Genomic DNA, 72,089 nt, shown 5'->3' with positions numbered 1-72,089 from the left:
TATCACATACGGCCTAGACACACACCCGTGTGTCTACTCGTGTGGACAAAAATATGGCTATTTACTAAGCAATTTTGTCATCCTTCCATGCATATACCTACACAACAACATACAATACCAATCCAAGCACACACATATAACCAAATCAGCCATAACCAAGACCTCAACACCTCATTCACATAAAAAAATTTATCATACATAAACTTTACACACATATCAATTCAAATAATGCAAATTCCCATAACTATGAAAAGCATCATATATATATATATTTATACCAATATTAGCCAATTTCAAATGTCCATTTACAAGATAAATTACGAACCAATATAGGCCAACACATTAGGCCAATTCAATTATGACATATAATAAAATGACCAAATCCCTATACATGCCATAACTCAAAATGTTGAATTCATTGGTACCCAAAATAATAAGTTGATAGTAAGAGTGGAACTCCGATTCATTACAGAATACTTCTTTCAATTCATAACTCTCACCCGATGCAAATGCAAAACATATAACATATATCAATGTATAATTCATGTAACGCCCCAAAATTCTTATTTTTGTTTTTGTTAAAATGTGACACAAAGTGTGTATCTACTTCGGTGGTTAAGTGTTCTGAGTGTGTGTGAGAGGTTCATTTAGAAAATTTTGGTATTTTTCTGACTTAAGCCTTATACTTGTTCAGCGGGCTTATATTAAATTATTTGTAAAACCATATCAGAGTGGGTCTGTTGGTCTGGTGGTTAAGTTGAGTGTTAGTTTGCTGAAGGTCTTGTGTTCGAATCCCTGTGCGAGCATGGGAGTTTATTTTTGTTCGTTTGACCGAGAGAGTTTCGATCAAACAGGAATTCTGAGTAGTGGGTTAATGGAGATAATTAAGGGGTTTGAGAAGTTATCATGTTTTATTTTTGTTTTTGTTTTATTCTTTTTTTTGAAATTTCGGCTTTCATTTCCCAAAATTCTGATGTTATTCAAAATTCCCTTTTCTTCTCTACTATTTCCTTCCACTACTCTTTCGATTTTCGTTTTGCCTCCTTCTTGTTCAACAATTGAATTCACTCGTTCGGTAAGTGCCATTTTGTCTCTATCTTATCGTTCCATAGTTGGTTTTCTGAAAGAGGGCTGTTTATTTTTGGTTCTTTTGTTTAGGTGAAGATCAAACAGCAATTAGTGCTTCTACAGAGATTTAAACGTTTGGGATTTCAGTTCGTTGTCGGTAAATGGCCGAGTTCACTATTTGATATTCTAACGTTTTGTTATGAAATATTCTTGGGTTAGTTTTCATTTGTGTTACTAAATTTGGACTTTGATAATGTTAATTATAGGTTCTGGAGATCTTGGGATTGTAATATCGTGAAAACAAGCTAGGTGTGTACCCGAAATACAAAAATCGAGTTTTTGACAAAAGCTAAAAAAGGCCATTGTAGACACCACACGAACGTATGGTCATTCGTGTGATAGGACGTGTACGACAACACGACCGTATGATCGACAAAGGCCAAGTCGTGTGCAAGACATGACCGTGTAATGACCAGGATGTGGTCGTGTAGGCCACACGGGCTACACCAAACTGGGCGCATGGGCTCACACGGGTAGTCTGCATGGGCGTGTGAAATTTGGGCCAGGCCATGTGATCCACACGGGCTAAGGTCAATCTGGGCATGTGAGCTACACGGACGTGTGGTCCCACACGGGCAAACCATATGGGCGTGTGGGCCAATTTAGCTAAAATGTTTTCTAGGATTGCACGAGTCACCCAATTCGACTGTGGACCTACTGTAGGGTCGGTAAGCTCTACTTAAACCCTAAATCATGTGATTGGAGCATAAAATGTATGTATTGAGCATGTTAAATTTATACATGTTTACTGATCTGTATGTATGACTGATAACTGAATATTAGCATGTAATCATGTATTTCTGTATATCTGCATTGAGCATGTTTAGTTGCATCTGCATTGGGTAGGATGATTGATTATTGGAGGAAGTGTACTGAAAGGCTTTCATGTCTATTATCTGGCAGCTCAGCTACAATATTACTGATATGTGTCGCATTCGGTACGACTTGGTGTATAGGGCTAGGTGGGTGTTTTAAACCCTATATGATGTGTAAGGATGGTCGAAGATGGTGTGTAGAGGTTGGTAGGTAGGATACTGATTTCTGTTACTGTATACATACTGTATCTGAAATGGGCTAAGGCCCTAATTTATATATGAAACTATATTTGAATAGGCTAAGGCCTAAACTGTATCCAAAACTGTAATGGGCTTAGGCTCAGATTGCATTTGACTGATAACTATTGTTTGACTGTATGCATGTCTTCTTTGGGGATTATATATTGAGTTTACGTAAACTCACTCCTTTTTGTTTATCTGTACAGGTAACCCCCAGAACTGGACAAATCGGTGCGGCGGAGGACTCAACGGTGACCACATGGCTATTGAACAGATTTAATTCCATTTAAGGTTTTTAATTCCTATTATTTTTTTGGGGTATTTTTGATGTAATTTGGATTTTTAGACTGTTTGTTGTTACTTTGGATTTTAACTGTTTACATGGACATTTAAACTGCAAAACACAACGAAAACTCGGTTTAATTAAAAACAACATTGAGGGATTTTCTTTGATTGCAGCTCCTCTTACTGAGCTTTTGCGTAAGGGTGTTCCATTTTTCTGGACTGATGTGCAACAATCGAGTTTCGAGAAGCTCAAGTCTGCTCTGACTCAGGCTCCTGTTCTGATATAGCTAGAATCTGGAAAGGAGTTTGCCTTGTACAGTGATGCATTGCACGTTGGTTTGGGATGTGTTTTGATACAGGATGATAAGGTTGTGGCATATGCATCTCGTCAGCTCAAGACGCATGAGGCCAACTATCCGATGCATGAGTTGGAATTGGCCACCGTAGTTTTTGCTTTGAAAATCTGGAGGCACTATCTGTACGGTGAGAAGTGCACTATCTACACTGATCACAAAAGCCTCAGGTACCTCCTGACTCAGAAGGAGTTGAATCTTAAGCAGCGTAAATGGATTGAGCTGCTTAAGGATTATGACTGTACTATTGAATACCATCCTGACAAGGCTAATATGGTGGTCGATGCATTGAGCCATAGGGCAATAACTGACTAAGAGCAATGTTCGCTCGACTTAGTTTGTTCGACAAAAGGAATTTTATTGGCTGAGTTACAGGTTAAATTGACTTGGATAGGACAGATTCAAAATAGGTAGTTAGAGGATGAATCGTTGGGTCTTCGGTTCCGTCAGATTGATAGTGGCAGTACTATGGACTTTGGGCTGAATAATGATGGGGTACTCTGTTTCCGTGGTTAGATTTGCGTACCGAATGATACTGATCTGAGGCAGCTTATTTTGATAGAGGTGCATAGTAGCCTTTATACTATGCATCCTGGTGGAAATAAGATGTACTGAGATCTTTAAGAACTGTACTTGTGGCCGGGATTAAAACGGGAGGTTACTAACTTTGTGGCACAATGTTTGACATACCAGCAGGTTAAGGTTGAGCATCAGTTACCTTCAGGCTTGCTGCAACCGGTTAAGATTCCGCTATGAAAGTAGGAGCGAGTAACGATGTACTTTGTTAGTGGGTTGCCCTTGATACCCATAGAGAAGGATTCTGTTTGGGTCATCGTGGATCGATTGACCAAGTCTGCGCACTTCATTCCGGTTAGGACTGACTATTCTTTTCAGAAGTTGGCGAAACTCTATATTTCTGAGATAGTGAGACTGCATGGGGTACCGATCTTAATCATTTCTAATAGGGATCCTAGCTTCATGTCTCAATTCTGAAAAAAGTTACATGAAGTTCTAGGTTCGAGATTGGACTTCAGTATTGTGTTCCATCCTCAGACTGATGGTTAATCTGAGAGGGTGATTCAGATATTGGAGGATATGTTGAGGAGTTGAGTTATCGATTTTCGAGGCAGTTGGGAGGATTATCTGCCGATAACCGAGTTCGCTTACAATAACAGTTTCTAGTCGAGTATTTAGATGGCATCTTACGAGGCTCTGTATAGTTGTAAGTGACGTATTCATTTGTGTTGGACTGAGTTGGGCGAACATCAAGTTTTGGGTCTTGAGTTGGTTTCTGAGACTGACGATAAGATTCGACTGATTTGGGATAATCTGAAGGCTACTTTTGACAGACATAAGTCTTATGTTGATCTGAAGAGACGTGAAATTGAGTATTTTGTGTGGGATTTTGTGTTTCTTAAGGTTTCGCCATGGAAGAAGGATCTGAGGTTCGGTCGTAAGGACAAGTTGAGCCCTAGGTTTATTGGGCCTTATCGAATTCTAAAACGAGTGAAACCGGTCGCTTATCAGTTGGAGTTACCTCTAGAGCTAGATCGTATTCATGACGTATTCCATGTCTCGATGTTGAGGCGTTACCACTTTGATCCTACTCATATTGTCCCTGTTGAAGAGATTGAGGTTAGGCCATATTTGACCTTTGAGGAGGAGTCGGTTCAGATTCTGGATCATGATTTAAAGGTTCTTCAGAAGAAGTCTATCCCTTTAGTGAAGGTGCTGTGGCAGAATCATAGCACTAAGAAGATCACGTGGGAGCCTAAGGATGCGACGCGTCAGCGGCATCCTCATCTGTTCTGATCAGGTAAATTTTAAGGCAGAAATTTTCTTTTAAGGGGTAGAGTTGTAACACCCCAAAATTCTTATTTTTGTTTCTGTTAAAATATGACACAAAGTATGTATCAACTTTGGTGGTTAAGTGTTCTGGGTGTGTGTGAGAGATTCCAAGTTGAAGCCTTACATTTGGCAAATTTTGGTATTTTCTGACTTAAGCCTTATACTTGTTCAGCGAGCTTATATTAAATTATTTGTAAAACCATATCAGAATGGGCCTGCTGGTCTGGTGGTTATGTTTAGTGTTAGTTTGTTGAAGGTCTTATGTGTAAATCCCTGCGCGAGCATGTGAGTATATTTTTGTTCGTTTGACTAAGAGAGTTTCGGTCAAACTGGAATTATGAGTAGTGGGTTAGTGAAGATAATTAAGGGGTTTGGGAAGTTATCATGTTTTATTTTTGTTTTTGTTTAATTCTTTTTTTTAAATTTCGGCTTCCCTTTTCCAAAATTCTAACGTTATTCAAAATTCCCTTTTCTTCTCTACTGTTTCCTTCCTCTACTCTTTCAATTTCTGTTTTGCCTCATTCTTGTTCAACTATTGAATTCGCTCATTCAGTAAGTGTCGTTTTGTCTCTATACTATCGTTCCATAGTTGGTTTTTTGAAAGAGGGCTGTTTATTTTTGGTTCTTTTGATTAGGTGAAGATCAAGCAGTAATTAGTGCTTCTCTAGAGATTTAAACGTTTGGGATTTTGGTTCGTTTCGGTAAATGATCGAGTTCACTATTTGATGTTCTAAGGTTTCATTATGAAATATTCTCGGGTTAGTTTTCGTTTGTGTTACTAAATTTGGACTTTAATAATGTCGATTATAGGTTCTGGAGATCTCGGAATTACAATATCGATAAAAATGAACTAAGTCTGTACCCAAAATATAGAAATCGAGCTTCGGCAAAAGCTGAAAAAGGCTACTATCAATGCCATATGGGCGTATGGTCACCCGTGTGGTAGGCCGTGTGTGACAACAAGGCTGTGTGATTGACGAAGGCCATGTGATGGTCTGGATGTGGCCGTGTGGGCCATACGGGCTAGACCGAACTGGGCGTATGGGCCCATACGGGTAGTCTACATGGGCGTGTGAAATTTGGGCCAGGCCGTGTGATCTACACGGGCTAAGGTTAATCTAGACGTGTAAGCCACATGGGCAAATCACATGGGCGTGTGGGCCTATTTAGCTAAAATGTTTCCTAGGGTTGTACGGGTTGCTCAAGTCGACTGTGGACCTACTGTAGGGTCGGTAAGCGCTACTTAGACCCTAAATTGTGTGATTTGAGCATACAATGTATGTATTGAGCATGTTAAATTTATGTATGCTTACTGATCTGTATGTATGACTGATAACTGAATATTAACATGTAAGCATGTATTTCTGTATTTTTGCATTGAGCATGTTTAGTTGCATCTGCATTGGTGTGGGATGATTGATTATTAGAGGAAGTGTACTGAAAGGCTTTCATGCCTATTATCTAGCAGCTCAGCTCCAATATTATTGATATGTGCCGCATTCGGTACAACTTGGTGTGTAGGGCTGGGTGAGTGTTTTAAACCCCACATGGTGTGTAGGGATGGTCTAAGATGGTGTGTAAAGGCTGGTGGGTAGGATATTGATTTATGTTACTGTATGCATACTGTATCTGAGATTGGCTAAGGCCCTAATTTATATCTGAAACTGTATTTGAATGGGCTAGGGCCTAAACTGCATCCGAAATTGTAATGGGCTTAGGCTCAGACTGCATTTGACTAATAACAGTTGTTTGACTGTAGGCATGTCTTCTGTGGGGATTACATACTGAGTTTACGTAAACTCACCCATTTTTGTTTATCTGTACAGGTAACCCTCAAACCTAGAAGGATTTGTGCGATGAAGGACTCAACGGTGACCACATGGCTATTGAATTGATTAAATTCCATTTAAGGTTTTTAATTCCTATTATTTTTTTGGGGTATTGTTGATGTAATTTGGACTTTTGGATTGTTTGCCGTTACTTTGAATTTTAACTATTTACATGGACATTTAAACTACAAAACACAACCAAAACTCTGTTTAATTAAAAATAATATTTTCCTAAACGTGAATGATTTTTTTTAAATATCACGGTTTTAAAAGCTTCCACTACAGAATGTGTTTTTAAACGAATCCAATTAATGAGAGAATGGTTTTGAAATTGACGAGAGATAAATAGAAGATAATAAACGGAAACAGTTTTAACTTGATAAATTCGATTTCAAAAATCTCATTCTTTGTAGCGTCGCCTGATTCGGCCATAATGTCTAGGCCGGGTTTGGGGTGTTACAATTCAGATGTAGACACAACCACACGTTTCAGTATAACAGAGTATAAGTGAAACCAATATGTAGTCACAATAAAGCTATCATACAACTCAAGACAAAGATACCTATCTTACAAGTAGTCTATACTCGCCCCATACAATAATTACGAAATTACTGAAGATGGCGATTTGGGCTCACACACCCGAACGGTGGCCCGTCTCACTCCACACAGCCCGACACACGACCGTATTTTCATCTGTGTACCCTATTTAACAAATCAACGAGTCACACAGCCTGGGTACATGCTTGTGTGCTAGCCCGTGTACCTCACCCGGCTAGGCACACGCCCGTGTCCCTTGCCCGTGTAACTCCAAATCTGAACTCAGGGAGTTACACAGCCTGAACACATGCCCGAATGTCTTGCCTGTGTGACTCCAATCTTAACTCAGTGAGTTCCACGCCCGTGTGACTTTAAATCTTAACTCAGTGAGGTATATTGCCTGGACACACGTCCGTGTGTTTTGCCCGTGTGACTCTTACACGTCACTTCTCACACACGGTCGAACATATGCCCTATGACGTTCCCGTGTGACCCCAAATTTGAGCTCAGAGAGTTACACGGTCCACCATACGGGCTCTTACATGGCTGTGTGACCCATACAGCCTGCACACACTCGTGTACCGTTGACAACCCCGTTTCTGACGGAGAAAAACACAGAAAAAGAAAAGGGTTTTAGTACCCACATGTTACCCAACATTGTAAAAGCACTCAATTACAAATCTAAACCTAAAACAAGTTTTAAAGACACATTTCAACATTACATTCGCAAAACACATAACTACTAACAATCAAATTCTGTCAAAACCTTCGATTCCCTACACGAAATGAGCAAAAATCTACTTACCGCAGAATCCTAGCACACACTTAATTCCTAAGTAAAACGGGATGCGTTAAACGTCTCTTGAGTCTCCTCTAGCGTACCAGAATGCAACGTACAACAAGATTAACAATCTTCGAGATTTTGGAAAAATCCCAAATCACACAATAACGTAGTACAACGAAGACCAACAATGCAGCTTACCTTAAGGCCCACCAAAACAAGCAAAAACATAATCCGACGCAGCAATTATACAAGATTGACAGAACCAAAAAGAAAATTTACTAAGAACGTAATAACAAAAAGAAAAACAAGCCTTTGGAAAGAAATAAGTAATAAAAAAAATGAAAAGAAAAACTTCTAAGTTAACAGTAGAGGGAAAAAGCATTTAAACTCCAGTTTTTGTAGAAAAGTGCAAAATATAATCCTTGTCGCATACACAGTTACTCAAACATGGAATCAAATAATAGGCAAATGTTTAACCAGTGAACCATCAAGCTCATTCTTGTCACAAAAAGTCACCGAATTAAGCTTAAACAAAGAATTCTAAACTAAGGGTTCAAGTAAGGAACTTAACAAAAACTCCAAAATTTAAGCAACTTGAACCTCAGATCTCAAGTGAGCATAAAGAACACACAACCACAGAAGCAGACACAAATTCATTAACACGACTTAGAAATAAAACTCAAATTTTGGGACGTTCCAGTATGTGTATTTATATGAAAATTAATGTCGTTTATTATTGTATGCCTATATTTAACATTAATTTCAATTTTACTAATTACATAGTTTTAGCAAAGCTATCCAATTGAGTAGCAGTCATTAAATTATTTTTATCTTGATCTACAGTATTCCAAATTAAGATCTGTTTGATAAATTTTCAAAGTTATACAACTGTTGCTGTCTAAAATTGTTTTAATGCTAATTTTTAATTTTTCATGGTTTTTTGTATTGACTTTCATTTAGACATACATAATCATTATACTTTTTCAATTTAATCCTTAAAACTCACTTGTCATCAATGTATAGTTTTATCATAACTTCTCTTATTTCAATTACAAATTTCACTAAGTTTACAATTTAATCCTTAATATCATGAAAATAGGCTCCCACATCATTTTTTTTTAAAAATTCCCCTTGGTTGCCTATATAAAGGGGATTTTACTCCCCCTACTCTATCAACTTTCTCGCCCACCATCCCTTAGAAAACTAAAAATTCTCTTTTTAATTTTTTTTGTTGAGTGTTGAAATTTTTGGAGGGAAATATTTATTTGTGTTTGTGTTTGAGGGGGACATTTTGATAGTTTATGTGTGTTTGAGTTTACAGTGATGCGATAGTGCTCGGAGAGCCACACATTTCATCTACCGTGGGGATCAAACCATCACCCCAAAAGCCTATCGCATTGGAACTTGAGATCTAAGTTCATAGTGGTTATACGGTCATAGGTTGTGTAACGACCCAAAAGTCAATGGAGTTGAAAACGGTGGTTTTGGAATGTTGTTTCCTGAAGATAGAATTAATGAATACTCTTTATTTATAGTTATGAAGGTATTACAGTATTATATTGAGGTCGATCTAATAATTATTTTTTTATTTTATTAGATAGTTAGCCAAGGTACAAGTGTATTGGTTCTAAAGTCGATGATTTTGGAAATTGAAGTATCAGGACCTCGTTTTCCTAAATTGGACTCGTTAATATTTTATTAAATATTTACATAATTATATTAAAAGTGAATTAAATTTTTGGTTATGTATTTTTGAAAAAGATTGTTTAATTGAAATAAAGAGACTAAATCAAATAAGTGATAAAAGTAAGAATTAATTCTAAATTATAAGGTGATCTATATTAAAAGGACTAAAGAAGCAATTATGCCCTTGGTTCATTTTAAGTGGACCGTTGTAATGGACATTTATGACAATATAATATGTATAATTATTAAATTGTAGAAAATGTATGTATATTATATAATAAGATATAAAAATAGTATTAATAAGAAAGACAAAAGAAAGAGAAAGTTTCATTCTCTGTCACACGCAAACAAAAGAAAAAAAAGAGAGAAAGAAAAAGGAAAGAAAAAGAGAGAAGAGGAGTTTGAAAGTTCTGCTAACGTCGTAACAGAATTTTCGAATAAAAAAGAGAAGGATAAAAATCATTGAATAGTTTGAAAAATTACGGTTTGTGCTTTTCTAATCTGATAGATTATTGCATATATAATTATTTGCATATGGTAAGCAATTGAGGTGAGAATTGAATTAAATTCATAATTGAAATGAAATATGAAATGATGAGATTGAAGTTGAATAATGTTGGTATTTCTTGATTCTTTTAGCATAAATTTAGTATTTTTGGAACCTTAAGATCTTAAATTAATTTACCCATGTTGAATTTTTTGAATTTAGTGAAGTTTGTGGAAGTTGCCATAGTAGGATATTTGGGCTTTGGTGTTATCACGTTAGATATTAAGTTTGGTAGATAAATAGGAATAATTGCTAAATGATTTTTGATGATACTAAGGTTAGGGATTAAATTATAAGAATGATAAATTCAAGGATTAAATTGTGAATTAATTGAAAGTATGAGTTGTTTTGAGCCTTGTGGAAAATTTTGGTTGAAATGGGATTTTCTTGATTTTGATTTAATAACATGATTTAGAATTGAAGATTTAATTGTATTGAGAGTAAATGTTAAGTGCAAATAAGTAAAATGTAATTAATGGTATAATGGTTTGAATTTGAACTTGATAGGGTGTTTGAATTAGTTAATAAATTAATTTATTATGTTATGATCATGAAATGAGTAGCTTGATTGTAAATCGAGGAAAAGTGAAGGTTATGGGATAATCATCTTTGGTTTTATGTAAGTCTTTGAGACTTTCTTTTATGTTTTATGAACTAATATAAATTCCTAATGCATTCATGTTGTCCAAATTTGAATGAATTGAATGTGGTTTGACTTGAATAATGACTGCACTATGTTGTCCGATTTTTAGGCAGATTAAATATGTTTTACATGAATGATTTTCTAGATTTAATGCTGTCCAAGTTTAGATATATTGAATGTGATACCAACTTAACAAATTTAGTGTTGTGCCTTATTCATGGCTATCCGAAATAGCCTATTTATATATTTTGATTATACTGTTTGAGCAGCCCAATATATTAGAATTTTAGCATTTATTTAAGTGACTCCTAATTTATATTTATACATATTAAAATATAACACTTATACAAGCGACCTCAATGACTCAATTAAGTGTTCGAATAGTCCAGTACATGTAAATTATCAACATTTATGTGAAGTAATTAAATATTTTCTTTAATGCTAAAAATTTGCATCCAAAGTTGGAAGGGCAACTGGAAGTGACGGGGGGCTATTGAAGTATGTTAGTAATGGGAGATAATGATTTCTTTAAGTTTCCTTAGAAACTAAAATCTCGTGTTTACACGCTAAGTAAGTTCGTAGTTTTTGAACTCGGACTCTATTTATTTAATTTAATTAGTTAATTGTTAATTATTATTTAAGTATGTTTTCATTTGTGTTTGGTTAAGCTCTATTGAATGGATATTGATAAAATCATAAATAGATAGAATGTGGCATTATGGAATAAATTAATGAATCATTAATAGATAATTGAAGTGAATATGATATTGAGTTGATTAATAGATAATTGAAGTGAATGTGATATTGAGATTATGAAATATGATTTTATGGACTTGCAAATGGGTAATTGATATTGTCGGTTTATCCTGCTAGTATTGGGCGCAACTTTCATCAGTTTATCTGACTAGTGCTGGGCACACATTTGTCGGTTTATCTGACTAGCGCTAGGCCCAAATATCGTTGGTTTATCCAACTAGAGTTGGGCTCACTACTTATATCGTCAGTTTATTCGACTAGCGTTGAGCGCAAATATCGTTGATTTATTCAACTAGAGCTGGGCTCCCTGATTATTCGTCGGTATATCCGACTAGCGCTGGGCGTAACTTCCGTCAATTTATTTGACTAGTGCTAGGCACACATTTGTCAGTTTATCTGACTAGCGCTGGGCGCAAACTCTTTTGTGGATTATCCGCTAGGCACTGGGTGTCATGTACCAAATGGACTATGCAGTAAGGTGTTATGAATCATCTAAGAAGGATGGTTATAGATATTACTAAATATGATTATATTTACTTATGTATATACATTTATTCATTTGAAGCATGATATATTCTTGAGTTACTTGTGTTTATTCAAATAAGTGAAGTTACTTAATGTGGATTGGTTTGTGCCATAATATAAGTAAATTGTTGAATGATCTATGCAAAGCTATTCATATAGCAAGTGATGTGAATTGAGATATATATTCAAACCAACTAAATGTGAATACTTGTGAAAATTGAGTATAGTATGAAATAAAGTGATGAAAGGCATGAAATTGAAATGGTGATATCTTATAATTGTATGTTTAGATGGTAGTATGATGATATAATTCAATTTGAGTATTCATGTATCAAATCATGTCTTAAAATGTTTGGATTATAGAAATATCGCTGAGTTTTACTCAGCGTGTGATTTTGTTTTCCGGGCGCAGGTTAGGTACTCTCTTTTGATCGCCGACTCAACATCCAACAACAACAATCCCGATCTCAAGTGTGGTGATGTTTAATTTTGTAATAGCATGTACCTAGGATGTCTTTGGTTGTTAGTTGTTTTGGTGAATGTGATGTAAATTGAGTTATAAGTATATGTTAATGTTTGAAGCTAAATGTTAGTATGCGTTTTGACTAAAGGTTAAATATGTGTATGAAACTTAAAGTTTGGTGTCTTAAGTAGCTTTATGTTAGGCTAAATTGAGCGATTTTGGCACATTTTAGATCCACATGACTAGACTCACAGGCGTGTGACTTTGCCGTATGAGACACACGGCTAGCACATGGGCGTGCGAGACCATTTTGAAGGGTACACGGCTTGGCCACACAGCCGTGTGACCCCTGTAATTAAAATTTTTCTAACTTTTTCCTAAAATTTTCAAATGTTCCAGATTTGGTCTCGAAACACTTTTAAAATGATTTTTAGACCTTGAAGGCTTAAATGAGGGACGTTATGCATGTTAATGATGAATTAAATTAAGATTTTTTTAAAAATATTTGAAAATGAATGATTTAAATAACGCTTACTCGATAATACTCCGCAATCCTACACTGGCGACGAATACGGGTTTGGGATGTTACAGGTTGAAGCATAACTATGACTCCCACTTGGTGATGGTTTTGTAGTCACAGATTCAAGCATAACTTGGGTCCTAGTTGACAGTGGTTATGAGGTCACAAGTTCAAATTTAACGCCACTAGATGAGGATACTTTATAAACCCCATACATAAGTTTGAGATCATAATCACAGGGAAAAACAAAGGGGCTTTCCAATATAATCAACTTTTTATTTTTCTCTATCTTTACCAAAGGTAGTATCCTTTACCTCCCCGTTACTATAACCTATGATAGAGTTAAGGACAAGTAGAATTTCACGAGGAGGAGTGACTGTGAAGTTGGAAAAAAGCTGAAATGCGACGTGATTCCTATGATTAAAGAACTTATTAATAACTACAACCGTTACTGCCCGACTCGAGTTTCAGTTTTTTCTCTACCGTCGGAGTCACTCCTCCCCTTGAAAGTCTTCTTGCCCCCAACTCTATCATAGGTTATGGACAATGAGATTAAGGATACTACCTTTGGTGGAAATCGAGAAAAAAATAAGTTAATTATACTAGAAAGCCCCTTTGTTTGTCTCTATGATTATGGTCTCAAATTTATGTATAAGGTTTATAAAGTATCCTCTTTCAATATAATGAAACTAGAACCCATAACCACATAACTACTGTCAATTGGGGGCTCGAGTTATACTTTAACTCATGACCGTATAACCATCATGAACTGAAAGCCTGAGTTGCAATGCGATGGGCTTCTAAAGTGATGGTTCTATCCCCATACGAAAAATGAAGTGTGTCGGTCTTCATGCGTCATCGCATCAATGTGAAGTCAAATATGCTTTAAAATTATCACAATGTTTACCTCAAACACAAACAAATCTTTCTTTCCAAATTTTCAACATCTAATACACACACAAAAATATTTTTTTTAGAAACATAAAATGCTTTCTGCAGGATGCGTTTTTGTGTTTCTCTTTCTAATATCAGTTTATTTCCTTAAATTTAGAAAAAAAAAGACCTAAATCCCTAATTATTTTTTTAAAAACAACATTTTTAATTAATTTACCGAATGTTTCTCCCTCTTTTGTTTTGTTTTGATTTTTTTATTTATAATTTATTTGATTTTCCCCCATAATTTGAAAGCATTAAATATGTTACATATTTTATGATTTGTTATATAAAGTTTTTGACACTTTTTATGTTTCTATTGTGTTGCCGTTATTTTTGTATTGTATTTTGTTGTATATATTTTTTATAGTTTATCTTGTATTCATGTTGTATTTTAGTCCATATCATATTGTACATTAATTACCATTATAATCCAATTTAGACAAAATATCATTCATTTACCTTGTGTTTTATTTTTTAGTGTGAAAAGTTTTATAAATTTATATAATTAATATTTACACATTAATAATTCATATTACATAATGTTTACATATATTTTATAATTTATTTTGTGATTTGACATAATTTAATATTTTCAACACTGTTATTATATTTTTTCGTAATTCAAATTGATCTCTAAATTAATTTATTTAAGAATCAAATTATTAAACTAATTATATATTAATATAATATTATGTTGAATTGTTATTGGTTTATTGTCTATTTATTATTTTATGATGGGCGTCGAAACCACCAAATATAAATTCCTAAAACAAATATAACAATAAATTGAAATATAGAGTAGTAGGGTCAAATCCACTGGGGCTGGTTATCTAATTTCACCTTTTCTTGTAACTAGATTCGTTGTCGCAGCCACAGTCTTTCCCACGGCTTGTGTGTAGTAGTATTGAAAAATAAAAATAAGGGTTTTAAATTGATTAAGATAATAAAATAAGGAAATACAAAAATAAAATAAAATAAAATAAAAATAGATTCAAAATTACAAAAATATATTTAAGAAAATAAAATAAATGGATAAATAAAATATTTTTTAAAGCTTAGCCTTAGCCTCGGTGTACTCCAATCTTGAATCGACCATTGAAATAGATTTTCCATTCCAATCGATAAGTTGGTTATAGCAATCAAGGATCCCTTAAACCGCCAACTCTTCCTCTCGTAATCGATCTCGGTATCACTTGCAAATTGACCATTGTCAAATTTCCAATCACGTGGCACGTACCCGTAATTTAAGACTTCAACAGCCTTGTGATCTGAAAAGTCCAACTTGAATTAACGACCTCAACCATGTGGGTCATTTAAATCCAATCACTATCTCCCTTGACGGAATCCAACTAGCTTTTTCTAATTGAACACGCCAATTTGTTCGCAGGATTTTGATTACAGCACCGCCAACTCAACTTCCCAACTGTACGCCAAACTATTCCAACCCAACGCGCGCTTTTTGAATTGAAATCGAATCAACTTTGAGGGACAAATTTGTACTATCTCATATACCGGAGAGATAGTGAATACCAAATTGCAAAGTCTTTAGTGTAGGTTTATATCTCACGATTATTTGGTCGAAGTGATAACCGGGCTAAGGCTAAAAAAGATTTAGTTAATCATGAAAAAAATTATGCTTTGAAAGTAGTTTTGTGGAATTGTGAAAGGTGGAAAGGGAAAAGGCCTTGGAAGGCAATTAAACCAAAAAGCTAAAAGTTAAAGAAAAAAAAATTGAAAGAATAGAATATGGGTGACGTGGGAAGGGAGAAAAGAGAAAAAGAAAAGAATTTATTAAATGCCAAAGATAAAGTGTGTTCAATTGGTTGTAGCTAGACCTGCTCATGGGATGGGCCACTCGGCCTGGCCTGAAGGTGTATCACCCCTAACTCGTATCTGTCGTTGGAATAGAGTTTCGGAGTATTACCAGAACATTCAGAATATTTTTCAATTATTTTATGTAAATTACTATTTATTTACCGAGATCATACATATCGTCCCTTATATGTACCCTCGAGGCCCAAAACGAGTGTGGGAATCAAATCGGGACTAAATCGGGAACTCAGGGAATTTTTCGCGAAATTCCAAAAATTTTCCTAGGTGCAGGGCTCACACGCCCATGTGGTCTAGGGACACGCCCGTGTGGTCAGGCCGTATACTACACACGCCCGTGTCCCTAACTCGTGTAGCTCTCTGACTTTTAAAGCATGAAGAAATTGAAGTCACACGGCCAAGTCGCACGCCCGTGTGCTAGGCCGTGTGGCAAATTTTTATTTTCAAAATTTAGGTTCAGTTTTCACACGGCCGTGTAATAGGCCTGTGTTGTAACACCCCTAACCCGTATCCGTTACCAAAATAGGGTTTCGGGGCATTATTAGGATTTACATATCATTTAAAAAAAAATTCAATTAAATATTTACCGATTCAATGCATCATATAAATAAACATATTACCGTTCAATCAATAGCTTGGCACTTGTCTAAGTATCAAACAACAACATTGTTAGTATACTTGTACATATTTCATATAATTTCAACATTGATATACCTATTTTCTTGACATATCACACTTTAGTTTAATAATAGTCTCAACTTACATAATTTCCTTGTATCAACATATCAAAGATAATCATATATGTACATGTCACGAAACATATTATTCTCTTACCGTTTCTTCATAAGCATATATCATTCATTTAGTTATACAATATTTCATGCACCATCATTTCCATATATCTTATGTATATTTATTTCGATAATAGTTCATATTAAACTTAACATAAATTAAATTCCATGTACCTATACTTATTTCATTTATCTATCTTCTTAATTATTTCATACAACTATTTTGTACATATATTTCCATATGACCAATTCTTGTAAACATTTCACACAACCATTTTATATAACCAATTCATATAAATATTCGTCATCTGGTAGATATTACCTGAATATTAGTTGTTCAACAGATGTCTTGGCGTCTCTCATCCACGATCTTATTTATCTTCGACATGATGCCATAGTGTCTTTCAACTATGGTCTTATTCATTTTCTGTCATGTTGCCATTATATCTTTCAACCATGGTTTTATTCATTTCCCATCATGTTGCCATGGTATCTTTTAACCATGGTCTTATTCATTTTCTATCACATTGCCTTGGTATCTTTCAACCATGGTCTTATTCATTTCATGTCACGCTGCCATAGTATCTTTCAACCATGGTCTTATTCATTTCCTATCATGTTGCCATGGTATCTTTCAACCATGGTCTTATTCATTTCATGTCATGTTGCCATGGTATCTTTCAACCATAGTCTTACACATTTCATATCATGTTGCCATGGTATCTTTCAACCATGGTCTTACACATTTCATTTCAGAAAGCACACTCCTGCGAACCTCATCCTTACAGCGGGATTACCAATCCAGGTTAAATCCCCTGCAACGACAATTATTCTAATGAGCTTGGATTTGAATTACCAGTCCAGGCTAAATTCAGACCCTAATTCGGGTTACCCATTCGGGTTAAATCTATTTTCCATGTATTCTTCAGGAGGGCTATATCAGGTTAGGATCACCCGTCCGGGCTAGATCCTTTTTACTGTCAATTCCTTTTCTGAGATCCATCGAATTTTCCTTTCAATATAATTCAAGTTACACGAACTTACCTGTAGAAATTGCAGAAATATCAAGATTCAAAGGTATTTTGGTAAATTTTTCATTTTCCCCGATTTTCACCCAATCTTGATCCAAATTAATAATTTCATCAATTTATTAATTTAATCAATAAAAAATTCATTTCCTTCATTTTGGTAATTTTTGAAATTTTTACAAAATTACCCCTACAGTTCTTCTTTTATTCAATTTAGTCCCTGAGTCTAAAAGATACAAATTATCCATTTTAAATGTAAACCCTTACTAGCTGAAAATTCATATATTTATTCTCCTCCTCCTCCTCTCCATTCCACATCCTTAATGTATATATCATTCTTATAAGTAACATTATCTATGATTTCACTATTTACTTATAAATTTATTCAAAGTTGTTCATTCGTGTCATAGTCACTAAATTATTTTTAGCTTGAGCTACAGAACTCAAAATTTGGATCCGCTAATTTATCCTAAAATTAGACTCACATTTCTTCTTACTATAATATTTTCAGAAGTTTTTATTTAGCCAATAAGTACAATTTATTTTTTAAAGTCACTCATGTTCTGCTATCTGACAATTCTGACCCTTCTTCAATAAAAATTAATTATCTCCTTGTACAGGATTCAAATGATGTTCCCATAAATTTCTCTTGAAAAAAACTCATTAAGAATTCTAAGCATATAAATTTAAGCCCATAATTATTTTTATCCAATTTTTTATGATTTTCTAAATTTAGAATAGGGGAATCCGAAATCATTCTGACCTTGTCTAACTAAATTTGTTATATCTCATAATTTACAATTTCATTGCTTACACCGTTTCTTCTATGAAAAACTAGACTCAATAAAATTTAATTTCATATTTTATTCAAATTATAATTAAATTTTTAAAATTTTTGGTGATTTTTCAAATTTAGACGACTGCTGCTGCCCAAAACTGTTTTAGTGCAAGATATTAATTACCATGTTTATAACACCCTTATTTTCTTTCTTTACACTATTTCTCATCACTTTCTCTTATTTTCTCTTCACTAACATATCAAGAACATAGAACCATATGTAAGGAAACTCTACATTAACATCAATCCCATTCTTTTTCAATAATATCAAACTTAAAAATATATTAAAATCATGATGTTCTTACCTTGTTCTATTGATTTCAATCTTCATCTTGATTTTCTCTCTCCTTCAGCTTTCATTTTTTGAATCCAACTTGTTATTCTAACTTCCCATAATCTCCTTAAACTTTTTTTCTTTTGGTAGCTATGGAAATTATTTTGATTTTTGGGTGAAAATGGTGAATTTTTGGTAGAAGGACCAAATTGTAAAGAAATGTGATGCGTGATATTCGTAATAGGTTTTAAATATTTATAAATGAGACTAACTTATTATCACGATTAAGGAAAGTGTACCTATCGAACAGTAGTATAGTTCAGCAAGACCGGATTGTCGAACCCAAAGGAACTACGAGTACTAGTATTTACTTCCTTTTTATTATCTAGCCTAAAAATTAAGAGGTTTGGTTATCTAAACTAATTATTAACTAAGAATGCACAGAAGTAAACTTGGGAAAATACTTTTGGGAAAATTCGATTGATTGGGACAATACCTAAGGAAAAATCCACCTAGACTTCACTTGTTATTTGACTCTGAATCAGATGATTTATTCATTTGACTTGATCCGTAGAAATCCCTAAATTATATTATTATCCCTCTCGAGACTAATAATGTCTAACCCTGGTTGAATAATTGAAATCTCTTTCTAATTAACACCCTAGAATTGTATTAACTCAATCTATGGATTCCCTTATTAGGTTTCACCCTAATCCGGAAAAATCTTGTCACCATATATCTAGGCGCGCAATTAACTCCGCTTAATTATGACAATTTTACTCTTAGACAGGGTCTATTCCTCCTCTGAATAAGAGCGTTAACTTGAATCAATATCCTGGAATATTAAAACAAGAATTAAGAACGCATAACTAAGAACAAGTCAAATATTTATCATACAATTCAGATAATAATAACAAGATTTGTCTTAGTTTTCATTCCCTTTAGGTATTTAGGGGGTTTAGTGCATATTTATGAAAGAAAACATCTCAAAAGCATAAAGATAACAAAACATAAGAAAACCCAAAACTCCTGAAGGAACTTGAAGGGAGATCTTCAGTTTTGATGATGAATCCGGCTCTTGAGATGGATCAATCGGCTTTCCTTCAGTAATTCCTTGCTTCCTACTCTGCGTCCCCCTTCTAAGTGCCTCCTTAGGTGTTTAAATAAGCTTTAGAATGCCTAAGAGCCCTCAAAATTGGCCTTTTCCGAATTGGACTAAACTTGGGCTCGGCAGGGACACGCCCGTGTGCGATTACTTAAGGCCATGGTCAAGGCTGTTAAATGGGCACAGGCGTGTGATCTACCCGTGTAAGTCGTGCTTCGATCTTACCAAAGGGACACGGCCGTGTGACACGCCCGTGTGAGGAAGTTCAGGCTGTGTTTATTTCCCACGTAAGTCTATTTTCTTTGTTTTCGGCCCGTTTCTCTCCTTTTTTACTCTCCTATGCTCACCTAAGTATAAAACATGAAATTAAAGGATTAGGAGCATCGAATCCACCAATTCTAAGGAGAAACCATCCATAAAATGTGTTAAGCATGGGATAAAAATATGTATAAATTATGGTTTATCAAAATGAAAACTTATTTTCTTCTTCTTCTTCTTCTTCTTCTCACGTTGGTTTTGCATGGGAAAGATGATGAAAATTCTTCATCTTTCCTTCCTTTTATACTAAATAATTAATAATAAATTAATAATAGAATAATAATAAAATAATAAAATATCTCATTAATAAAATAATATTTATCTAATTAAATAGTTATAAAATATCATCAACATCATTATTACATTCTAGATTTCTCTCTCTTCCAATTGACCATTTTGTCCATTATTATTTTTGAAAATTTCATCCTTGAGTCATCATTTAATTTGGTAAAATTGCAATTTAGTTCTTCATAATTCTTCACCTATTCAATTTGGTCCTAATTCATTCATTTTCCTTAGTTTCTAGATCATTCTACCCTTAAAATATTTGTACTATTGGTCCTTCAACTTTTTCATGTTTACACTTTAGCCCTCAAGTTTTGAGTATTTACTTTTAGGCAACAAAACTTTTCTCACTTTTACAATTTAGTCCTTTCCTGAATCAAAATATCATAATTTACTTCTCAATGTTGTCATAACTCAAAATTTCCCTTTTTGTCACTTTATTTCCTTATTTTACTATATCAAAGATAATATTTTACTGTAGAAATTTTTGGGGTATTACACGTGTTCCAGGCTGTGTCAACCACACGGCTGAGACACTCGCCCGTGTATCCAATTCTGAGTATTCTGTTTCTCATTTTTAAGATGCAGGGGACACACGACTAGACCACATGCCCATGGGACAAGCAGTGTGTCACACATGGCCAAGACAAATGCCCGTATGTCTGCCCGTGTGGACAAAATAAGGCCATTTCCTAGCCTCATTTGTCACTTAAAACTTACCATTTTCCTGCACTAAAACTCACAAACATGTATCCACCAATCCAACATCATATTCACAAGAAATTTGACATCAATCATGTAGTATTATCTCATGCATCAATAGATATAAACTTACTCATGTCATAAACTCATATGCTAACACAATTTCATTAACCAACACATAATAAGCACTTATGTGATTATCAAAACACCACTTTAAAATAGCCAAACTTAGACCATCATTAGCCACTTAAATAGCTAGGTTACAAAACAACCAGTACAAGCCATCATTGGTCAACTAAGCTAATACATGCCATTATACCAAAATAAGATTTCTATTTATACCAAAATGAGATAGTGGATAGTGTGATGATTGCTCTGACCGACTTCAACCCTCGCGAGCTTTGAGCACTATAAAACAGGAAAAAATAAGCCCGTATAACGGGAAATAAATTTACCGGTCTTATTTATTAACACAATCACACATAAATACATATTCCATCAATTTTGGGTAAGTTACCTAAACACATACACTTATTCAAACAAGTTAGTCACATAATCTCATATGAATATCAAGTAAACATAGATGAGCTCATCATATTATAAGCTTCCATTAATTTCACCTTTCCACTCTTCAAGAGTCTTATCCGTCGAACTATTGAAATCTTGATAGGTGTTCAGGTAAAATATACATGTGCAAAAGTACCCATTGGGTACATAATGAAAAAGCACACCATTGAGTCGTACATTTTACTGTAGGATTACCAGTCTAGGCTGAATCCTCCATAGCATATGCTCTAAAGAGCTTAATATGGATTACCCATCCGGGCTAAATCCAATTTATAACCTAACTCAAGAGGGCTTACATTAGAAGTACCCGTCTAGGCTAAATTCTATTTGCAACATATGCACTATTATTTTCAACCCATTAAAATTCAACATTCGACCGAAACACGATAATTTGTCCATATTACACAACTTAAAACTATATCATTATGTATATATAATCTAACACATAACAACACAATTATACAATTCAATTCAAGCATATCAACATACATTTTTAAGTTACACGAACTTACCTTGAAAATGGTTCTTTTTTGAATTTCAACTAATCTGAAACGTTTTGCTTTCCTTGATCTAGTTCCATAGTTGGTCTTTCCAGATCTATATGGATAAATTTAACTATTAATCTATCACATTTCATATACATTTGCATTCTATTCTTTTCAAAAATTTTGTTTTCGTCCCTAGGCTCGGAAAATGAAATTCATAAAATTTAACCCTCTTTCCAAGCCTAGCCAAAATTTATAAATAACATTTACAGCACAAATTTTTCACAAATTTTATAATTTTCCATGGGTTTTTACCATTTTTCATTTTAGTCCCTAAATCAAGTTTTCATAAAAAATTGCTTTGTAAAAATTGTTTATCTATGAATAACTTTTCATTTTCTACTATAAATTTATAATTTTCAGCATATTCATCCATGACCCAAATTTAATACCTTGATAGCTTTTCAAATTAATCTCCTAAATAGAGAGATTAGACTATCCCAGTTTCAAAAATATAAAAATTATTAAAAACGGGACTTGATTTCATACCTTTTCAAGCTTGGTAAGTTCTCTTCCTCTCTCCTAGGGTTTCCACATAAATTTTGGGGAAGATGATATGAAATTAGATGAATATTTCTTTTTATTTAATTTTCATCTTTTAATTTTAGTGATTTTCAATTAGTCCCTTGCCTTTTCTAATTTTTCCATTGATAAGTCATTAAATATCTACTAACTACTCTTCAATGGTCTAATTACCATATAAGGACCTTAATTTTTGAATTCTATGCTATTTGATACCTATAGCTACTAGAATCCAACTTTTGCATTTCATGCAATTTCGTCCTTTACCTAACTAACCACACACTCGATAAAATTTTAGCATCAAAATTTTCATGTGACCTTCCTATCATGATACCGACCATAAAATAAAATTATTTTTATTTTTAACTTGGATTTGCGGTCCCAAAACTACTGTTCCGACCTCACCGAAATTAGGCTATACAGAAGGCCTGCTCAAAATGTAAGAGGGTTTGGGTAAAAATATAGGCCTAAAACCTAGGTTTGGACAAAAAAAATAAGGTCCGTTTAAAAAATGGGTCGGGCCCCGAGTAAGGCATTTTTGTCCATTTCATTCAATTCTACTGAATTCACTAAAGGACAAAAAAATCTATTTTTTTAATATTATTTTCTTATTGTTTTCTCCCTATTTTGCTACCATTTTACTATAATGTTGCTACTATTTTGTTGTTATTGTTTGGATATTTATAAAACTTATTTTATTGTTAATTTTGTTATTATTTTAGAGACATTTGTTAATTTTATTATTATTTTAAAGACATTTTCTTATTAAGTTGCATCTATCTTAATGTTGGGAAATATTTATTTTGATGTTTTTTGTATTTTTTGTGTATTATATATATTTTAAAATTATATAAAAATTAATATAAGCGGGCCGAGTCAAGCCCGAGTTTTAGCATTTTTATTCGGGCCGAGCTTGGGAAAAATTTTAGGCCCATTTTTCGGGCCAGGCAGGGCCCAAGCCTCGCAAACGGACTTGAATTTTTAGTTGAGCCTAGCCGAACCCGACCCGGCCCGGCCCATGCACACCTCTAGTTGTAGCCACTAGTTATTTATACAAACTTTTAGTGCTAAAATTTAGCTAGATTTTTCTTAAATATTATCACAAAATAATTTTAAATATTATCACTAAATATTATTACTAAATAATTCTAAATATTATCACTAAATAATTCAAAATTTAAAAATCAAATTTAAACTAGAATTTAAACTAATTACAGAGTTATAACAATATAAAAAATCATTCAATATTTATCCAATCATCTTTGAATCTTCAATCTTTCAATCAAGCTCTCCTCTTTACTTTTTGTTTCAATTTAGCCTCTCTTTTTTTTAAAAGTTTGAATTCAATAGCACCAACTTAATTCTTGATAAAAAATCAAAATTAACATGCGTTTTTTAAATATTTATGTTTTAATATTTTATTATATTTTTATAGGATACTTACTCTACCATTTTACAAATATTTTTCTTTTATTATTTATTACTATTTGGTTTAAAACCAATATTTGTCAAAGCAGCATTTATTAAAATTAAAAAATTTAAAATGTAAATAAATATTAGAGGCAAGTAATTATATAATATATTAATATCCATAAGTTTATGCATATACTTATTAAAAATTAAAAAGAAAAAGGAGTAAGTTGAACTAAAAAACGAACTTGTTATCAACTGCATGCGAAAGTTTGGCCCAACACAGACTAAAATAAAAATCAGAATTTAAAATTTTATTTCACTTTTTTAAATAGAAATGCATATGATTAGGAAAATATAATTATATGAATATTATTACAAGATATAGAATTAAAATTAAACTAAAATAATCAGTCTTGCATAACTAAATTAAATTTTTATTAATTAATTAGAAACTAAAAGAATTGGGTCGTATGTTATGCCAAGCAGCTTCCAAGATGGCCATTAAAGTTATGGTTTTGGACCCTTCAGAGAATTGCCCGGCCAGTGCCCTTGCTTATGATCACATGGTTGGGAGCTTTGATGACAGTGCTACTCTTGAAGAATTTGCTAAAACGTCCAATTTTGATACTTAACTTATTTCCTTTATTTGTTTTAAATGAAGTATTTATTTTCATTATCTGTTTCTTGGTAGTTAGATGTGGAGTTTTGACGGTTGAAATTGAACATGTGGATGTTGCAACTCTAGAGAAGCTTGAACAACAAGGAATTGATTGTGAACCTAAAGCTTCTACCATTCGAATTATTCAAGTAAATTCCCTAGGCTTGTTTACTTGCGAGCGGTACTAATGTCTGTAATAAATTGCGTCAGTTTTCTTTTACTGTTGATACCTGAATGGATGTTAAGCATAATGTACCTTTTACGATGAGTTATCAAGCTGGATTTACTATTTCACAGGATAAATATCTCTAGAAAGTTCATTTTTCTCGGCATGGCATTCCACTTCCTCAGTTTATGGAGGTTGCCTTCTGTTTTTTATTTTCTAGGGGTTTATTCTATTGTATTGAAATTCTTTAAAACTTATATCGATATATTGGTCTCTCTGTTTTGATAAAAACAGATTAATAATCTAGAAGAAACCAAGAGAGCAGGTGAACTATATGGCTATCCTCTTATGATTAAGAGCAAGAGGTTAGCTTATGATGGGCAAGGAAATGTTGTTGCAAAGAGTGAAGGAGAAAGCTCTTCGGCCATAGATGGTAAGGGAGATGCTATTAGAAAGGAGATTTTTGTAACATTTCATCACTTTCTTAATTCATAATGACTTACCTTAATTTTTTAAGGCATAGGCTTTCCCTAAATATTTGTCAAAGACTAAAATGTTGGTTGTGGATGTCATTCCAAATCTACAATTTGTATAAATGTTGACTATATCAATATTTACAGAAGAACATGTCTAATTTGATGTAGATGTTCATATGGTGATTGTCACTTGGGACTGGACAAGTTGTCGTGTATTCTTTCCTTTTGTTTATTAGTATCTAATTTTGCCTGTGACTAGTTCCTTGTTCTTCTTGACTTTGAAACTTCTCAAAAACTCCATTTTTGTAACTTAGATACTGAACATTTACTTTTCCAATTTAAAGAATTTTCATTTTTATTGCAGTCCTTGGTGGATTTGGTCGTGGCCTGTATGTTGAGAAATGGGCTCCTTTCATAAAGGTGGATGTCTAGAATGTACTGTTGACTTTTTTACTATGCATTTATTTCCTCTTTATTTATTTATACTTGATAACTTCATGCTCACTGTATTGATGGGGTATTTTCCGAACTGCCTCATCATGATACAGATAATTACTATTTGTTTATAGACATACTTCTGAATTGTACTGACATTGCTTTTAGGAGTTGGCTGTCAACGTGGCAAGAGGAATAGATAACTCTATCCTGTGCTATCCAGTTGTTGAAACTATTCACAAGTAAGACATTCACGTTCCTTACTAGAATTCCATTTATTGTAAATTAGAATTATGTGATAATATTTACATACGACTTGCGAGGAGCTCTCTAAATCTACTATGATTGTAAATTTGTGGGCTCTTATAGGGAAAACATATGTCACATTGTTAAGGCACCTGCTGACGTGCCATGGAGGATCAGAAAACTTGCAAATGATGTTGCATATAAAGCTATAAGTTCATTAGAAGGTGCTGGTGTCTTTGCAGTGGAGTTGTTTTTGACGAGGGATGGTCAGGTGTACATCTGCTATCTTTATGAGTTTTTTATCCCAGTCCTAGATGGCCAGCAATAATTCAGCAATTCCGCCTTTGACTGACCTATTCTTTGTTTCTATTAGATTCTACTAAATGAAGTAGCTCCAAGACCTCATAATAGTGGTCATCACACTATTGAGTCCTGCTATACATCACAGTTTGAACAGCATTTGGGGGCTGTTGTTGGTCTTCCTCTCGGTGATCCATCCATGAAAACTCCAGCTGCTATCATGTACAATCTACTGAGTGAGGATGAAGTAGGTTCCTTCTCTTCCTTTTCCGTACCTTCCTCACCTTTCTGCTTTAATGTTTCTTATCATAAACTAAAATAACTTTATACATGAGTATGATTTACCGAAATTTTCTGTTTTCCTTGTGCTTGTGGGCAGTGAATTAGTTTGTTAGATTTGAGTTACACTAAAAATTGTATGGTTTCAGGGGGAGCCAGGTTTCAAAGTGGCACATCAACTAATAGCAAGGGCACTGGAGATTCCAGGAGCTACTGCTCATTGGTATGATAAGCCAGGTTAGGTCTGCTTTAAGTTTCCTCAGGCTTTTCCATCTCGCTGTCCTATTTTTTTTCATTTTTTTTCTCTCATACACATGTTCTTATTAATTGGCTGTCATGATGTTTTTACCAGAAATGCGAAGGCAAAGGAAGATGGGTCATATAACTCTTGTTGGCCCTTCTGTTGGTGTTTTAGAAGCACGGCTGAAATCAATGCTGAGGGAAGAAGGTTATGAAAATCCGAATGAAGGTCAGTTGACCTAGAGTTGATGCTTGAACTTCAATTTTGTTGTCAGTTTGTTTTTTGTTAGACTTACTGAATGCAAATTTATTTAAAGGTTGAATTAGAACTGTGCGGACATAACTGAAATTGAACCACGTGGAGAATTGAAACCACCGTTGGTTGGCTTTACTGACATTTTGGATCCTTTTTGTTGCTAAATGCACTTGCACGACGTGTTGGGATTGTAATGGGTTCGGATTCAGATCTTCCAGTTATGAAGGATGCAGCTAGAATCTTAAATATGTTTGGTGTGTCTACTGAGGTAGCTTTTTTTTTTTTTAGCTTAGAATTTTTGTTTACAAATGATGCAAATCCACTTTGACTCCATTGATTAATTCATTTGCAGGTTCGGATAGTCTCAGCACACCGGACCTCTGAACTGATGAACTCTTATGCCTCCTCTGCTCGGGAGTGAGGCATTCAGGTTATCATTGCTGGCGCTGGTGGTGCAGCTCACTTACCAGGCTAGTTATAAATAAAACTATTGTTTAACATCATTCTCCAACATGCATTAGCCATGTTACTGACACTGATGAGGCCTGTTTTGAATTATAGGTATGGTAGCTTCACTTACACCTTTACCTGTTATCGGTCTCCCTGTCCGTGCTTCTACATTGGACGGAATCGATTCACTCTTGTCAATCGTGCAGGTAAGACTTGAACTTGTACATGACATTGCATTCCCAAATGCTTGATGTTTAAACTCATTTTAATGATGCAGATGCCAAGGGGTGTTCCTGTTGCAACGGTTGCAGTAAACAACGCTACAAACACAGGATTGCTGGCAGTAAGGATGTTGGGAGTTGGTGATGCTGATCTATTGGCGAGGTAAGTTCACCTCTCTCTTTATATAAATAAAAGATGGATGCATTTGAAATTGAAACGTTGTGAATTCTAATTTTGATTCGTGTTTTGTGTCGGACTTATCCTTAGAATGAATCAGTATCAAGAAGACACAAGGGACCATGTCTTGACAAAAGCTGAGAAGCTACGGAAGGATGGTTGGGAAGTTTATTTAAATCAGTAAGAGTAACGGCTTACTAGAATTTCTGCTGGGAATTCACACCATAAACAATGAGATCAAATAACAACCCTGTCATGATCTTTAGCTAATTTACTAATGGACTGAGACACCATAGCTACTACAACCTGTCCAAAACTGGCATTGGTTCAGTTGGAAAATAACAACAATGCAAGGGAAGAATTGATGGGAAGAACAGGTGAAAGGGGCAATGCACAAACCTTTTTTTGCTGTAAGATCATTCTTTTCTTGTCTCTCATTTTGAGTTTAATAGCTTGAATTCATCTATATTTTTGTTGAAGTGCAGTAACTTATTATTTGTTAATGGAGATTTATTTCATGTTCAAGACACTGGTTTGTACTGATTTATGAACTGCATTTTGAAGCAATCAAAAAAAGGATGATTCCTATTTATGGGTTGGTAGGAGAAACCTATAATAAGATTATTAAAAAATATTTTCATTTATTATTAATAATTAAAAACAGATATTATTTAATGTAAAAAAAAAAAAAAACAATCAAAACCAATCAAAAACAAACTTGGAACTGCTTACCTATTTTAATTTACATCCTTTAACTTTACACTTATACAGCAAACCCTTTTACAAAATGCAATCACTCAAATCAATCCATTAATTTTAACTTAAAAATGAAAAAGAAAAATCAAGAAAAAATGTGCTGCAAACTTAGATTACCAAGAGAAATATGAAAAATGTAAAAAAATCTCACCAACTCCAATTTTGATTGTATGCAAAACATGTCAGCTAGCTATTTACAACATGTCACACAACCTCTGCAATAATGTTTTAAAATCATCTCCTATATTATTTTCTAAGGAGAAAACAATCTCTGGAATACCTATACAATTCATGGCCAGTAGCATCTCTTTCAGGCATCTGTTAAATTAACAAAAATAAGTAAGCAATATTTTATATATGAAATTTGTATCATGCAAATGCATTTTCACACATTCCGACAATGAAAATCAAAGTACTTACCTTCGTAGTGTTTGTAAATAAAGCCTCAAGGAATGAGTTCTTCTTGGTACCCATGTTCATGTTCAGACAATGGATTCTTCATGGTGACTTTGTTTGTGTCCTCAAATGATTGATATGTTTCTTCAACTGTGGAGCCGATGTTCGGTTTTCCGGTAACTGTATCTGTATGTAAGATTGCCTTTTCTTCAATACTATTAGCTTCTAAATGATCCATTGTGTCCCGTGTTATTTGCAAATTGTATGCTGACTTCACTATGTCCTCCGGCATGAATTCATTGGGGAACTTCATCCTGTAAAACTCTAGCTCGGCTTCTAGATCTTGAATCTCTTTCTCTTTCTCAGCAAGAAGGTCGTTTGTGTTTTGCAGTGCTTCCATATCGTACTCAGCTTGTTCTTCCATCAGTCTCAGGTGCTGCAAGGCTTCCATTTGAAGCGTTGCCTTCTCTTCCTGCAGTCGAGTAATCATGGCCATCGCTTGATTTGTAGCGACTGCAGACGCGTTTCTTTCTTCTTCCAATTCCTTATACAAAACACTCAATAGTTTCCTGTCATGCTCAACCTGTCGTTTCAGCCGATCAACCACGCTTTCACCTTCGATTTCGCTAACAATGCTTCCATCTAATGATAAACCAGACTCATTTCTCTCCAATGAGACCCTCCTTTGAAGTATCTCAATTCCATTAAATGCAGAAGAATCTGAGGCTTTTAAATCATCACTGTTTATAGATATCCTTGGACTTACAGCAATCCTCGGACTTGCAGCGATCCTAGGACTTACATCGCTCATCAATTGCTCCATCCCTCGAGAAGATAATTGCGACAATAAGACCTTTAAATCTTCACTAAGTCTAGAAGAATCTCTTCCAATCCATTGTTCAACAAGCAAACCAGATAACTGTCTACCTTTACTACCTACAGCTAGCTTATAAGCATCGCTTAGGTCCAATGAATTGATCGCTTGGATGCTATTGCCATTAATGACACGGTTTTCTTCCACCGGTGATTCAGGTATTGGAAGTGGCTGTTCTGCCGATATGTGGATTCCTTCACGCTTTGCCTCAGATATCTTCTCAACTTCAGGAGTTTCCATGACACCTAGTGACAGAAAACGTTAAATTAATACGAAACAATCTCACAGATATTAAGTAGGAGGGGTGTATCTAGTAAGTTCAACTTACTATTTTCTTTTGATTCTTTGACGGAAGATGCAGCAACATTTGATGGAGAAACATTGTCGACGGAAATGTTCTTACTTTCCTTTGGTACTTCAACCAGAGTTTCATTGTCGATTGGAAACAAAGAAAGAAAATCAAGGGAAATAAGCTTATTATCTTCCGACCCTTGATTAGGAATTTCACCAGCATTCGACAATGGAGAGACCTTATCAACGGAACTAAGATTCATTTCTGTTGACACATCGATAGAAGCTTCCTTGTCTATCGATGAGAAAGGGACATCATCAATAGAAATAAGCTTAGAAGAAGCGGATGGCTCGATTTTGGTACTGGCTTGCTCCCAATTGAGTTCCTCCAAGCCATGTTGTTTCAAATCAGTAGATTCCGCTGGTATAGTGCCAAGAGGCTCAATGATGGCTGATTCTGATTCTGATTCTGATTGTGAAATGAATATTGAAGGCTTAAGTGCAGAAACAGGATCCATGAATTTCTCTGAAGCAAAATTGTCAGATAAAGTAAAAGTTTGAGACTCTGGCTGCACGTGTTGATCAACAAGATCTTGTTTTAGATGATGAGTTTGGATAATTATGCCATCTTCCTCGCCGCCAGCATCGTTTTTCACTTCAGATTCTGACTCCGAATCAATCTGAAGCTCCGAATATACTACATGAGATAAAGGATCAGGCTGATTTTTCCTCTGATGTGTAGCTTGAACCAAAACAGACACATCGCCACTTCTGTTCTGCTCATCATGACCATGTTCTACAGAAACCGGTAAAGGTAGATCAAATTTAGTATCCGGAAACACAGCCGATCGAGTCTGAATCGATGTTTTGACATACTCTCTTGGCATCCATGGTTCACTGCAACAAGAACAGTGTCTTTTAGTTGAACATCCAAGTTTATGATTCCCAAGTGAAGGATCCTCCTCAAGACCACAATCAAAATCCCCCAACTTTCCGACCAATAACCTATAGGTTTCGGCATTAGACTTATTCATTGTAGCAAATGAGAAAAGGCAACTTTCGCACATTCCATGAACATCAACAAGCTTGTTGTGAGCATGACAATAAACTAAGGATGAAATCTCCAACTTATGATCATTACATACAAGATCAATATAAAACTTCTGTTTTTCTTTGCCAAAAACATGATCAAGTCTGGAGCATAGCATACACGGGGTTCGCAATTCGCATTTATGAGCAAATTTTTTTATTAGGTATGAAACTATAGCATCAATGAAGAGCATAAAAAGCAACAGCCATTCAAAAAAGGCTGATGATAAGGCCGTACTAAACCGACGGGAAATTCTCCCCGTGTTAGCAGATGAAGTACCCCCTCTACCCATCTCCTAGAAGATTATGCGACCTTAGAACAAGATAATGAACTGCTTCAAATAAATCGAAGTCCAAAACTCCCAAAATGAAATCAATAATCCAAGGCTAGATTCAAAGCTGCCAATAGAAAAAGATCGACAGAGATAAGAGAAAAGATCGAAAAGAAACGAAACATCATCTGACAGACAAATTCTATGACATAAAGTTCTTGATAACAACATCATGCACGATGCCTCTATGTCATTCATCAAAAATCTCAAAAACCACTTTTCATAGAAGATTTATGCATGCAAGAGAGAGTGGATAAACATAATTCCACTACAAGATCAATAGCCATAATTGCCAAATATAAATCTCAAACAACAAACTAATGAACTAAAGTTCTTATATTAAACAAATTCAAGCACAGAAATCTTAAGGATCCCAATATGCATACATCTTGCATAAAGATGAAAAGGTATATCATCATAAAATTAGGCCAAGAACATCATTTATTTTCATTAAACCCAATAAATTAAAGTGTATAAAATGCATCCAAATCACAAAGTAATGAGACAAGTTCCAAATATAAAAAAGTCACCTATTGTAGAGGATCAATTTTAATCATATAAATAAAACTATAAAGCATAATCAAGAAAAGAAACAGGAAAAAAATCATTTTGGGCATATGCAAATAGCTAAAAATAAGAAACTAACAAAACAAAATGATAGCAGGAGACAAGCTAGTTTCTTCTGAAAGATCAGTATGGACCATGGATAAAGAACTTTAAAAACCAAATTATAAGCAAATAACATAGAAGCCCAAATCAGAAGGTAACAAAAAGGTGTAAACCCTCAATCAATACTCTCACAAGATGACCTAATTAAAAATCCATCAGAAAATCAAAAGTAAGATTAATTACACAATAGAACTTAAATCATATTAACATAATTCAAGAACATAAACTGGATCATACATGCAGGTCAAACTATGGTATTTCCAAGGCCAAAAAAGAAACTTTTATAAGTTGTAGAAAAGAGAAAGCTGACCTGTGTGTGAGAAACTCAAGGAAGAAAACCAATAGAGAAAAAAAAAAGAATTATTGAAAATTCAGAGGAGAAGTCGTCTAATGTAACTCATCTAACAGTTATTGAAACGAAAGAAAACAAAAGTTGAAGTAGTTTTATATATAAGAATGAAAAAAAAAAAAGAGGTAACAACAAAGGATGCACGTTGTTCTCACGTATTTTTTGTATTGATTTATACAGAGAAAATTTCTTTTTATTAAAAAAATTATTAAATAATAAGCAGCCGACAAAGAACAAAAGGTCGGCTGCTGATTCAGAAAAATACTGAAAGCCGAAAGTAGAAGAAAGACAAAGAAAAGAAAAAAGGGAAAGATTCCAGAAAGAATTCACTGTCAAAAGCCAAAAAATAAAAAAAGGAGTAATAAACCCAAAAGAAAAACACTTAGTTTGTCTTCTTTGTTAAGAAAATATATGGTTATGGAGGATGAATGGAAAATGGGGTTGTTCTAAACTTTTGAGCTAGAAAAAAAATGGTTACTTTTTTAATAGTGCTGATGATTGGTATGAGTTGTAGGTGAAGAAATTAAGTAACCGACCAATGGTGGAAAGCATTGAAGGGGAGGCCGACCAATGACGATAATTGGAAGTTGCAAAGATATGTTTTTTATTTTTATTTATTTTTGAATTATTGAATTTCGGGGTTTCATTTGATTTGACCGTTAATCTAACTGAAATATGAAAAAAGAATTGTTTCTTTTTTTCTCTTTTACCAAAATTGACAGAAGAATTACAAAACCGTGTTGACTGTGTGATCCAAAAGGATTAAATCTTCCATGTAGTTAATTTAATGCCATAACTGAGTTCTGTAAATTCGTTTATGTACTTTGATTTACGGCTAATTTTTAAGTATACGCTGAAAATAAAAAAAAATAGAAGTTATATAGCTTTTTTTAATTTATCGATTATGTTATTTTTAAAGAGAAAGGAAAATGTATTTTACAAAGTGCGCTTTTATAGGCATTGTTATAATTTTAAGGCATGTTTGAATTTACGGTGGTGTTTTGGAGCCGGGTGACCTATAAATTTCATCTGTCATGTAAGTCTCACTCGAGAAGCCGGATCACGTTGCAACTCAAGGTCCTAGTTAATGGTGATTATACGATCTTGGGTTGAAGTGTAAACTAGGGTTTCAAGTTTATAAATGTTATGATGTCAAGGGATGGGCCATAAATGGGGCCTAGTTGACAATGGTTATGTGGGCACGACAACGAGTTTTTCCTCGTCAGATAAGGATGCTTCATAAAACCCAAACAGAAGTAAGAGAAAGAAAAGCACAGTGGCATTTTAGTATAATAAAGTAATTCATTTTATCCATGTCCACTAAAAGCGGTGACCCTGTTACTATAATCTATGACAGAATTGAGGTGTAATAGATTTTACTAACAAAATCACTGTCTTCGATGGATATAGACAACACAAATTACTTGATTATACTAGAAGGCTCATGTGTTTTTCTTCCTCGCACTTCCGTATGAGTTCTATAAAGCATGCTACTCCTCTGATGATAAGAAACTTGTTGTCGTGCCCATATAACCACTGTCAACTAGGGCCCCAATTATGCTCCATCTTTTGACAGCATACCACTGTCAACTAGGGCCCCAGTTATGCTCAATCTTTTGATAGCATAACCTTTGTAAACTTGAAGCCTTAGGTTCACTTCAACCCGAGATGGTATAATCACCATCAACTTGGACCTTGACTTTTAACGCAATCCCGACTTTTCAAGTGATGGCTCCATACTCACATGGTAGGTGAAAATTATAGGTTATCGAGCTCTACAACATCACCATGAACCCAAAAAATAACTTAAAACTATGACTATGTCTCCCAAAAAGCCAGAGAGAAATAAATCTTTAAACTCTGAAATTTTAACACGCAAGAAAAAGAAAAAAATAATTTAAAGGGGACTAAGATATGTTGGAGTAGGGGATGAGAGCGACCATTTATATAAGGGAGGGGTAGGGTAAAAAAGAAAATTTTTTAATTTATCTGGGGAATCCCGAGTTGCAATGTATGAAATTTATCTCGAGAATCTCGGGTTACAAACGCTTAGAGGCAAAAGCAATCAAGTTGGGGCAGGGGTTGAAATGTCCAGAGAGAAAACGCTTCCTACAAAGAGTGTTTTCAGTTAATATAGCAGTGAAAATGCTTCCTGCAGGATACATTTTCCACTAACATATCAATCAGACATGTGGTATGAAAACACGCCTTGTAGGAAGCGTTTCAACTACCATGCCAGTTGAAAATGCCCCCTGCAATGAGCATTTTCTCTCTAAGCTTTTCAACCCCCACCCAACTTGATTGCTTCTGCCTTTAAGTCTCTTACAACCTAGGATTTTCGAGATAAATTTCATACATTCCTGCCTTGCTAAAAACGCCACGGTGGGGGAGTGTTTTCTCCCCTACAAATTTCAACTTTAATTGTATACTTCAAAAACTAGTAATGCATAGGGCTTATGTTGTTGTTGGAATCGTTTGATGTGTCTTGGGGTACGAGCTCTATAAAATAAACTCAATACAATCCCTTGAGTTTCCATACCGACTGCTCAAGCAGATTATTTCCATAAGGATACTTGACATTAGGAGAATAGTGTTGTCATGAAAAACTTGAATTCCCCACCTACACTATTGTCCAAGCAAAGGTCATTCGTTAAATTACGTGTAGATCTTTTAATTTAGGTGATGAGAACTATACTTTTTAACTATTTTCTTGGTTTTAAACATATGGAACAAACTAATTGGTTCAAGGAGCAGATGAGTTAGAGCTATTATCCATTACAAAGGTCAAATTTGTGAGACTAAAATTGGGCTCATTTTTTATATCAGCCTAATCTGAAGATCTGGCATTCAACCAGAGCATAACGTTAAAAGAGCTTTGTGTTGGAAAAAAATTGGTCTGAAAATGGTTTTATTACATAGAAGAAAATTAAAAATTTGAAAATCGGCCTGATTTGTCATATTCATAACAATAAACCCTAATCGAATTCATATTTGTGTTTTTGACTTAGCAAATGCTCATTGTTCCCAATTTTCAACCAAACAATATTCTCCACTATTCTCGTACTACAAACTACTCCGAGTGTGGGCTTGAACCAATTGAATCAAAACACATAACTAGAAAAAGTTCATTCTTTTATTTGGGGTGAAAATATAAATACTCTCTTCTTTAATAGATATCGGTAGAATTGTTATTTTGGAAAAATATATTTAATAGTTGAGAATAAATTCTCTATATTTTTTGGTAGAGTAACAATATCTCAAAGTTGTGTTTAATGCCCTACCAGTGCCATCTATTTATAAGAAGAGAAAGTAGAACCCTTGTTAAGTTGTAGTGATTTATTTCAAATAAAAAAACAACTTACCACTTAAAATAGGAGTGGGGTGGACGAAACACCCTAGTATTCCTACTAGGATTTTTCCCTCTTTACGTTATATGAGAGGTTTTGGGCCTCTCTCACATTGAGTCTAGTTACAAGTGCTTCTTGGGCCTTTTGACCAAGTAATCTGTAATATGGTCCAACCCGATTCGATTTTTCTATTTCCTGAAATAAATTTTAATATTCTATATTAAATAATTTTTTCATCCGTATTTTACCCTAGTAAAATTTTAACTATTTTACCCCCGATAAAATTTTGACGATTTTTTCATTGGTAAAATTTCGAGAAAATATGTATAATATTTCACAACTCAACATGTTCACTATGACCGAATAGTTTATTTTCATTTTTTGGCTTCAAAATAGTCCAAAAACATAAACTCATTCTTCAGATCATTTAAGTAATCCATATAGAATTGCAAATGAATCATTTTCATTTCTTTTTTCATTTTAGAAACCTACATTCATCTCCAAATGATTTTATTTTTCCATTTTAGAAAAAAACTATAATCATTCTTTAATGTTTCTCATTTCTCTTTACATATTCATTTCGTTCATTTCTATTCAAACACATAATTCATTTCTGATTTCAACGAGCTAGCGAAAGGATTGATTAGACATATGTAATTAGGGTTCAAATGATTTATAATTAAGTTTCGACTTTTCTCCTATTAATTATAAACTCATGTAGTCATGAAGTCACTTCACTATAGTATCGTGATTGAGCTCTCCCTAACGACATACCATTACGAAAACATCTACTCAGTGCTCGTCTAATGACCTTGTCATAAGCGTGTTACCCTCATAGATATCATTGATCTCTTTAGGATAGTATTCATTCTCCCAATATGCTCATATTTTATCTTATGGTAACTATTACATCACTCTTCATGAAAAGTCAACCATTATTAAATAATGATCAAGTTATCCATCACAAAGACGAAAGACCCGTAGCCATGTTTACTTTTCATTAACCATGTGATGCCTATGAGAGAATGTCATTCACCAATTTCTCGGGCTATGAATTCCATTGTTGTGAATGACGCTACATACTATAGAAGTCGTACACTCAATGCACCAACTTTCGATTCCTTATATATTTGAACTCAGGTTTTTACTTACATCAAAGTGTATGAGTTACGCATATATAGTCCGCCATCCACTCAAGATTTAGGTATGCTACACTATGAACGTCACAAGTGAATAAATCCATAAACAGGTTCAGGATCTATTTTTCTTGGGTCTTGTCCGATGAACTATTAGTCTTGTCTATTGGTGAAAAAAATTCGATTCGATTCAAAAAACTCGATAAAAAATTCAAATTTTGAATTAAATATTTCGAATTATTTGAGTTAATCAAGTTATTAGGATCAACTCAAATAAAAAAAATTAATTTTTTCGGTTTAACTTGAATATGAATTACACAATTCGAGTTATCCGAATATCCGAATAAAAAAAGATAAAACTATATCGTTTTGATAAATGTTTACTTTTTTTGAAAGTTAAAATTCAAAATAATTAAGTTAAAAGGTAAAACTATGTCATTTGATAAATGTTTACCCATTAATTTAAATGGAAAAATCATTATATTATTCATGTAGTTAAATAATCTTGTACTTCGTCTACTAGTTAAATAATCTGTCCATCTAAATGCAATATTAAGTATAAATAATAGGATTCGTTAACTCCACTCGAAACTTTTTGACTTGATTCAATTCGATTCAAAAAAAATTCAAATTGAGTTCGGTTGCTAAAATAGGATTTGTTAACTCGACTAACTCGAAAATTTTGGACTCGATTCAACTCGACTTAATTGAATACTCACCCCTAGTCTTGTCAGTCATATCTATGTCTCTATCTTTTAGGACTCATCCACTTTGATGCCTAAGACAAAACATCTCCCTAATTGAACTTGATAGATGACATATTAGTCTTTTAATCGGTTTGCTTATTTCCAATTAGACTAAGGACATATTTAAGTTTATCTATTAATACAAGTTATCTTTATATATTATGATCCGACCACGTAATACCCCTTAATATTAGTTCAATATTAGACAAAAAGTGAGCAACATTTGCTTCCATTTTGTTTTGCGTGCAAAAACTATATGGGGACCATTATACAAATTACATTAATGTAATCAATGAATTTGTTTTATTAACCAATATGTTCGAAAAAATTACAAGTGTACTTAAACAAAAATACTACACTTAGAGCACCAGATCCAACACTTCGAACAGTGACTAGGCGCAAAGTGGGGATCCAAAGAAGAATCTCGAGCTTGAAATGTAGATATCTGAGGTCATCGAACCTCATTAGATATGCCAATTTTGATATCACAAGGGACAACAAGTTGGAAACAGTGATTGAATCACATTGCTTTAGTGGGAATGTTGTACTAGAGTTATATGTCAACTTTGTCAAAGAGGATGAAGGTGGCCCGAGCTCGATTATACCATGTTCACCAAATTCCACGCCAGATCAATAAACAAAAATTCTGACCACACGGTTGTGCGGTGGATTCATATCATTATTGTAAAGCTCCTACCAAGACAACCTAGAATCGTCGTCAATGGTGAGGTATTCATCGGTTTCACCCCTGATTACAATTTCGGGGCATAGTAAGATGTATTTGGTCATTAGTTCTACGTCACACATACATGATATTCTGTCGGTGCCTTTGATTTCAACTTCGACACATCAATGCTCAACCCAGTAACATTCACACGGGTACACCATCAAGTCACGTCGGTGGGCCAAACAAAAGTGATTTGATGATTGACATCGGATTTACAAGAATGAATGATCTACTCCTAACATCGGACTTGCAATCGGGGTTGATAACAAAGAGGGGCCTGAAACCGATAATGACTTAATAGAGGAGTCCAGACCAGATAGTGAAGAAATTACAGTAATTTCATAATCGAATCTCATTCTTATTAAACTAGAAGACGATGGATCTAGCGGTAAAGTTTCGAGCATTGTTTGATAGGATGATCCAGGTTTCACGACATACGAACCCTCACTCCACATATATACTATCAATCTTGCTGCTGAAGGTGGTTTACAATTCCCAAACCTCCCTTATAGAAGACTAAGGCATGCAACTTCATCAACAAATCTTGATCACTTAAAGGTAGGGATGGAGTTTGACTCCAAAGATGCTTTTGCAGCTACTATCAAGCGATATAGCACACAGCTTGCCGTCAACTTCATCGTTACATGTTCTCGATTCAAAAAATATGAGAAAAAGTACAGAATGCATGGAACAAGATGTTTATGGAAAAATCATTTCATTTGTGAGGAAGAAGTCAGCGTTTTGGATGATTAAGAAGTTTATCGCTCCACATATATGTGTTGTAGCTGGTATGTATCATGGTTAACAACATCGATTCAAATTCTATCATTTTTTCGACATTGTATTACATATGGTGACCCAATTTATTATTTTTCAAGCATGTGAAACAATTATCAAATATTGGATTCGGACATTATATTTGAATTTATATTACTCATGGTTAAAGTGAGTCTTAAGATTTCTATCCCAGTTTTGATCGACACATTCGTAGCAAGTTTGATTACACCATGTCCTACCACAAGACATGGTTGGCAAAACAGAAGGTCTTGGAGAAAATGCATAGTGAGTGAGAGAAATCCTACAATGAATTGTGGCAATGGTGTCAAGTACTGGAGTGGTACGTTTCAAGTTCCATTGCCGACCTCGTAATGGAGCCTATGTATCACGTCGATCGCTTGGTCCCTTGAAAAAAACTTCCCATCGTTTTTTCTGGACTTTCAAGCAATGTATAACTGCATTCTGGTATTGTAAGCTACTTGTTCAAATTGATGACACATTCATGTACGAAAGATACGAGCATCGGTTGTTGTTATTTGTATTAAGATGGTAATCGAAAAATCTTAACAATGTCTTTTGCAATAACACCCGAAGAATTAGGAAATGAATGAGATTTCTTCTTAACTAACCTGAGAAGGCATGTTGTGCTGCAACTCAATATATACATCACTTCCATTAGGGGTACTAGAATACAAGCTGTATTCGATCAGCATTCAATCCTATGGGATCGTGCACACCATAGGTTTTGTTTAACTACATGGCTCGATATCATAAGGATGTGAAATGGTGACATGTTATTAATATAGGTACGTTGTCATGGTATTTTTTTATGTATAATAATTTAAAAGATACATTTGGGTTGCATTTCTTGAATACAATATTTATTGTCATCAACAGGGTACGAGCTCGTCCAACATCGATTTCATGAAATGTTGGAGAGACTATGGGTTGTAAACCGATAAGGTGCGACGTACCTCGATGGGATACCCAATGAGTAGTGGACGCAATCATATGATGGAGGACTATGATACGAGCACATAACAACGAACCTAGTGGGATGCATTAATTTTGTACTGAAGGGGACATGTTATTTGCTAGTAACCTCAGTGGTCAAGGAAACATATTTTCGATTAGCAACCTTGTTTGCAAAGCGGGGTGAGACATATGTAGAATAGATAAAGGGAGATCATATTTGGTGCGATACAGTATTGAAAGATATTGGGGAAAATGTAGAAAGAGCGAACTCAATGTCTTTAGTGTATTACTCGCGTCCAAACCCAATATTCTAGGTTACGGAGTCCCATAGACTCGACCAAGGAGTTTTCGGGGGAGTGTACCGCATAGACTTGCAACAAATGACTTGCGACTGTGGGAGATTTCAAGCACTTCATTATCCATGCACACACACAATTGTGGCATGTGCCTCAACACGTATAGATTGCATATACAATTGTGGCATCCAATTAAGAACTTCCGACGCAAGCCAAAAGTTTGACCGAACATAACTCAAATACGAGGCAATATGGATATTGAGGAGTGGAAAGACACACAGAGGTTACGCAGTTACTATAGGAACCCAGGATGTACGAAGCCAACTTGTCTACACCTGCAGAGAACATCGAGGAGAAGTGCTAACTAAAACACTAACTTATTCATTTATTCATTAATTTTTTTTTGTAAATTGTAAGTTAATTGTAATTATTGAAGTAAGATATATTACAATACGGAATAAAAAAATTTAATTTTTTCTCGTACCTTGTCAGCAAACATTTGCTATTTGAAAATCTTGTAATTAACAAATGGAAGGAGAAAAACATAAATGAAAAAGTAACAGAAATGAAAAAAAAATTCGAACTCACCATACAATATGTGTAAAGGCCTAATTTTGTCTAGGACTTAAACAGAAACCAAACCAGAAATAAAAATAAAAATAATAAGAATCCATTTAAGTCCAGAGTCCATTATAGGCCCAAAATTACATTTACAAACAACCAAAATATTTTAAAAAAAATCCTATGGCCCAAATCCTCCAAAAACTTAAATGTTTTCAATAAAACAAAAGAAACCCTAGTCTCCTTTGCGTCGCTTCTCATGCCACGTTAGCCAATGTGTCGCCCGAGGCCCTTTCCCTCTCCTTTTACCGAAATGGCAAGGCACGACTCCCATCGTCGCCGTTGACTCCGCTAGAGATACCTGCAAAGAAAAAGAAACGAAACAGAGACTGAAGAGCAGCAGAAACAACGAAAGAAAAAAGAAAATATATGTTGTAAAACTGGCTATAAAAGCCACAACAACCATCAATGTAATTTTTACAGAAAAAGATATATAAAAAAGCAAAGATTTTGAAATTGATTCAAAGAAAAAGGTGTTGTATTTTCACTTCTATTTTTTTTGTGTCTCTTTTTGAAATAAACAAATAAAAATACTAAAAGCATAAAAAGGAACCCTTTTTGACCTGTCGGTGTTATCGTCAGTCCACAAGACCGTCGAATCCTTTGGGGTTCTGCCAAAGGCTCGTTTTTTCATTTTGCCTTTTTTTTTTGTGATTTCAACTCCAAAAAGGAGTTCTACGCGAAAAATAAAAAAAAAAGTTCAGGTGATATTTTGGCCACCGTGGACGGCGGCATCATCGCCAAATCGACAACCGGACTTGGGGCCTTTGAAAGAGAAGATGAGAGCTTTTTTTTTTGTTTTTTTTCTGAAATGGGATAAAATAAAATTTTGGGGGAAATTTTGGTTTTTAAGCAAGTGAAACGACACCATTTTGGAGGAGTTCGGAAGGCCCCAAAACGATGTCTTTTTGAGGCTGAACCGAACCGACCCGACCCGTCCGCATAAGATCCGCGTGTGGACTAAGGGTCTATTTACCCTTTTAGTTATTCCGCTTTTGTGGCCTGTTTCACTTTAGTACTATTTCTTTTTTTCTATTTTTTTAATTTTTATCCTGCGACGTTGATTTTGTTTCGTTTTAGTCCATCATGAATGGCGTTTGTGGGACTGGGAAAAATTTCCCATCTAGTCCCCGTCCCTTGGCGCACATTTTATTTCAGCCCTTCATTCTGCCCTTTCTTTTTTTTTTTTACAATCTATCCCTTAATTTCGTCTAAATTGCGATTTAACCCTTATTTATTTATTTTCAACCCTTTATAGATTTCATAATATATTATTTTATTTATTTATTTATCTATTTACTATTTTTATCCTTTTTTTACATTTAAAGATTATAATGTTTACATTTCCTTTATTTATGCACTTGTTATCTCGTATTATTTTAATTCTTATCATCATTCTTATTACTATTATTTATTTATTTATCTATTTATTTATTTACTTGCTTATTTTTATATATTTAAAAACAAGATTGTTACATTTTATATTTGTACATTTTATTCATTTATTATTATTATGATTGTTATTATATTATTTTTTATCTTATTTTTACTATTTTTCATTTCTTTTATCATTCTCACATTGTTTATGTTTATAATCGTCATAAGGCATCTTGCATTTTTATTTTTATTTTTATTTTTATCACTTTATTTATTTTATACCATGGATTAATATTCTTACTATTGCTATAGTTATATTGATATTATCATAGCATTTCCTTATTCACTTATTATATATTATTCTAACATTCTATCCGTTTAGCCATTTTATAATCACTACATCATGCATTATATTTAAATGTAATTGGTCGCTTTTATATTATACCCCAAAATAACATAAATACCCATAGTTTTAAATATTACACTTGTTATTATTCAAAAAAGAAATTTATTAAAAATAAGGCAATGTTCCATATTTGGAGATTCGAGAAGTCGTGCCCTAACTTACGGGGTTTCGACTTTCTCGTTGAATCTATATGATCGAATATCCTTTTAAAATTAAAATATGTGAGATTTAATATAAAAAAATAAAAGGCAAACTTATTTTCGAGAATTCAAGACGTTGTGTCCTAACTTATGGGATACAATCTTTTTGTTACCTCGAGATAAGAAAGCCTTTTACATACGTTTTGATCTATTTAAGGGATTTTACTAAAAATATATACATTAGTACAAAGAGGGATCGTATTTTAACTCTTTTCAAATTTTTAATTTTCGACATTAAAGACATCAAGTAATTAATTACGTATCAATTTTGGGCATAACGAAGGTACTTATCTTTCCTCGTGCATAACTGACTCCTGAACCCATTTTCTAAATTTTTGTAGACAAAAAAAACAAAGTTTTAATAAATTAAACTTCTTATTAAGATGATCAAATTACTAGGTGACCTAGTCACACCTCCTAAAAGTGATTGGTGGCGACTCCCATTTTCATTTTTAAAATAAAGTTGACTTTAAAAAAAAGGTTTCGACAATGTGGTACAAAACAAACCAACTTAATAAATTTGTTTCGTAGATTGTAAATAAGTGTACATTTGGGATGTAAAACAAAGAATAAAATTAGGGAAAAATTACAAATAACATAATTACTGGCGTCTCAAATGTGTGCCACAATCGGGTGGGTGTCGGGCACGCCTAAGGTTCTGTCGCATTATTTGGGTTGGCGGCTCATCATCATTTTCTTCTTCATCTTCCCATGTACGTCCATGTTGATTGCCATATTCATCTTCTTCCTCCGTGATTGATTGCGTCTAGGTCCTAGCCGCCTATCGTACATCCCCCTTGTATGAATCAACAGTTGCAAGGATAACTCACCTTGATAGAACAATGATGTTGGGGGTGCTTGTGACACTATCGACGGATAACCGTATGGTGTCACATGGTCCGATTGCGAATAAAATGTGAGAATTGTTAACGATACTAGATACGTTGTTGTTGCTGGCTGCATCAACATGAAATATGGTACGGTGGGTGGCGGTCGTGTGAAATATACACTTGGAGAAAGTGTTCCTACAGTGAATGATGGTGCGTGTTGTGGTGTTTGTGTAAACTAAAGTGGGTTAGCACCAAAAGTATATGAACAATACTGACCGAGAGGTTGTATGACAATTAGATCATTTTGTGGAGCTGGAGCAGATATTGATCCTCCTACAGTATGTTCTCTCGACCTAAGATTGATGGGCCTTCATCTTGGTCTCCTAAGACAACGTTGCCTACTTCTTTCTGATGCTAATAAATATAACACCCATAACCCGTATCTGTCGCCGGAATAGTGTTACAGAGCGTTGTCGGGGTTTACAAACCAAAGTGACAGAATTTCAAACATTTCATATCATATTATTAAACATATTAAAACCAAGTCAAAACATACATATTGTCCCTTATACGAGCCCTCTAGGCCATAAATATGCATTAAAAACAAGTTGGGACTAAATCAGAAAGTCAGAGAATTTTTAGAAAATAATGAAAATTTTCAACACTGTAGGGGTCACACGGCCGTATGACCAGGCCGTGTGACTCACACGGTCAAGAGACACAACCGTGACTCAAGCAGTGTGGGCATTCGAAGTAGGGATACACGGCCGTGTCCTAGCCCGTGTTCGTGCCCGTGTAACTCACTAACTTAGGTCACACGGCCAAACCACACGCCCATGTGCCAGGCTGTGTACCCTTCAAAGTAACCCCACACGCCCGTGTGCTAGGCCGTTGCAACCCTTTAAAAGCTACAAGGGACACATGGCTGAGACACACGCTCGTTTGGACGAAAATAGGCCACTTTACAAGCCATTTTTCTCACCCAATTAGGCATGTACCTACAATCAACATTGCATATATTTACAAGCCATAACAAGGCATCCAAATCAAACATAAACAAGCCATAAACATATGGTATAACATCATATAACCAATATGCCCTTAGGCATCTTAAATGACAATATACAACCATGTGTAGCCATGAATCCAATATGGTCCAATAATCAACTACTTTGTATACATATTTTCATCAATATATACCATGTAATTCACTTACTAAAATACAACCATTTGGTACCAAAATTTTCATTCTATAACTAGCATCAAATAACCAATTAGATCATGCATATCCAAGTACCAATTCGCTACAAGTTGCAAGACTTATACAATATGTTCATTCAACTAACACTTCATCTTCCATCATTCAACCATATCAAGCATATCATCCGCCATGTTAATGCTACTTATATACATACCAAAATATGTCAAAACACAAGCTAAATCAAATGGCCATATTCACAACAAAGCACATAATCCAATTTTAGGCAAAATACCTATACATTCCATTATAATCAAATTTAAACATCCATAAGTACCGAAAGAGCCGATGGATAGTGCAATAGGTCTCCGACGACTTTTCAACCCGAACAAGCTTCCGATAACTACAAATGCAAAAAAATAGACACAAAGTAAGCATGTCAAGCTTAGTAAGTTCGTAGTAAGTTCGTAACAAATATAGTTTAAATTTGACAATACATTAAACAACCATAAAGCATGTATACTCCAATTCAACATGAGAACAACTAATTCAAAATCTCATATATGTATATATATATATATGTTCATACTCTTAATTTCCACAAAGGTACACATTACCTACCTTTTATCAAAATAATGAAATTTACATTGAAAGCTCTTACCGAAGCTCACACGAGGTAATACTACGATGGTTAACACATCCCTTTTCATAAATCGGTAACCAAAGTTATCCCTTTTCATAATTCGATAGCCGAAGGTTTCCCTTTTCATAATTTGATGGTCATCACCATCCCTTTCATAAATCGATGGTCATCACCATCCCTTTTTCATAATTTATAGCCGAAGCTATCCCTTTTCAATAGATTGATAGTCGAGGCCATTCCTTTTTATTGTACGATAGTCGAAGCCATTCCTTTTCATAATTTGATGGTCGTCACCATCCCTTTTCATTATTCAATGGTCGTCACCAATCATTTTCATAATTGATAACCGAAGCTATCCTTTTTCATAGATCGATAGCCGAAGTCATCCATTTTCATTCATCGATGCTCGCCGTTACATTGTTGAATTTTCCCGTCAACACACAATTTAATAATATGCAATAATAGTATTTAAATCATAATTAAAAATACTATTTAAACGTACGAACTTACCTTGATGATCAACGTAGGAAATGAAGTCGACTAGTTCGAAGCTTTTTCTTTGCCTCGATCTAGAACTGTTCGTGGTTTATCTTGATATGCACAAGGTAGCCTAGCCGAACCTTCAAAGCACCAAAAATGGTGTTTTCTTTCTCCAAAAATAGATGGAAACACAATGAGAAAGATGATACCAAAACTTTGTTTTGTTTTACTTTATTTATTTATTTATTTACTTATTTAACCTTTTATTTAACTTTTGAAAAACACTTGTATAATGTCCATAAATGTCCACTCAAGTTAAAAATGGTCTATTTACTAACTAAGTGTTCAAACATTTAAGTTCCATAGCTATTTAGTGCTTTTAGCCTATAGAACTCTAATTTTGCACCTTTTGTAATTTAATCCTTTTTTATTAAATTAAGCATGCAAACGATAAAATTTCTTAACGAAATTTTTATACGATGATACTAACATCCTGTAAACATTAAAATAATAATAAAATAAATATTTTGACATCGAATTTGTGATCCCGAAATCACTGTTCTGATTTCACTGAAAACGAGCTATTACACCAACAGTAGATATAACTTGTCATTATACCTAAACCAATCCATGTAATCCAAAGATGTCGCCAATTCCGATGTGAGAAATGGTTCACACGTTGATAAGTAATCGTACCAACGCTGTCAAATCTCAATATACTTCTTGTGGAATGTTGGCCAATCTTCCTCAAGTCTCCCCCGTAAGTTGATATTCTGCAGATCGTCGAGCTTCTAGGGTGATGGCAGAATATGTTGCGTACAGCCAAACTGTTGCAGCACTCAATCAAATTCGTGAATCTCGACCATTGCAAAAATGATCAATGGCACTTTGATTTGCCAGATGTTGCGATTGGCCAAAAATTCGACCGAGACACTTTTTTGAATCATCAGATCTGCATATGGCATCCATACAAACTGCAGTACAAATTTTTAAATTTTAGCACGTGCCTAATATTTAATTTCAAATGTTGGAATAAAAATTCGATAACGTTGAAATTCAAAAACTAACCTCCTCTTCGGTTTGTTGATCTAAAGCTAGTCGGATATCCACAAGCTCGGTCGGTATACCACGTTGTCTCGCAAGCAGGGGCGAAGCCAGAAATTTTTTTTAGGGGGGGCCGGATGAAATTTTAATTTTTTATAGTTTATATTTTTATAATTTGTAAATGATTAAATTGAATTTTTATAATTTTAGGGGAGGGCCAAAGTGCAATTTTACCTTTACTAATTTAAAATTTTTTAAAAATTTTAAGGGCCTAAAATGAAATTTTCCATTTTAGGGGGGGCCGGGGCCCATGCCAGCCCACCTTAGCTACGCCCCTGCTCGCAAGGTTGTTTCACTTATTCAAATAATATGTTATTTCAAAATTACAACAATGAAAAATGAAATGATAATGATATTATTAAATGAATTTTATCATATTGCGAGTGAGAATTCATAAGGGGGTCCACGCGAGGGCGTAAAAAATGGTAGTCGATACCATGCCCACGATTGAAGAATGAGCATACAACCGCCGATTTTAACTTTGTCTGGTTTCGTCGCTCAACCCATTTCTCAGTACAATGTCGCCAACACGCTGATCCCCAACTAAGTCGTCTCGCTTCTTTTAAGTCGGCTAATAGTACTAGTCACCTTAAATGTACCAAAGTTTTGAGATTTATCTAGCATGAGCAAACCCCTGATCAACGTCAAGATGAATACACGCGAGAATTTTCATTTTTCAACGCCACTCGCTAAAGCCTCAATAGTTTTTAAATTATCCTCTAACCATCTCATTTCAATCCGGCTACCCCTAAACTTGTTTGGCACCTTTCCTAATAGTTGCTCGCATGTTGTCTCCAATGGGCACTTGTCACTAGCCTAGTAACGACTTCTCATCGACCGGTAGACCAAGTTATAAACTAACACCTTTGAGTGTAATTGTACACTCACTACAGGAAAGATGAAATGTGTGTGTCTTTTATTTCTATCTTTCAACCAAAGCGTTGATAAGTGGGGTATTCATAGTCCCCCGAGCATAGCCACATAAAGCAATTATGCATCTCGCAAGTGTTCGTAAATGACATCTGATACACTTCGCTTAAATTATTTATGTACATCTCCAAAATTCGATTTTTGATTTGAGTATATAAACATAAAAAATTAATAATATTGACAACATAATAATTAAATATTTAAAATAAATAATTTAATAATATTTTCTTATCATTTGTAATTGAACAATGGAGATATACTTGTCATCCAAGTGAATAAGCTGATTTATCATTTCATAATTTATAATGAATAAAACAAAATCGAAAAAATCAGTTTAGAGAATAATTTTAAAAAATAATTGAGAATTGAGGACTAAGTATTGAGTTTTGAGTTGAAAAGAATGAAATTTAAAAAGATTTATATATAGGAAAAATTATAATTTTTGGACTCCTTGTAGTCGATGGAAAAATTACCGTTCCTACAAGACATATTTTCACTGACGTGACAATAAAATGGGCAGTAAAAACGCATCTTATAGGACATATTTTTCTTTCTCCTCAAAAACAGCGTAAATTAATAATAATAATAATAATAAAGTATAGTTTCTCAAATTTTTTATTTTTATTTTCAGCATATATCTATAACTTAGCCTTGACTTACACCCAACCCTTCTAAACTGTAAAAATGGATGATCATCAAATTTAGATTTGATATATTTTAATGCAAACTGAATACAACGTGATGAGTTCAAGTCTCATTATCTACAAAGCTGCACCCAAAAACGACTATTTTTCGATCATTTTAACACATTAAATTGAAGGAATAATTAGCCTAAAAAATTAAAGAGACAAGTCAAGTGGATATGTTATTGAAGGGAACATTCATACAAGGCAACTGGATAGCTAAATGACAAGTAGAACAACGCATTTACTTGCAAATCTAATAACTGATAAAATACTAAAAAAAAAAAAAAAAGAGGAAGAAAGCAAGAACCATTTTGCACAGATGGGGACATACCCAAATTCTATAGCAGCAGGTTAACTTACTAGAAAATCTGAACTTAAATTGGTGCTGCGCATGTTGTTCTAAAATGGCCTGTCTGATTACAACGGCTACAATGCACAACCCGCTTCTCACGGCCACGATCTTCTGCTCTAACTCGCTTTTTTCGTGGCCGACCAGGTGGTTTAAGTGATTTGGGTGGGTGAATGACAACTTGAACGGCTTTGTTGGCATTCGGGTCCCCCTCAGACAACTCTTTCCATAGACTTTTATCTGGAATCGGATGAATTGTTTGAGAATATGCCTTCCGATATGTTGCCACGGTGAAACAGCTCTCAGTAAATCGATGAACATTCTGCCTGCAAGAAAGAAGTGCTGCCACAGCGTGCGCACATGGCAAACCATACAACTGCCAGCCACGACAAAGGCAACAGCGATTGCGAATGTCCACAATATTTGTCCCTTCACGAGATATAACTTCAAATTCAGCTTCATTAGCACGAAGGACCTGATATGTGCGTGCATACTCAAGTGCCTCCGCAACACGCCTTTCGGCAGAAGGGACAAGTATTGACGTCCATTGCATGCTAGTCTCTCGCCGTTCATTGAACCATGTCATAAGCTGTCTCCTAATGCATTCCATCATCTGAATTATTGGAAGCCCTGAAGCTTCTAAAATCCAAGAATTCAGTGATTCAACTATGTTTGCTGTTAGATGCCCAAATCTCGTGCCTTCGAAATAGGCTGTTGCCCACAAACGAGGTGGGATTCGCCGGATCCAATATGCAGCATCTTGTGATATCTCTTCAATCTCAAGAATCTTTGCCTCAAATTCAATTACAGTCAAGGCATGAGCGGCTTCCCATAAAAGGTTGACAAGCATGGTATTATTGAACTCTTTTCTAAAACTTTCACTCAAGTGACGCATGCAAAATCCATGAAAAGCTGTAGGGAAATTGGCTTCAACACCATCAACAACACCTTTCTGCCTATCAGACAAAATCGTAAGCCTTGGCATGTTTTCGGTATTGATTTCAAGCAGGTTATGAAGTTCAGAGAGAAACCACATCCAGTTTTCATCATTCTCCTCATCAACAACACCAAATGCCAGAGGAAACAAAGCACCATCACCATCAAAACCAGTAGCAAGAAGCAAAGTTCCAAGATACTTGCTTTTCAAATATGTCCTATCTAACCCAAGAAGTGGTCGACAAGCATTCAAAAAACCATAAATTGAGGCCTGAAATGATATGAATAGACGCTGGAAACAGTTATCAGTTGGGTTTCCATAAACAGACGCAATACTCCCCGGATTTGTCCGCTTGATCTGTTCACAATATTGAGGGAGTAGGCGATACCCTTCCTCAAAAGATCCACGCATAGCAGCCATGATACGCTCCTTGCCTCGCCAGGCTTGCTTGTAAGATAAGGTGATTCCATGAACCCGGTGAATCTCTTCCAATATCTCCTTCGGCTTGTAATTAGGGTTCTCCCTTAATCGCTGTTCCACAGTGTTAGCCACCCACTGCACAGAGGCTTGTTGATGGCCAAGATGAGCAATCCCTCCACATGTATGGGTCTCATGGATGGTTCTGATTGTGAATGTTGGGACCCCAGGGAGCTTTGCTGCATGTATACGCCACGGACATCCCTCACTTGCACATTTGGCAGTAAAACGAGTCTTATCAGATTTGATGGTCTGCATTTCAAAGTGAAGAGCAATAGCCGCATCTCTCAATGCCCTACGACAGCTTTTGACATCCGGGAACTCTTGCCCAACAGCCAATTCGTAAGTTGGATTTGAATTCCGAACCTGAAGGACAGGAGGAAGACTAACTACAATCTGGGAGTGCTGCAAATCTCGGGCAGGATCAATTCCCATCTCCTGGCTGTCGTCCACGGCCAATGCCAGACTATCATCAAGGTCTTGGTTTTCTGAAACGGTCAATTCATTATGCTCTGATAAAGCTAACTCATTGTCACCATGGTCTGGTTTTCGATCATTAGCTAACTCATTATCATGCCCATAACTGTGGCCAACATCCTCTTCTTGGTCATGCCTCTGTCCTAAATCCAACTCATGATCATGAGAATGCCCCAAACCTAAGTCATGATCCTGTCCCAAGCCTAAATGACGCTCATGGGTTTGTCCTAATTCCAAATCATGGTTCTGGGTAAGACCCAAATTATGATCATGGCCTAGCACCAGTGGCTGATTCTGCCTCAATGCTAGATTGTGGCTTTGTCCAAGTATCAAATCATGGTTAGCCATTGAATAAACCAATCTATAGGAACAATACAACCCGAATATGCAGACAGATGGTCAAAAGGTAGATTTTCCACCTATGTCAATGCATACCTGCCAAATGAAATACCGTCACTACAATATGAAAAGAAAGGTATACTGCGACACATAAAGGAACGCATCCAAAAAGCCTAAAAAACCAAGAGGTCGGTTTTGTTTTAGCAATGCTTTCATTGGAACAAATCACAAAAACATAAGCACATTACATACAGGAATGATGCACTCTAAGCAGCTAACTTTTCACTTCTTGAAAGGTGTACAATAAAACCAGGTAGAGCATCCAAGACACCCAAGTTAGTTCCGATAACACAAGCTATGTCAACCAACATAGGAAATAAAAACATACACATAATGAACAGCAAGAAAAGCCAAATATCAAGGAAAAGAACAACAAAATACACATACTTAACACCAGCTCGACCTCTATATAAGATCTCAAAACAAAAGGAAACAATTAGACTTTATGTAAGCATTTCTTAACCAGACAGAAATTCAGGTTCCCACAAATCTAAACAAATAGCTAGCATTTAACTTTCTCCTCTCAAGTTTAAGTGTAACCATGTAAAAGCTCCCATTTAAGCACTCTTAAAACTAAGCTAACTGAATAGGTACAAAATTTAACACAAAATAAGATATAACCATCAGACGAAACACTAAGAAATTCCTAAAACAGAAACCCACAAAAGGTAAGAAAAAGCATTAAGAAGCTTGCTTGAAAAATCTTCAAAATAAATAAATTTGTAACACTTCAACAAAGCTAAGTAAATCAAATCACCAAATTTGAAGAAAGAAAAATACCCATCAATTCAAAACATCCGGAAAAAAAAAACCCAGAGAGTAAATCCTCAAAAAATGAAGATCGAAGTACCTGGATTGAGAAAGAAAAAAGAACCGAACTTGAAACCCTAGCTCAAAACCCAAACGGCAAGAAAGCACGATAAACAAAGTTAGAAGAAGCAGCGAAAAAAGGGTGCGGGTATTGGGCAAAAACGCAAGAAAAGAAGAGGTGAAGCCAGAAAACCCCCCAGAATCGAAGAAGAAACTAGGGCTTGGGAGGGGAATCAAAAGGGGGTGAAGCTGGGAAGGGAAGAAAAAGGTAGGAAATTTGAAAAGGAGGGAAATTGGCGGGTAAAATGGTTAGGGGGAGGGATTTGTTTGTTCCGGGAGAAAATCGGGAATTAACGAGAAAGGGGGTGAAGCGAAGGGCAAAGGGGAGATTGAGGAATTACAGGGGCAGAAGAGGGAGAGTGGTGAAGGGTATTTGAGAGAGACAATGTTTCCATTTTGCCCACCCCGAGGGTATTTATGTCAGACTACGTTCTACCTCGCTTTTTTCCTTTTTGTTTTTAGGGTTTCTGCAATTACTATTTGGCCCCCCTTTTTTTCCATTTTAATGAAATCCCCCTATGACAATAATCAAATAATAATTAATCAAATTTTTAGATTATAAATAGGCCTACTTGGAATGTTTTGATAAAAGTTATTGGACTAATTTGGATAATAAATTAAGTTTATTCGGGAAAAAGAGTGAAACTTTTATTCTAAATGAAGCTTACTTGACTTGATTTCCTTTTTTTTTTTTTAAATTTTACTTAACATTTTGACATCTACATGTTTAAAGCTTTAGTTTTTAAATAATTAAATTATATAAAATCATTAAATATTAATTAAAATGATTTTTCAAAAATTTTCTCTAGAATATGAAGTTAAAGGTGTTTAACTCAAGTTGAATCGTATCCTATTTGAGCAAGTTGTATGGAAGTGATACAATTTATAAGTTTAACGGAACTTAATCTAACTTATAAACACCTCTAAACATAAACTTATTAATTAATAGGTTGTTCATTTTAAAATTTGAAAACTCAAATGCTATTCGAGATATCTTTTGTTAAGAAAAACTAAAATATAACATTGATATATTTCAAAAAATCTAATTTTAATCCTGGAATGATTTGAAAAATAATAACATAAATACATTCATCAATATAAAAAGTTATATAAATTTATTTAAACATATAAAAATAAGACCAACAAATCACAGATTTGTATGCAAATATTATATAATCAAGAATATAATAAACCTACCACCACATTTATAAAATGTACATAAAACATATTATTAACTTAAAATATTATACAATTTTTTTTTACTTTAAGCAGCCAAAATTATCATCAATACAAATACAATATAAAAATAAAAATCCATTAAAATAAACATAAAAAACTAATTTTTAAATATTATAGTTTACATGTCAGTCATTTAATTTTAAAAAATTATTAAATTATTATTAAATTATTTAAAAAATTTATTTAAAATCTTTAATGGATAGTGATGTGATCATTATATTATTGTTTATCACATATAATATAATCAAAGACGTAGCTAAGTGGTTGACAGGACCCGGCCCTTAAAATAAAAAATTTTCCATTTAGGTTCTTCTAAAATTTATAAAAATTTATTTTAGTAAAGGTATACACTTTAGTCCCTTAAAAATAATAAAAATTTGATTCAATCTTTTAAAATTATAAAGATATAAATATAAAATGGTGAAATTATATTTTTTTGACTTCGCTTCTGAATATAATATAAGTCAAACATAAAATTTAGTCACCTAATGATTAGTGTGTTTCAGCTTTCATCATTGAACTACAAAAAATTTCAATATTATCATTAACATTATCATTTGTTTCTGTTTTGATCGCAAAAATATTGAGATGACCTTTTTTTTTACTTGGTATAATAAATCATCAACACTTATACATTCTATCAAGTTAGCCTCAATTCTCAATAAATTTAAACTTTTACGTTTACAAAATTTATTAATTTAGTTCTCAAAAGTATTAAACAAAAATGGATGCTGATAAACCTAACTATAGCATAAGCTGTAGCTCGACAGCTTTGGGTTACTTGGTTCCTGTTAAAAACATTTTCTTTACTATTCCTCTAAAGGTGAAGACTAATGCAACAAATTCCCCAATTCCACCATGGAGAACTTAACATGCTTCTCTCGCAAGTACAATACACTGATTCGTAAGTAAAAACCATAACATCCTCTGTATAAATTACACCAAAGAGGATAGTTATTTCAACTTACAACAAATATAGCCAAATTCTCAAATATATATAAAGAAAACATATAGTAGCACTAAAATTAAGAAGCTAGAGATGCAGCGGCAGTGTTGGTGGTGGGTCCAAAAAACCTAGTTGAGAGTGTTGGCAGAAAAATTAGAGCAAGACTTCTTCTTGTAATTACAGAGTTGAGAAGTCAACAGATAGAAGAGGTGGCAGCCGTGTTTTCTGTACGATGAAGTTGGAAATGCTTTCGATTTTTAGGAACTACTTTGAGAAAACCTAAAGCAGATTTGTTTAGGATTGGAGATGTGTTGGGGGCAAAAACTGATTGAATTATTTAAAATTAGATAGAATGTATGTATGTGTGTTGGGAATTCAATATATTACTATACTAAGGCTAATGAAGGTGGTCTGAATAATAAGGATAGTAATAAAATTAAAAAATTTTATATTTCAGTGATCAAGACTACTTTCCCATGTGGGCTCAGTGGAGTCTGGAATTTAGGTAAAAATCAAACTTATTGGAAGAAATCAAGTATTGCTAGTTTTGATAAACACAGCACAATCTGCGGTAAAAATTACACTAGTTTCTAAAAAGAAATAAAATCTCTCCTCTTTAATATTTTTTAAAATCTAAATCTGTTTCATAAAATTCAAATTAAATATGCTTCAATACAATTGAAACTTAATCTCCTCTTTAAAAAGGCACCGAGAGACTGATGAAATTAAAGAAAATTCCAAAAATATTGTAATGGGTCAGCCCTAATACACACGGCAAAATCTAACATGTATTTTTCAGTTTGCTCTAACACCACATTAACCACCGGTACAACACTACATCACTTCGAAACCAATTTTGCTAGTTCTACCACCTCCATTTTTCCATCAACCGCCAACATGTAATGTCTAAACCCTTTGCTTAGTACCCATAGTTTGAACCATAGCCATAGCCACCCGCATGTCCTGGATTAGGTGGAGGTGATGCGTATAGAGAACCATGAGCTGCATACGGATTATAAGCCTGGTCTGCAGCCCCACCAACTTGTGCCTGTGCTGGTGCGGCAGCTTCAGCCATAAAATTCTGCAACACAAGTAATATCCAGTATATTAGACCAAAAGCTCCAAACAATTCAGTGAGCGGTACCCATAGTCTTCAACTCAATAAATTGTCCCCAGTAGGTTATTCCGACAAGATTCTATATGTGAGCATGGCATGCAGGGAGAGATAGCTAACGAAGGCCAAACGAGACCTGCATGACTAGTACTTGCTGTCTAGATCTATTACAAAATTATTACCTTTTGCAAGCTATTTGAAAATGAGATATCAAAATCATTATAACAAGCACGTAGCCACAACCTCTTATCTTATTCAGCCCTCTACAATGATGCATCAGAATGAATAATCATATCCTACTAAAAGTGGTCAAACCCATATTGCAAAGGATATCAAAAGAATAAGCAATGAAAAACACATGGAAATTGCTTTCGGAGTAGCAAATAGCAAAAGAAAGATCAAGAAGGTTCAGAAGCCAGGGAAAAAAACATGCCTGTATCAGTTGCTGAGCAGTTTGAACTTGTGAAGCAGTACCACTTATTTCAACAGTCATTTCCCCAGGAACACCCCTAGTTTCTTGAATGGTGACAGTTGCCCCACTAACACGTCGAATATAGCTAATGCTTGCACCAGCTGTCCCAATAACAGCATCAGCATAAGATAGCGGAATTTGCATTTGCTGAGTGACCTGCAAACACAAAAATTTTATTAACATGTTGCAATCTGATTGTTCGATCTGAGACCAATCAACTTAACACTTCACAAGACTGGCAAGACCTTGCTGTGCCTACACCGAGTAAAACAACCTTTGAAGTAACATCCAAAAACTGACCAACATCCAGAAACAAAACCAGAAAAAAGTAGACCAATGCATGAGGTTGCATACATGGATCTCTACAAAACACACGAGTATAAAAGGTTTGCTAAAGCCTTCCCACACACCCCCTTTCAGGCCAAGGCATGATAACTTACTTTACATTGATCTCTAATATTAAAATTCAGCAAGCCATCCCCATTACTTGAAAAACTCAAACCCAGAACAAGGAATGGCATTAACAGTCAAAGAGAAAAAAGCTCCTGAGCATCTTCTTCTAAAGTGAAATGGAAAAATTAGGGGAGGAAAATGGAGAGAAAGTGGACACCAGGTAAGTAAGTTGTTGTACCTGTGTGATCATTGATGGTGCATTGGGATTTGATGATCCATGAGCACCAGTTGGGGCTTCTCTTCCATAGGCAGAAATACCCTGATGTGGCTGCTTATCCATAGGAGGCATATCAGCAGGTGGGTAGTAATTCTCGAGTTGCCGTGGAGGCGGCATGTACTGAGGATTGTGTCCAAAACCACCTCCACCAGCATTAGGAGGGACACCTTGAGGTGGGGCCCAGGTTTGACGAGGTGGCATATGGTCCATCTGAGGATTAGACTTTTGCATCTGATAGAAACATGTAACAGATTTTCATTAGTCTATACACTAACAGAGGCATGATCAATCAGTACGTCAACAAAAAGTAGAAGCCTCACATGCATTTCAAATAAGGGAATTATACTGCGGTCCACTAAAAACTTCCTGAGGTGAGATGCAATTAGCTCCAAAGCTTTATGCACATCAGCTGCTTCTCCTACAACTTCAACAATCCTATCATCTTGAAGAGCAAAGACTGGAAGGTCTTCTGCAGCATTTTATTTTATTTAACAAAGAGAAAGAGAAAAGAAATGTTAACAAATTATTATAAACAAAACCAGTCAAAAGCAGTCTAAAGAAATTAAGAATGAAATCCCTTAACAAAATGATAGCATGAGATATCAAACAAAGGATGCCAAATCTTTATAATAATAATTAAAAAAACTTCAAATTATTAGCACTGGAACTAAAAACCATATTCTTGAATTTGGGTAAAAATCAAGATAGTCAAACACATGCAGAGGAGCAATATTAAGCACCACTTAGATAAACAATTGAAAATAGTTTATGAAGATTAGCCATTAAGCTTTTACTATTTCAACAACACCAACAAACAATCTGAAAGAAATGGCAATTTTTTACACTAAAGGAAAGGTACAAAAGAAGCGATGAAAAAATACCTGATCCAAGAACTCTAACAATACAATTAGACGATTCTTGAATGGTTTTGACAGTTGTTCCTTGTTTTCCAATCAAACTTCCAGCTTGTGGGGCAGGGACTAGCAGCCTTGTTGAAACCTTGGTTCCCACAGCCGATGGTGCATGAGATGAATCACCCTCCAAGCCATCAATAAGGCGTTTATGGACCCTTAAAAGTCCATCCATAGCAGGCGGAAGAGAAGAATCAGGCTCCTCCTTCCCAGATACCATTACCTATTCACAAGACAAAGCAGCAGCACAAAGGCTAAGTTGACTCATTGTCCACATGGCCAGATAAAATTAGGAAGGAAAGGTAAGAAACTCAAACAAAACCCAATTTTACCACACACCACCAGTAAATGAGGGAAAACGTGTAAAACCATGAAGCATAATGCTTTGAAGAAGTGAAAATTGCCATACTGGATTAGATTAGGTGTAATCTATAGTATACGGTTAAACTCCTTTTTGTTTAAAGGAAAGCTGACATTTTATGTTCAACAATGATATTGAACTTTTTCTAGAACAGTTTTATTTATCTTGACACTCTTGACCTTAGTTGAATTACCGTTTTATCTGTGCAAATTATTATTCTTGTCAAGAGGATAGACTTATTAACCAAGTTGTTTTTATCTGTTAAGTTTTTGAAAGTTATTTGGATCATAGATTTTGAGCCCAGTTAGGGAATATATCACACATGCATATACCATATGTATTATTAAGACAGGCTTCACATGAATTTGGGTAAATTTAGGCCACAATAATTTTAGGTATTTATGTATTATGCTACAAATAGGAGTTTAATTTTAGCTTGATGTCAAGGGATCTTTGAGCTATTTCCACAGGATCCTTTAAGATTCATTTAACAATTGACACCAGTCATCTAGGTTCTGAAGTTACCAGGGAAAAAGCAGAGCTTCTTGGTACAGTTGTTCATACAAGATGTGTCTGTTAGTTCAGATCAAACTTTCAGCACTTTGAAATGCTCAATGATGATCCCTGCAATCTGAGAATTTGGTTCCTCATAAGAGGAGTCTTATTGATGATTGACTCCTTTCCTTAAAATTTGCGGATGGAACCTGCACAGACTCATTTTTGTTATTGCAATAAAGGGAACTGTATTTGTATTTTACGGGCTGCTTCTTATGGCCTTTTTCTTACAATCTTCTTTAGTTACTCAAATATTTAAAACGATAACATGCCTTGGGCATGAATTGACTGCTGAAGTTAGGCAACTTTAAGAAATGATGAACAATTATTGTGTAACAAAGAATTATTTTTATTCAAATTACCCCCATGTGAAGCACTTCAAACTTTACATCCATTAATTCATCACTTCCATCCTTCTATAATCTTCAATGTTTTATTCTATAACTTCTTTATAGAATTGTTTAGAAAGGAATATTTTAAAGCTTAACCTTTACTTGTTGATGAATCTTTTTACATTTCCCTTTATTTGTTATGTTTTCAATTTTTCATGTTTTGAACCAATATAACATTTAAGTAAGTAGTCCCTAAAACTGTGAGAGATCTAGCTAAAATCAAAGAGCAATCTTTGTTATTTTCTATAGTCAAAATCACTTCCACAGCACTATATACCAACATGGCTTCATCATAAGCACAAATAAATAAATGAATATGGAATGTCGATCTAATATAAATGGAACAGAATAAATTCTAACAACCATAAAGATATTTCCAGCAGTGAGTGTCAGCTTAACTTTGCAGTTAAGGAAAGCCACTCTGTGTAGCAGAATCGTTCTTCAAGAATAGAGGATAACGAAGATACTCATATGACTTATATCACAAGAGTTCAAGTAGACACAGAAAGTGAGCCTCAACAAGAACTGGTTCTGCCCTACTAGTCTATTATCATAATCAAAAGTGTAAATATAATATAAGCTGAGAAGAGAAGGTACAAACTTACAGCTCTCTCTTGTGTCCCTGGAGGACCATCAAGTATCTTGATTCGAGCTCTTGTCTCCTCAACTATTTTTTTTATGAACTCCCCCTTACGTCCAATTATACTACCAACCTTCTGTGCAGGAACTAACATCCGGAAAACACTCTCTCCAGGCCATCCAGGCCACTTCTTTTCACCACCTCCAACCACTGCCTCGTTTTCATGATCTTGTTTTGGTTGATGTTGTGATTCCTGCTGCAATTTCTGCTCCTCCAAGTTCTCTTCTGGTTCTTCCTCCAAGTTTAAGTTCTGCTCCGAGTCCACACTGTGCTCTAAGTTAGCATTGTGCTCCAAGTTAGCAATGTGCTCTAAGTTTGCATTGTGCTCCAAGTTTGCAATCTGCTGTAAGTTCGCAATATGCTCCAAGTTTGCATTGTGCTCCAAGTTTGCCATGTGCTCCAAGTTTGCAATGTGCTCCAAGTTCGCATTTTGTTCCAAGTTTGCACTGTGCTCCAAGTTCAAATCATGCCCCAGGTTAAGATTCTGCTCTAAGTCCCCATGTTCTTGCACTTGTTCTACTTCATTCTCACCATAGCTTTGACCAACTTCAGCCATAAGTGTTGTGCTGCGGTGAATAAAAAAGGAAAGATAACATTAACATATGAAAAACATTACAATGCAAAACAATCATGTCAATCTAACTGTTTGTCAAATAAAGGTCAAAAATAGCACACTGATAATAGCAAATATTAATAATTTGTGCCAAACTCCCATCCCCTAAACATACAAGTGATAAGCCAACAATATCAAATCTACAGAAGAAGCAAACAAGAAAAAGATCTTTACTAAGCAGCCGCAACTAATTAAAATCCAAAAAAGGAAGAAAAAGAAACAAATAATTACATACATGCCTAACTCTATTAATATTATGGCTTTTGACATTTGTTTGGGTTAGTTCGTAAATGTACCTTTCTTCTTTTTTCTTTTATCTATAAATTTCATCTCAAATATTTTTGCTCGTATCACAATTATAAAAAAAAAAAAAAACCACCAATAAAACCTCTAAATACTCAAATCACTGGAGAACAAGAAAAACTATTAAAAAACCCTAACATAACCCAGAGGGAAATTCGGCTCCAAAAAGGATTGCATATATTTGCAAAACAAAGGGAACCCATTATTATTAAGCCTTAAAGCCTCAAATAAGAGAGAGAGAAAAAATGAACTACAAGATAAAACCCTACAAATATAGAAATTGATTGAATTAGGGGACTTACATGAGATGAAGAGAGAAGATAATAATAGGAATAGGAAGATGGGTTTTGACTTCAGGTACGAAAATCGCGAAAACTATAAGAAGACTGAGAGAGTAAAGCAAATCCCGTTAGGTTTTTTGGAGGGTTCGTTAACGAGAGTGAAACGAAGCGATAAATATGTGAAATTATCTCGATTTGGGGAATTTGGGGCGGGGTTTATTTATGTTGGGGGCCTTGGAGAAAGCTGATTTTGCCTTTTTGTCCTAGGAAAACATTCAAATGACAAAAACAACCCTGCAAGTTTGTGGGCTTTTTTATTTTTTTTTGCAAATCCGGGTTTTTTTTTTCCTTCATGCCAATGAAAGGCTGCAATTTTGATGTCAATGACCAATTTCCAATAATATATGACATCAAAAGCTGTTGCTTGGTAGGAAACACGGAAAATGGCAATAACAAAAACGAACTTAGAAAGTGATTATTTACCTTAATCATCAGATTAACAAGTTTTTCTTTGTTATATCAGTTACAAATTTCCAAAAAGATATGGTACCAACTTTCATAATGGCAGCATCATTTTCATATGAAAATGGGGGATCTATGCATTGAAGCATCATATGAGATCCACCAATATATGCTCTCAAAAGCCATCAGTATATATAGCTGCAAATAATCTATGCAAGAGCTTGACAATATCTAAAGTAATCACTCCATGAAAACACGATTCAGGTAAATTGTGGACACCACTCTCCATGAAAAAAAGCATTCCATTAAAGACTGTCTAAAAGAGAAAGACTGCACTATGTAGATACCATTCAATGCAAACTTTTACATTCTTTTTTAGAATAACTTTAGATTTAACTACTGAAACGAAATGCGATGTATGACCGGTTCAATACAACTGAAATAAGCAGAGTGCAGAAAGGGTAGAAACAATAAATAGCATGATTATTATTATGCAGCCATACCGAACGAACTCATCGAAATCCATTGATTAGAGTAAGCTGACAGAAGGGAAATGCAGGCTGCCAATGCTGAAGACTATATCCAATCAGTTCCAGAAACCAAGCCAAGAAATGCTTTTAAAAACCTTAGGCTAGCTAATTTGTGCATTAGGAAACACAGAAAATGACAGATAAGTTTTACTGCAGAAACTTATTAGGCATCTTCGTGTCATGTATGATTTCCATATTATTTTCATACCATGTTATAGTGGATACCGGCTTCGACTTGCCAAATCTGTTGTTAACACCATATAAGAAAATCGCGGGCAAAACCTGCCATATCAAGTCGAACGGTCCGTTTCAAGTAAGGATTTAGTAGTGTACATGCATTCGAATAAACTCAGTATGGTTTAATTGACAGGCTGATCAAGTTTCACTCACTACAAAGAACATATCAAACATTGATCAATGTTTGAGTTCCTTGTATTTACACATGCAAGAATGGTTTATATAAAGAACTCCAGCTTATTTCAGTCATGTTGAGCTTGTTAATCCATTTTAAACAACAACAGAAAACAAGAGTAATCACATTACTTTGTTAGAACCGTGTTGACCGAGAGCCTCTTTGGGCTTCAGCATTCTGTTTTTCGAACGTGACAATAAATCATTGAGACATAAAAGTAATGAGAAAAGCTTTCAAAGCTTGCAACCATTTGAAACCTCTGTGTTGACACCTTATTACTGATGTAGAACACAATCATATTACATATTTTGCTGCTGATATAGTTATATTTTATCAAACCGATAAAAGGTGAGAATTAGGCTTCAACTACGTGACCCAAACTTGAGAGGAGAGTGTTGGATACGGATATGCTCAAAACCATGCCTGAATTTGTGTCTGAAACATGTAGGGATTCAGTAAATCAAGCAGACCTAATTGATTATTCAATCATCCATTTTTGCACTGTAACATTGAAAATACAAGTTCAAAAAGAAACAATGTAATATCATAGATGATCCCTCCACACTTAGAGAATAGAGAGAAGAATACAATTGGAATTGCCCCATTGTTTATATCATTCTATAAAATGCTGTCTCTCTACTCTATTGAGCAATTATCTAATCCACAAGTTTCAATCAATACCTACCTATACTCCTGTTAGTAAGCACTATCAAGGACCAAGGTAGACACATAACAAAGAATTCGAACATCCAACTACAACAATGAACATCAAATATTTTGCTTCACTAAGTTTGTCATTCCTTGTCTTTAGGATCAGTCTCCGTTGCCACATTGGAAGCATTCATCAGCAAGTCGAACTTTTCAGACTTCCCCAACACGATTTCAATCTAAAAAAGCAAGCAAGAAGAGATCAGAAGGAAGGTATATTCAGTTACCAAATCCAGAAGCAAACTACATAGACTGTAAGAATATAAACACACCTTGGCTTTTAGAACAACACGCCCTTTGTTCTCGTCTTTCATGCCGACTGTGGATGTCAAAACTTCTGCTTTGTTCCATAAACAATCAATATCAAATTAACCATGCTTGATGAGAAACTTTTTTAGGATTAAGAGATAGAGATTCTTACTCTTCTCAATAGCAAGTCCATTATTCTTCAAGATCTCAGCAATAGTGACAACAGTAGTGATTGCTGCATTACAAGTTTGAGAAAAAAAAAAAGCAAGCATTATGATAATGAATCGATTTCAAAGCCGATAAATACAACTAGGTGGTGAACTACATGGGCATTGAAGCATCAAAACAGATCAAAAGTATAAAAGAAAGAAGGGTAAGTGTAGGATATCAGTAATTTGCAATTGTAAAGTTATACAAAGATTTGAGATAATATGGATTCAGAGAAATTTACCCATGCCCAAGGCAGAAAGCTCAACCTCATTATGCTGCTGGATATATCTCTACATCAAAAGAAAACTAAAATGAAACATGATTTTGTAATGTGAATCATCCATATAGACTAACAATTTCTTGGAATTGGTAATAATAAAACTCTTATCTTTGAAGTTACATCAGATCAACCGCAGATTACAACGAAATTAAAGATCAATTAGCAAAAAGGGAACATTCATCAAGATAAGACAAATCATCGTAATTAGCCACTAATTCTTAATTTTTAATATAAAAAGAAAGATCATATGTATGGCAAAAGCAACACACTGTGAACACATTAGACAATCAAACGACAAATTAAAGAAGACCCAAAACCAAAAAAAAAACATCATTTTTCAAGAAATATATCACATTAAAACAAAAAAAAACCCATACTTTAGCAAGATTAACATAGAAAAAGAGAGGCTTTTTGGTGTTAGAGACTTGAATTCTGTTCTTCTTCTGTGCCTCAACACCTCCTCCTCCTCCACCTGTAGCAGCCACTGCCTCCACACCCATTTTTTTTTTCCTCTGATTAATGCTCCTCAAAATTCTTTGCTCTCTTGGGATCCTTGGTTTGTTTTTTTTTATCTTTTTTTTTCCTCTGGTTTTCTTGATTTCTTTTTATGTTGTTTTTGTGTAGCGGGAAAGTTGGGGGCGGAAAATACCGTTACGGGAGGGTGGTTATATATGGGAACAAATAGAACCAATGAGAATTGAACGCGTGGTGGGGTTTTATTGGTTTGTGGACGCAGTAAGAGAGGAATACGGGTTTTCTTTAATTACCGAATTAATTTAATTTAATGGATAAAAAGATTGTTTAGAAACGGATGAAAGGAGCGTTATACCCTCGTACTGTATGGGCTTCCCGCTTCTTTTTGGCCCATTTCCATGTTTCAGGAAATGGGCTCTCATAACCAAAACTGAGTGCCAAACCCCGATTTTTAAAAGAATTCCACCCATAGTAAAATATATGATTTTCCAATTAAATTTAAATGAGAATAAATGAAATTGGCTTCTTCTTTTATTATTTTTCCTTTAAACTGAAAAAAATATTGGATTTTTTATCCCCACAAAAAGATTAGGAAAGCGTGCACAAAATTGTCGGTGATTTATGAAATAGACCTTACTTTTTTATATATATATACATACATGGGCTTGAAATCAAAAGAATTGGGACAAAACCAATTTTTTTGCGATTAGTCATTTTCTCATGAAAAAAGAAAAAAGAAAAAGGTTTTCCAATAATAGTAGGAAAAAAAGAAGCATGTAGAAAACATGTTTGGGACAAACAAATGCTGTCTTAATACACACGTAGTAAAAATATTTGTCGGCACCAACTGGCTCGCCAATTTTATAATTTGGTCATCAACCCGTAACCAAACACTGCTAAAGCAAATACAAATTTCAAAGCTTTTGTTTTTATTTTTGAGATTCCTTTGTATTTGGATCCCATAAAGTTTCTATCTTTTAAACCCTTTTTTAACTTCAGACTACTTCATTTTTAATCATGATTATGATTGATATTAAGTTAAATAAAGGCACCTTCCCCGTATTTGGTATAAATTTAATTAAGAGGGTGGTCCAACATTAGCCTTTATTTTCAAACTTTAATTTGTTTGACTAGGACTAACCAAAAAATGATAGTTTGGATTCCAGCTTACTAGACATAAGGTTTTTTTTTTAATTTTTTAATAATTAATTATTATCGTATTAAAACTCTCGACTAAAGCCTATTTTCTCAATAGACTACAAAATGTGAAGAATTAATCAATAGATTGACCCGATTATTGGTTAACACATTAGAAGAAAGAAAAATAATAATAAATAATATTTTTATTATATTATTTTGTTTCTTAATTTTATCGTATATAATATTAAGCTTTAAAAAGGGTAATATCTAATATAATAGTGAATAAAGGATAGCAAGTAAATACTTTTTGAGGACCGACCTTAGCTTCGTATGATGAGAATTAAATACGATTGTCCAAAATTAAAGTCAATGGTACCATCTTTCCGCCACGCCCTTTCGCTTTATTACAGAAATTGAATAATTAAAGTCTAATTTGGTGCCTAAAATGATATAAGCATGCTATACTTTCGTATACGATTTGGCTTCTTAATAAACTATTACTTATAATTACTTCATGCACTTGTGTGAAAAATAGAAAAAATTAAAATTTATTAAATAAATATTATTTTTAAGTTAATGTTTTGCGAATATAAAATGTAAATGATTTTAATAAAAAACTGCATGGTTAACAAAAAAAAAAAACCATTTATAAGTAAAAAATAAATATGTGAGCAATTATAAAAAGACTGCATGAAAGGATAAGAAAAAAAAGGAAAATGATTTTTTTATTTCTTTTAATAAAGTGAGTTTTAATTAAAAATTACAAAAGTATATTTATAAAAAATTTAAAAAATAAAATTTTAATTGAGTTTAGCTTGATTGACATCGACATTATTATCAATACTGTTGAGCGCATTATCTTTCTATTTAAGGATTGGGAAAGGTTATGGATGGTTTTAGATATTGTATAAAAAAAATAAAATAGATATGATAAGAAGTTATAATGAGATTAATGTTAAAAAATAATTTTAAATTATTTTAATTTTAGTTAACTTGTAAGTAGAGGTGGAGTTAGAAGGTTAGAAGGGCCTTGACTCTAAAAATGAAAAATTTTAATTTAATCTCTTTAAAAATAATAAATTAATTTATAATAAAATTATAATTTAACTTCTAAATATGAAAATAATTATTTAATCTTTTAAAATAATAAAATTATAAAATAATACATAATAAAATTATATTTTAATCTTTTAAATTTTTATAATTTAATTCTAACCTCTTAAAAATATTTTACTTCGCCTCTACTACTAACATTAGTCAAAAGTTAAGAAAAGAAAAAGAAAATTCAATGGGTTTGGCATTAATTAGATTCTATTTCTTTCTTTTGAGAAAGGCATTAATTAGATTCTTATCACATCGTACAAATAAACAAAAAAAGAATCCAAATCAAAAATTGCCCTAAATCTTGGTTTCAATTTGGTCCATACATTTCCCTACGCATCTACATGAACCCCACTTTCCCTTCCTTCACTTAAGGCCACCAGAATGAAAATGTTGGCAAATGGGTCCCTTCATGTTTCTTCCCAAAATGCCTTTTTTTTTTTTTTTCTAATTTCACTTTTTCATAAAATTTTACCGCCAATTGCTCCCCCCAGGTCTAGATTAAATTAACTCCATCAAACTCGGCAATGATTGTATGGGTAAGGTTAAGTTTGAAAATATATATATTCAAGGCATTAATTGTAACGGTAGGGATGCGTAAAATTTGGGTAAAATTGAAAAAATTCGGTTAATTGACTGAATTTCTTAATTTGGTCGGAGTTGGTTGATAATTTTTTAAAATTTTGATTAACAGTTAATTCGGTTCAAAACTTGTCGGTTAACTGAATTTTTCGGTTTAACCGAAAAAATAATAAATAAAATTATAATATATAAATAACTTACTATTCACTCAAACCCAATCCAACATAAACTCAAATACCAATCTAGTATATATTAACCCAAGTATCCAACTTAATAATAAAATTACAAATAATTTAATAAATAAAAATAAAATTTAAAATAAAAATAAAATAAAAAACATATAATTTTATTAATTCGAGTAATTCGGTTAATTCAATTAATTCGGTTAATTCGGTTAATTTTATACTTATTTTAACCAAAAATAAAAATATACATAATTTTCGGTTAATAGGTTAACCGACCGAATTAACCGAAAAAATTTCGGTTCAGTTAATTTTTTAAAAAAAATCGGTTCGGTTAATGGTTAAAAATTTTGAAAGGTCGATTAATTCAGTTAATGTTATTTCGGGTCGGTTAACCGACTGAACACCACTATGTACCTATAAACTTAATAATAGATCTGATTATGGGCAAAGTTATTCATCCAAATTTGGATATCTGTTTAAAAGGTGAAATGGTTTGATTAAAAATATAAGTTCAAAAAATAGACTTAGACAAAAATAAGATCTGTTTTCTAAACAGGTCGAGCATCGAGTAGGATTTTTTTATCTGAGCTCAACCCAGCCTGAACCAACTATTTTGCTACTATTGTGTTACAATTGTTTGGATATTGTATAACTTTATTTTATTGTTAATTTTGTAACTATCTTAGCGTTATTTAAGTATAATTTTTTTAATATATTTTCAATTTGTTAGGAAATATTTATTTTAAGAGTAAACTACCAAAATAGTCACTTTTGTTTACCTCAAGTTACATTTTAGTCACTTATGTTTGAAATGTTACGTTTTAGTCACTTACGTTAATGTGTTGTAACATTTCAGTCATTGAGCCGTTAATTGCCGTTAACAATGTAATGATAAATTGATGCAACATCTTAAATCATCATTTCAAACAAAAAATTTAGGTTAAATTATACAAAGGTCCTCATATGTTTTCTATTTTGAGCAATTTAATTTTTTTTCTTTTATGTTCTTTTAACCTTTTTTTTTTCATTCTCTTCTACTTCTTCCTTTGCTTTCCTCCTTTATTCATCTCTTTTAATATAGTTTTTCTATATTTTCCATTTGTTAAAACTAAAGGAGACGAAGAAAAAGAAAATAAAGAAATAAAAAGAAAAAAAATTAAATTGTTCAAGAAAATAAAAGTATAGGGACTAGTTTTAACAAATAGAAAATATAGAAAAACTACGTTAAAAGAGATGGAGAAGGGAGGAAAACAAAAGAATAAGTAGAAGAGAATGGAAAATAAAGAAAAAAAAGTTAAAAGAACATAAAAGAAAAAATTTAAATTGCTCAAAAAGAAAAAATATAGGGACCAATTATATAATTTAACCTAAATTTGTTTGAAATGATGATTTAATGTGCCACGTCAGCTTATCGTTACACTGTTAACGACAATTAACGACCCAGTGACTAAAATGTTACAATACGTTAACGTAAGTGATTAAAATATAACATTTGAAACATAAGTGACTAAACTATAATCTAAAATAAACAAAAGTGACTATTTTGATAGTTTACCCTTATTTTAATGTATTTCACGTATTATATTTTTTAAATTTAATATGGACGAGCGAAGTTAAACTTGAGTCTAGTATTTTTTATCTGAATGAGACTTGGGCAAAATTTTAGATCTATTTTTTTGAATCGGACTTGAACATAAAAATAAGTCTAAAACTTTAAATCGACTTAATTCGACCTGTAATTCATGATATTTAAATTTGTGTCTTATGTTGTGTAAGTTATAAGTATACTTTATTAAATTTTATTTTACTTTAACTCTTATCCATATAAATTTAATATTATTTAAATTAGGTTGGACTTTTATTTTTGTAATAATTATTTCATTCAAATATATGGTACTTTTTTTTAAAAAAAAAAAAGGGAAGCCACGTATTGTGTTGATTGGAAGATTGATGGACTTTGGTCCCCTTCATTGATGTGGGAAAGATAGTGACATTAATGGGATCATACATAATATATAGTGAGTGTTAGCTTAAATCACAGTGCATGACTCACGAGCCTTGACCATTGGGGAATGAAAACTACTAGAGTTAGATGCACATTAGGTCTTTGTAACGTATTCAACACGCACTTCGAATTGACATATGTTTAAAGAAAATTCAGCATGTTAATTAATTTAGAAAATAGAATCTTTGTTAGGTGTAATTTTACGGGTGTGCTTACACTAATAATCAAATAAGGAGGTGGGCAGCTGAAAATGTCCAAAACATACCGCTTCTTCTATCTTTTTGACTTTTTTCAGAATATTCAGAACAACCGAATCTCTTCTACAAACATACATTCCAATTTCACAATTTTCAAGTAGGAACTCATATATCTACTATTCTAACTTTTTCTTTTTCTTTTTATAATGAATATTTAAATGAGTATATTCATTCAAGTTAAAAAATTTATCGAATTTTAATAAAATTTGATTAAAATAGTTATGAAATAAGAGAGCTCAAGGAAATATTACAAAATTTCAGTGGGGTTTAGGGTATTAAATTAAGTGATTAAATTTTTAAATGGGAAAAAATGTAAAATTTTCATTATTTGAAAAAGTCTAAAAAAGCTAAATTGAATACATGATTATCTAGAGGGGTTACCATTGAAATTATCCATTTAATAAGGGGAACAAGGCCAATGCTTGCTCCTCATTTTTGCCACCGATGTAAAACATGGGTTAGGCTTCAACACTAACATTCAAACTTAGCTTGAATCATTTTCTAATTATGTGATATTTTATTTTTATATATAGTGCATTGATTTAAATGGTAATTGTAAACTTTGATGTTATAAGTTTGACTTCAATCAAGTACAAATATCATATATAATTTATCTTCTAAATTTATTATAGGATTATGTTTTACTATTTTTACGTCCTGATTAAATTTATTTTGATTTAGATCTACTTTTTAGTATGATTATGGTTTGGTTTTAATTATATAGTTATTTTAACATGTATATACTTGTAATCTCATTTAAAAGAATATGCATATATGTAATTTGTATTGCTTAAAAATTAAATCTATAAAAGTTTATATATACAACAATGCAAACATAAGTTTAAAAGCTGACCTCGCTAGTGGACAAAACAAACTATGGATTTCACGTTAAAATAATAATATATGAATGTGCTTTCGAATTATTTGATTAATATAGAAGTGCAACTAAGAATGTATCGCATAACGTGTGAACCATATACAAACATAACCAAATTCATGCAGGGAATGGAAGCAAAGCAATATTTCATACCAACCCTTTTGTCTTTGCCAATAACATCAAACAACTTAGCTTTTGACAGCACCGTAAAAGTAAGAATAACCAAAACTTCATCAATGTATATGTAATTTTTACTTTTACTTTTGTCCTTATTTCTACAAGAAAGTTGGGAAAAACGAATGTCCCCTTGAGACAATTTCAGAGATTCTATGAAAAACAAAAATCTTTGCTTCGCAGAAAATTTGACCATCATTTTGAATCATCACATCATACTTTTTATCTTCCTTCCATTATTCCAAATTTTTTTGCTACAACTTTGTCCTTTTTCAGGTCATTGTTGTTTGGAAGGTCTAGAACTTTAATAAAATATAATTTTAATTGAAAATTATAAAATTAATATCAAGAGCGAAGTCGAATAATCTTTTAAAAGGTGAACGAAATTTTAATTTTTATAGTTAATATCTTTATAATTTTTAAAGGATTAAATTAAATTTTTATAATTTTAACGAGGGCCAAAGTATAATTTTATCTTTACTAATTTAAATTTTTTAAAAAATTAAGGGATTAAATAGTAATTTTACATTTTAGGAGGGCTGGGCCCATGCCAGCGCCCCTCTAGATTCGCCACTGATTGAAATGTTATTAATATTTTGAGTTTGAATCATATCAAACACAAATATTTTTTAAAATTTTAAATAAAAATAAAATAATATCTATTGTTTTATGTATGTCTTGCCTCTCTAGAGGGTTCTCTCTCTTTTGTTTTTGAGTACAAGTTTTTGTCCAGCATATTGTACTTGGTTTTTCTTTGCCGTCTATAGTGCATGGTAGTTGTCTTGCTTAGTCAAGGTTTCTGTTTGGTCTGGTTTATATTGATTTTGTTTTTCTTAGATTATGTATCCGTAGTTTCAAGAATATTTATCTATCCATATGATAAGGAGAAAGCAGAGTTGATTATATCACCGGAGGATATAAAAGAATCGTGATCTGTGCTTGGGGGGAGAGGACAATCAATTTCAATTCAATGGAGATAACGCTTCTTAGTTTTTGGAAGCCAATCCAATGAACAAATCTTAGAGTTCTTGGTGAAAATCTATATCTTATTCAATTTTTTCATTAGGTGGATTTGAAGAAGAGGATAGGTGATGGGTTGTGGTCTTTCAACAATTGTATTTTAATACACCAACTTGTGAAAGGGGAAAATCCCAAGGTTATTGATTTCAATAATGTCGATTCTT

The 72,089-nt window shown here is 33.8% G+C and overlaps 6 protein-coding genes across 6 annotated transcripts; 2 read left to right on the top strand and 4 right to left on the bottom strand.

Moving 5' to 3' along the window:
• Positions 1-24,607: 24,607 nt before the first annotated feature.
• On the top strand, positions 24,608-27,156 carry LOC108472012 (phosphoribosylaminoimidazole carboxylase, chloroplastic-like). The gene is made up of 9 exons (XM_053021357.1): positions 24,608-24,726; positions 24,809-24,920; positions 25,232-25,370; positions 25,778-25,833; positions 26,017-26,090; positions 26,218-26,365; positions 26,468-26,641; positions 26,823-26,910; positions 27,026-27,156. The coding sequence occupies exons 1-9, from the start codon at positions 24,608-24,610 to the stop codon at positions 27,154-27,156; spliced, it is 1,041 nt and encodes a 346-aa protein (XP_052877317.1).
• On the top strand, positions 26,083-28,590 carry LOC128279325 (phosphoribosylaminoimidazole carboxylase, chloroplastic). The gene is given in 9 exon segments (XM_053022230.1): positions 26,083-26,365; positions 26,468-26,641; positions 26,823-26,910; positions 27,026-27,142; positions 27,231-27,437; positions 27,522-27,639; positions 27,731-27,825; positions 27,897-28,003; positions 28,109-28,590. Coding segments are annotated over 5 exon segments (489 nt in total). The 5' UTR covers positions 26,083-26,365; positions 26,468-26,641; positions 26,823-26,910; positions 27,026-27,142; positions 27,231-27,362; the 3' UTR covers positions 28,203-28,590.
• Positions 28,591-28,733: 143 nt separating this feature from the next.
• Positions 28,734-33,352, bottom strand: LOC108473822 (myosin-binding protein 1). Its single transcript, XM_017775598.2, has 4 exons — positions 32,736-33,352; positions 30,373-31,823; positions 29,195-30,289; positions 28,734-29,092 (listed from the first exon to the last, which is right to left on the bottom strand). Exons 2-3 carry the CDS (start codon positions 31,715-31,717, stop codon positions 29,220-29,222), a joined length of 2,415 nt encoding a protein of 804 aa, XP_017631087.1. The 5' UTR covers positions 31,718-31,823; positions 32,736-33,352; the 3' UTR covers positions 28,734-29,092; positions 29,195-29,219.
• A 16,003-nt stretch (positions 33,353-49,355) lies between these two features.
• Positions 49,356-53,288, bottom strand: LOC108474148 (uncharacterized). Its single transcript, XM_053022387.1, has 2 exons — positions 52,743-53,288; positions 49,356-51,928 (listed from the first exon to the last, which is right to left on the bottom strand). Exon 2 carries the CDS (start codon positions 51,839-51,841, stop codon positions 49,628-49,630), a length of 2,214 nt encoding a protein of 737 aa, XP_052878347.1. The 5' UTR covers positions 51,842-51,928; positions 52,743-53,288; the 3' UTR covers positions 49,356-49,627.
• A 2,246-nt stretch (positions 53,289-55,534) lies between these two features.
• LOC108473948 (flowering locus K homology domain-like) lies at positions 55,535-61,503 on the bottom strand. Its single transcript, XM_017775783.2, has 7 exons — positions 61,281-61,503; positions 60,028-60,628; positions 58,085-58,337; positions 57,524-57,672; positions 57,165-57,434; positions 56,495-56,689; positions 55,535-56,028 (listed from the first exon to the last, which is right to left on the bottom strand). Exons 2-7 carry the CDS (start codon positions 60,616-60,618, stop codon positions 55,867-55,869), a joined length of 1,620 nt encoding a protein of 539 aa, XP_017631272.1. The 5' UTR covers positions 60,619-60,628; positions 61,281-61,503; the 3' UTR covers positions 55,535-55,866.
• A 1,634-nt stretch (positions 61,504-63,137) lies between these two features.
• Positions 63,138-64,778, bottom strand: LOC108473111 (uncharacterized protein At2g34160-like). Its single transcript, XM_017774670.2, has 5 exons — positions 64,488-64,778; positions 64,072-64,120; positions 63,793-63,855; positions 63,644-63,708; positions 63,138-63,550 (listed from the first exon to the last, which is right to left on the bottom strand). The coding sequence occupies exons 1-5, from the start codon at positions 64,608-64,610 to the stop codon at positions 63,458-63,460; spliced, it is 393 nt and encodes a 130-aa protein (XP_017630159.1). The 5' UTR covers positions 64,611-64,778; the 3' UTR covers positions 63,138-63,457.
• Between the last annotated feature and the right edge of the window lie 7,311 nt (positions 64,779-72,089).

This window comes from Gossypium arboreum, chromosome 11 (assembly GCF_025698485.1).
Source record: "Gossypium arboreum isolate Shixiya-1 chromosome 11, ASM2569848v2, whole genome shotgun sequence".
Taxonomy (NCBI): Eukaryota; Viridiplantae; Streptophyta; class Magnoliopsida; order Malvales; family Malvaceae; genus Gossypium; species Gossypium arboreum.
This window is presented reverse-complemented; position numbering and strand designations above follow the sequence as displayed.

What these genes read in the sequence shown, in the direction of transcription:
- LOC108474148 (XM_053022387.1), bottom strand. Translation starts at nt 51,841, where the DNA reads ATGGCTAACCATGATTTGATACTTGGACAAAGCCACAATCTAGCATTG.
- LOC108473822 (XM_017775598.2), bottom strand. Translation starts at nt 31,717, where the DNA reads ATGGGTAGAGGGGGTACTTCATCTGCTAACACGGGGAGAATTTCCCGT. An exon ending in CAAAGAATCAAAAGAAAATA is followed by an intron (nt 30,290 to 30,372) that starts GTAAGTTGAACT and finishes TTCTGTCACTAG; the next exon opens with GTGTCATGGAAACTCCTGAA.
- LOC108472012 (XM_053021357.1), top strand. Translation starts at nt 24,608, where the DNA reads ATGGCCATTAAAGTTATGGTTTTGGACCCTTCAGAGAATTGCCCGGCC. An exon ending in GTTGTTGAAACTATTCACAA is followed by an intron (nt 26,091 to 26,217) that starts GTAAGACATTCA and finishes GGGCTCTTATAG; the next exon opens with GGAAAACATATGTCACATTG. An exon ending in TCATTGGTATGATAAGCCAG is followed by an intron (nt 26,911 to 27,025) that starts GTTAGGTCTGCT and finishes TGTTTTTACCAG; the next exon opens with AAATGCGAAGGCAAAGGAAG.
- LOC108473948 (XM_017775783.2), bottom strand. Translation starts at nt 60,618, where the DNA reads ATGGCTGAAGTTGGTCAAAGCTATGGTGAGAATGAAGTAGAACAAGTG. An exon ending in CAGGGACACAAGAGAGAGCT is followed by an intron (nt 58,338 to 60,027) that starts GTAAGTTTGTAC and finishes TCTTGTGAATAG; the next exon opens with GTAATGGTATCTGGGAAGGA. An exon ending in TTCCCTTATTTGAAATGCAT is followed by an intron (nt 57,435 to 57,523) that starts GTGAGGCTTCTA and finishes TGTTTCTATCAG; the next exon opens with ATGCAAAAGTCTAATCCTCA.
- LOC108473111 (XM_017774670.2), bottom strand. Translation starts at nt 64,610, where the DNA reads ATGGGTGTGGAGGCAGTGGCTGCTACAGGTGGAGGAGGAGGAGGTGTT. An exon ending in GCTTTCTGCCTTGGGCATGG is followed by an intron (nt 63,856 to 64,071) that starts GTAAATTTCTCT and finishes CTTGTAATGCAG; the next exon opens with CAATCACTACTGTTGTCACT. An exon ending in TGGACTTGCTATTGAGAAGA is followed by an intron (nt 63,709 to 63,792) that starts GTAAGAATCTCT and finishes GGAACAAAGCAG; the next exon opens with AAGTTTTGACATCCACAGTC.